Source organism: Panthera tigris, chromosome A1, assembly GCF_018350195.1.
Source record: "Panthera tigris isolate Pti1 chromosome A1, P.tigris_Pti1_mat1.1, whole genome shotgun sequence".
In the NCBI taxonomy this organism is placed as follows: Eukaryota; Metazoa; Chordata; class Mammalia; order Carnivora; family Felidae; genus Panthera; species Panthera tigris.
Genome location: NC_056660.1, coordinates 237,026,087 through 237,094,044, shown reverse-complemented (window position 1 = coordinate 237,094,044; position 67,958 = coordinate 237,026,087). Strand labels below are relative to the sequence as shown.

Here is a 67,958-nt window from a genome sequence, read left to right as displayed (position 1 = left end):
CCAGCTGAGCGGGCGTGTTGAGGGCAGCCCCTCGGGGGTCCTCTCCCCCGGGACGTGGTCTGGGTGCTCTTGGCCCTGGGGCTCAGCCTGGCCAGCCGTGCGCCGCCTGGATGCGTTTCCACGTCCCCTGCTGTACGTCACGAGACTTACGTTCCTACGATCCACTCACACGCTTGTCCCATGGTGTCTGGTCCCCTCCTCGCTGGAGGGCTCGCTCTCACGGCACGCGGCGCCCTCTGACCCGGCCGGCCCCGCCGTCTCGCTGTGTGCTCCTGTTCGGCTCACCTGGTCCCTGAGCCGGGTGCCACTTTCGCGGCCAGCCTGCTGTCAGTCAAGGACTTTACGGTCCCCTTTTATTCTCGGCTGTCACCTGTTTCGAGTCGACCGTTTAGTGCCTTTTGTGGCTCCCCTGGGAATCACACGACGCGGCCGTCTGCGTGACACCGCGAGCACGTGGGGCAGCCCCGGGGATCCAGCCATCCCCCCTCTCCTCCCGCCGGCGGATTTGCTTGCACACGTCAGCCCCGCCGGTGGCCGGCACGGTCCACAGCCAGGAGGTGCTGCATCTGCTACTCCGGACGTGGGCCCGGAACGTCTGTGCCTCCCTCGGGGTCACTTCGAGCTCCGCGTCCCGACGACCGTCTCAGGGTCCGCGCTCGTGTCTGCGGGACGTGTTCGCTGGGCGTGGGGGCTCCGGACGCAGGCCTTTCCCCCCCTGGTCCTGTGGAGGTGCCATGCGCCAGCCGAGACTCACGGCCTCTCCCCGACCGTCCTCCCCCCTGCACTGAGGTCCCGCGTCAGGGCCGCCCCAGGCCTGCGAGCGGGCACCTCGAGGATTCGGGGAGCCGGCGGACAACCCCGGGCGGGGGCGGGCGTCACGGGAGGGGGAGGGAGCACGAGGACGCTGGTGGGAATGAACGGGCACCGACAGGTCCCCTGTCCGGGTTCCCGCAGAGGGACGCCCCTGCGTACTGTCGGCCTCTGTGCTCTTTTCTGAGCTGTTGCTGAAACGTGAGCCCTCATTTTTGGGGCCAGAGGACGAGTTTTTCCCATCAGCTTAATCCCCGTGGTTTGTGGGGATGAATCTGTGCAGACACGCTGCTTCCTGCTGGCAGTGGGTGGGGGGCGACCGCCGTGGTCTTCCTCCTGCGGGCGAGAGGCAGGGGTGGGTGTGACGCGGGTGGACGAGCCGAGCGTGCTGGAGCTCATCCCGCATCCCCATCATCCCTGCGTGGCTCAGGCTCAGCTTCACGTCCGTGGCCGCTCGAGAAGTCTCTCCAGTGTCACTTCTCCCCAGACCCGCCCTGGAGGGATTGTGCGATCCTGGAGGAAGGTGTTCTATTTGGGGTGATGGGGTGGGGGGCAAAACTTCCCTTCTGAGCAGCGGGAAGTGCTCCCGTGGGGTTCGGGACCTGGCTCGGCCCTGCGCACAGTGCTTCCTGGCTTCTGCTGTCCGCCTGCTTGGGGCCCCGCCGGAGAGCGACAGCATTTTAGTCGCGGGATCAAGGAATCGTTTTTGAAAGAACATAGCCAGGAAGCAGGGTGTTCTCTGCTCGGCCCTGTTTTCCTCCGTGGAGCAAACAGATGCCGAGAGCATTTCTGCGAAGTCCCCTGGACAGACCCCGGTCTCACTGTGGGTGCCACGTTTTGACTTTCAGCCCAGCACCTCGGTTTGTATCTTGGCCTTACCAATCTGTCTGTGTTCCTTGGTAAATAAAGCTCCGGTCCTGACACCCTTATCGTTTGGCTGGAAACCTTTTTTTTTTTTTTTTTTTTTTAAGTTTTTTTTTTCTTTATTCTGAGTGAGTGAGAGGGAGAGAGGGAGACAACACACGAGTGGGGAGGGGCAGAGAGAGGGAGAGAGAGAATCCCGAGCAGGTCCACACTGTCAGCCTGGTACAGGGCTCGATCCCACAACCTGGAGATCATGACCTGAGCTGAAATCAAGAGTGGGACACTTAACTGACCGAGCCCCCCGGGCGCCCCTTGGCTGAGAACCTTCGTGAAAACGGTGCATCTGTATTTTCATTACTTTCTCCGTGCATCGCTGTTGGGCGCATGGGTCCTGATCCTGTGGGTAGTGACCACCCCGCCGGGCCTTCTTGGCGTTAAACGTGGCGAGGGGCCCTTTCTTGTCCTGGTCCTGGCCCCGGATGTGCCTGGACCAGAGACTGTGACCTTAGCTCCGGGGCCAGGTCTGCAGAGCTCAAAGGGAACCCTTTGTGTGGAGAGGCGGGTGTGTGCTTGTGGCTGAGCCCTGTGACCCTGCTGTGGGGGGAGGGGAGGGGGCCTCGCCCCCCACCCCCCTCCCCGCGCAGCCCCCGTGAGCTCACGATTGCGGCCCCACAAGGGTCTTCTCTCCATGATGTCGTCCTTCGTATCGCCTTCCTCACCGACACTGACAGCCTCCCGAGAATAAGCCGCCTCCCGAAACCTTCCGGAAGGCTCTCTGGGATCCGCTCCTCTGGGTGAGCTTGCCGAATGCTGGGCCGGTGGCTGAAGGGTCCCAGGGCCAGGGCCCAGGCCCCGAGCGGGCGGTAGAGTCAGGGAAGCACCACGGAAGGTGCCGGAAGGCGTGTGAGCTCCTTGCCCCTGTGCCCCAGCAGTGCCTGGGTGCTTGCTGGTATTTGGGGTTGACTTCCCGTGGCAGCGGGGGCATTGCTGTGTCCCACAGAGGGGCGTGATCGATGCACACTCCTCTCCACGCTTGGAGCCCCTCCAGTGCGACCCTCCAGTGTGACCCTCCAGTCACGCGTGCTCGTGAGGCGGCCTTCCTGTGAGGCCACTGCCTTGTAAGCCCGTGTTTCCCTCACGTGGCTCAGAGGGTGATTCGGAGTCTTGAAAGTCAATCTGCTGCAGCATTAAGACCGAGCCCTGTGGCTGAGCCCCGTGCGGCTGTGGTGTGCGTGCACGTGTGTGTGCGTGTGACAGACAGAGGGACAGAGACAGAGTGACAGAGAACGAGAGAAAATAAAACAAACCACTCAAGGTTACAAGAAAAACGTGTGTTTGGGCGGGGACTCCACACAAGTTGCCTTTAAAATCCTAAATAGAAATACACAAAACTTGTCAATCCTTAGTGCCCTTCGTTTGGCTCACCCCTCTGTCTGCCCCTCTGCCCCTCCGCCCCTCCCTCAACACCCCTGTGCTGGGGTCCCCGACAGCCAGGTGTGGGGCTGGGGTGTGGGGAACCTGTGTTAACAGGGCCCCGGGGGAGGGCGGGCCCGGGGCCCCGTGCAGAGAAGCTGCGTGTGGTGGGAGTGGAGCACAGCAGTGACATCGGGAGGAGCCTGAGTGGGAGCCTGCTGGCCCCAGGCATGCGGGAACCTTCCGGCTGTCTGTCTTCCTCCGGCACGCGATGAGCTCTTAGCCACCGCCGTCCCCCAGTGAGCAGGGGAGTGCTCGCGGGTGGGTCAGGGAATGAACGAATGATTCCCCCGTGACCTCACGAGTGCGTACTCGGGGGCACCAAGCCCCGTTCCGTTTTGGTTCAGCGGAAGCGGGAAATTCACCCTTCGGTGCGGGACACGCGGGGAGAATCTGAAGCCCCTCGCACGGCCCTCCCCGCCCCTGAGCCAGGTAGTCAGATGTGGGTCCACGACTGGTCGGTGTGGCCCTTCTCACGGGTCCTCCCCGGAGCCCGGCGAGCGGTCGTCGGCGTGACACGTTCGCCCTGTCTGGGGTGACGAGGACTTAGACCCACTCGGGTCAAACGGCCCCCACTGCAGGAGCCCCCCCCGGACGACCAGAACCATGAAGCCCCCAGAGCCCGCGGGCCTGAGTGCGGGAAGCGGAGTCTCCGGGGACGGGTGGGAGGAGCGTCTCACGGCCGCGGGTCTCCAGGGGTGCTCCCCGTGCTCCCAGCATCTTCACAGGCAGATGTCACCCGAGACCGGGTGGTGAGAGCCACAGCAGTCCACTCTGTCTCCGTTCCAGGGGCCGGGGGTCAGGGGGGAGGGGTCGCAGGGCTGGTCTTTCTGGAGCCCCTGGGGGTGGGGACCGTGTCCCAGGCCCCTCTCAGCATCCGGCTGCTGGTTCCTGATGGTCTGTGGCGTCCTGACTCGCAGGCGCCTCGTCTGCACCTCCCTCGCCTCGGTCTTCCCACCGCGTTCGTGCTCTGTCTGTACGTCTGAAACTCCCTCCCCTTGTGGAGACACAGTCTCTGGATCTAGGGCTCGTCTGAACTTGACCACACGTGCCAAGACCCTATTTCCAGACCAGGTCACACGCACAGGCCCCAGGCCCCCAGGCCCCAGGGCCACCATCACCCAGCGTCAGTGCAATTTGCTCTCTCGTGGCGTTGACGTCCGCACCGACAGGGAGGTCCCGGCGCCACGCCGCGATGCTCCGGGAGGGCGCCGGCTCTGCGGGCGGGCGGGCGCTCTCGGCCGCCGGAGACCCTGACAAAGGGGCCAGCTCCCATGATGAGTCCACGTGGCGCGCAGCCACGGCCGAGCTCGAGTGGCCCTGACCGAGGACCTGGCACGCGGGGCACGCAGGCGCGCCCTCCGTGCCGGGTTGCGGTCCCCGGGACGTGCCGAGCCCAGAGCCGGGCCCACGGCCGTGTTCAAGCGGCACCGTCTCCCTAGAGGAAAACGGCCAACAGACAGTGGCGAGGGGGACCTGGTCTGAAAACCAAATGAGGTAAGACTGCCATTCAGGGGGAACCACGAACACTGCTCGTTGTCAGAGCCCCGGGCTTTCAGACAAATACCGGGAGTTTGGAAAACTCATCTCCCGGGACTTACAGACTAATGAGGAGATTGATGGGGACATTCATGAATATGATTTGCTTCTATTGTAAAATAAAACGTGTTGACATCTGGAAGACGTATTTAGCCGAACGACTCGATAGTTTGTGAATGACCCACGCGGGTTGTTCCAGAATTATGTGTGGGTAAAAGATGCATTCTAAGCACAAGCTGGACCAGTGGGTTTTAACATAACAGATAAAACTTATGGATAGGATTCCAGATTTTATTTTATGACTAAGCTTAGGAAACTGTACTTGTTGAGTTTTGGTGTAATATCAAAGAAGACTAATCCACATGTTCTGAAAATACTATGAAAACACACCTCACAGGGGCGCCTGGGTGGCTCAGTCAGTTGAGCGTCTGACTTCGGCTCAGGTCATGATCTCCCGGTCTGTGAGTTCGAGCCCCGAGTCCGGCTCTGTGCTGACAGCGTGGAGCCTGCCTTGGATTCTCTTTCCCTCTTTCTCTGCCCCTCCTGCTTGCACACTCTCTCTCACTGCAGACTGAATGCAGGAGCACACAGCTGTCAGCTACTGAGCGGGACATTAGAGGAATTCGGAAAATGTGAAACAATGCCACCCTTTTCAGTATTTTTCTTGAAAAATAATTTTAATAAAAAAATGATACTTATGTTAACATGTAATGGATTTGTTTTTATTTTTAAAAATTTTTGAATGTTTATTTATTTTTGAGACAGAGAATGAGCAGGGGAGGGGCAGAGAGAGAGGGACACACAGAATCCGAAGCAGGCTCCGGGCTCCGAGCCGTCAGCACAGAGCCCGACGCGGGGCTCGAACTCACGGAGTGTGAGATCACGACCTGAGCTGAAGTTGGACGCTCACCCGACTGAGCCACCCAGGCGTCCCGATTTTTTATTTTTAAATGAATGCATATGTATTTTCACGTGACCTATCTGAACTCCCAGCGTGGCAAACAACAATTTCAGTAAGCCGCGAAGGAGAGCGTGTTGGCACCCTTGGCTACAGGTCCTGGGAGCCAGGCGTTGGGGCTGCCTTCTCTCACCGAGCTTGTGCCTCGCCAGTCTCTGGAGAGGGAGCGGTCCCAGCCGCAGCGCGCAGGAGACAGGTGCGCTCCGACCACGCGGTGGCCGCCACACAGCACGACTTGTCCGTGAACAGGCCACGGCTGGTGGCTAGGCACAGAGTGACTGTGGGGTTTCGGCACGTCCACGAAGTTCCTTAACAGTCCACACGAGAAGCAAGTTGAGGACGGAGGGGCCCCCACCCCCCCCCCCCAGCAGAGCGGGGCTGCCGACCCCGGGACCCTTGGATGCGCGCGGGCCCTCAGCCGGCTCCCCTCTTGAGTTTCCAGCGTTGTGCTAATCTGGCTAACAGTTAGCAGTGAGTTGACTCATTCTGTGTAAATGTTAGTGTAATAAAAGTTATGATTTATTTCCCCGAAAGCATTGTAGCTGTGACTTCGTGGGTCTGGTAGAAAGTCCCCAGTTACTCAGCTGCAAATCAGAACACTGTGCTGATTGTGACGACGTCTGTGTCCCGTGTGGATGCCGCTGCAGAATGGAACAGAGGGGGAGCAGGTGGAGTGCAAGGTGAGGGCTGGGAAGCCTCTTCTTCCAGCAGGGCGGGGGCGGGGCGGGGCAGGGGTGGGGCGACGCTGCCCGGGCTTCCCTGCTCTGTGTGCGTGCGGCTGGCAGCTTTCTTCCTGGCACGGAGAAGCCCCCTTCCCTGCAGGTGCACCCGCTGAGCTGGCGTTCTCCGCAGCAAAGGGAGGGGGGTCCTCGGAGCCCGTGTGTCAGTTACCCCTTTCCGCCAGAACGCTGCATGACAGACGGCCCCGAATCAGTGGCTCGGGGCAGGAACCGACCGATTTATGAGTCTCGGGGCCTTGGGTGCCCTGGCTGGCTGTTGGCTGGTGCAGGGTGGTCTCCGAGGGCGACTGATGCGTCCTGCTCTCAGGCCGGCCTGCCCGCACCAATCTCCGCTCCTCTCCTGATTGAAACGCTCCTCCCGTGTCAGCGGGGGAGCCGCCGATTGGCAGCAGGAGGCCGTAGCTTAGACACTGTTCTAAGGAGGCATCCCGGTCCCGGCCCGAAGGAAAAGCCAGCTCACCCTGGTTTTCCAGAGGGAGACAGCCAGTCAGGCTTCCCCGAGTGACGGGGCCTCCTCGGGGATGGGTGTGCGTAGTGCAGGACGGTCCACCGCCCTGGGCGTCTGGGAGGAGCTGGAGCCTGGGAGCAGGCGGCGCCCAGGGCGTCCAGCGGGGCCGAGGCCGGGCAGGTGGGTGAGCGGATGGGGAGCCCGGCCCCCAGAGCCTTGAGGAAAGGGCACTGCCTGAACAGAGCCGACGGGGAGGGACAGAGGCCGTGCCTGAGGGGCTCAGAGCACATTCCCCTGTCTTGTGCGGGGACAGCCTGCTTCTTTCCCCACCCTGGACACCTTTCCAGTGTGGCCCGAGTTCAGGTGCCGATGGGTGGCCGGGTGGACACTCGGAGCAGCAGCGGGACCCAGACATTCGCTCAAAGCGGAGCGTGGCCTTTCCCTGTCGCCTTGGCTTGCTCCAAGCCACGTGGCCCGGCCACAGCAGCTCGCGGCCGCCGCCTCCCCGGGGCCACCCGTGCTTGCACTTCCGAAGCATGTGACTTTGCGGCAGGCAGTCCCGACTTCCTGTCGCCAGCCCCTGGGGGGCCCCCACTTCCTGTCCCCGGCCCCTGGGGGGCCCGCCCTTCCTGTCCCCGGCCCCTGAGGGGCCCCCACTTCCTGTCCCCGGCCCCTGAGGGGCCCCCACTTCCTGTCGCCGGCCCCTGGGGGGCCCGCCCTTCCTGTCGCCGACCCCTGGGGGTCCCCACTTCCTGTCCCCGGCCCCTGAGGGGCCCCCAGCCCCTGAGGGGCCCCCACTTCCTGTCCCCGGCCCCTGAGGGGCCCCCCCTTCCTGTCCCCGGCCCCTGAGCAGTCCCGGTTCCCTGTGCGCGGACGCGGCCGGCGGGGGCTGTTCGTCTCAATCACTCCAGGCCTCTCCCCCGGCAGTGGCGGGAGGCGCTTTATTGCCGTCATGGGTGTTGCGGCCGCTTCTGCTAATTGAGTTTCCCTCCGCGATCGGGGGCGCCTCTCCCCTCTGCGCTCGCGGTGAGTTATGGCAGCTTGGCTAATAAATGCAGCTTGTTCTGTGGCTCAAATGGCCGTCGTGGGCCAGGGGGCAGCCCGGGGCCGTGAGGGGGTCGACTCCGGGAGTTTGCTGGCGTCAGGAGTTTGCCGCCGCGTGCGGACGTTCTGACAGAGTTTGCAAACGGAAGACGCGGCTGACCTCTCGGCCGCGCGTTTCAGTGACTTCCCAAGAAACCACACAGAAAAGCACTGCCGGTTACGGCTGAAAACTCCAGAAAAGCCATGGCCGTGGCCTCGCTGCGCCGTGCTCTCCTGCACAAAATAGATCTCATCTGTCCGTTCCCCCCAGTGTGGGATGAAAGGCTGGGGACAGTTGTCAGAGACGCTCGTGGGTTTATTTTGAAGAGTCACGAGGGGACTATGTTTCGAGAGTCAGGAGCCCCGTGGCCTCCGTCCAGCTCGGCCTGCGTCCCTGATGGGTGGTCCTCCCCTCCCCCTTTGTGCAGCATGCTCGGGGACAGAGGCAGCCCCTGGCCATGTCGCGGGGGACCCGGGGCCGGTCAAGTGCCCACCGGCAAGTTGGTCCAGCCCTGCGGTCTGGCCGTGGGCACCCGTGGGCTTCAAGCCCCCACCGCGGCTGGCCTGTCACGGCCGACTGCACCGTGTCTGGGGCTGGCACCCGGCCCCGGGGGGGTCCCACCTGGCCCTGGCAGGTGGGGCGACGCTCCCACACAAGGACGCTGTGGAGTGGGGTCTTTCCCGCTGAGCCGTGCAGCCCCTCTGGGTTTCTCGGCTCTGCTACTGCTCCCCGAGGAGCCCTCCTGCCCGCCTTCCCCAAGCAGGGAGGAGGCGGGTGGGGCGGCAGCTTAGACGGGCCCCCGAGCCTGAGCAAGGGCACAGGACACTTGGAGGGAGGCGGTGGGGCCCGTCTGGGCTCTCGGCCCCGGCCCCCGCCGCCCACCCCTGCGTCTGCGTTCACACGTCCACACCGGTGGCCGCGGTCCACTCCACACAGAGAGCACGACTTCCCCTTTCCCGGGCGGATGGCGGGGGTGGGTGGGCTGGCTTTTCCTTTGGGCCGTGACTCGGATGCCACCTTAGAAGAGTCGTGTTTGGGATCGTCAAGGGAAGGGCCCCCTGGCCCCGGATCCCTGTCCAGACACGGCTTGTCCTCCAGCCATCAGAGGGGCGCGGATGAGCAGTGTCCTGACCGGGGCCCCCGTGCCGGGCGGATACGCACTCACAGCGGGAGATGCGCCGTCACACGCTCACAAAAGGTCACATTTGCAATAAGTAAAAAGGAAATGTAGGTAATTGGTTCTGGAGCTGTTAATACCTCTGCAGGCCCTGAGAGCAATCTGACGGACTTGAAACCTTTTTGTTCAGGTAATTAAAAATGAGATTTCATTATATCATTAAAAATGAGGGCCAGAGAGCTGTTTCCTCAGATAGTATCGTGTGTCAGAAGAGGGAAGTAAACCCGGCCAGGCATCACAGCAACCCCCGGGCCCCCAGGCTGGGGTGGAGGCCGGTCAGGAGGGTGGTGGGGACGCCACCGGGTCCGCGGGGGCTGGGGGGTTGGGCCCCACGGTGAGGTCTGGGCAGAAACCACACTGGACTCTAAACACGTCCCGGCCTCTCCCAACTCGAGAGACGATTCACGGGGCTGATTGCACGAGAAACGGGAGGGACAGGAGGCCTCCCGCAGCCCACCCGCGCTCCCCAGACCCAGGCGCGACGCAGTGCCGCCTGGGGGCCCGTGTGCGGGGGACAGCTGGCTGTCTCGCCCGCACCGGGCTTCACGGTGAGGTCGCAGGCTCCCCATCCCTCATGACGGGGCCCCAGGGAGTCTAGACAAAAACTGCACGGTGAAATCTCACCGTTTATGTAATCCAAGGTGAAATGCCACGTCTAAAAAATAAGACACAGACGTTTTCATGACATGTTCATGTGTGTGATTTTTCCCTTTCTCCATCCCACCTGTGAAATCTTTGCGGGCCGTCTTCCAGCCCAGGGTGGCGGCCTCGTGGAAGACAGGCGGAATTTCACCGCAGGGCAATCACCGTCTCCAGCCCAGCCTTGCTTTAACGTTTCCTTAATTGTCATAAAACGGCGCAGACGTGGCTCGGCTGCGCGGGAGGCTGCCGCCTGGCACTGGCTGGGGATCACGGCCCCGGCGCTCTGACAGCCGGGCCCAGCCGAGCGGCTGCGCCGGGCCCTGCCTGTGCCCTAGAGCCGCGGCCCCCAACCCCGGCCCCCGGCTCTCCCAGGAGGCGTGCCCTCGTTTGCTTAAGGGTCCCGAGATTCCACATTTTACTCTTTTAAGGCGCATTTTCTCAGCGCACGGTGCGCCGGAGCACGCTCACACCTCCTTACACGCGGGCGCGGGCACTCGTGCACACTCATGAGCGCACGCTTCCGGACACTTTGTGTGTTTGCTCAGTTGTCCTCACAAGATTTAGAGGAGATCCAGATCTTTTTACAAATCAGGGATGTTATTTTTATTTTACTGTGAATCGGAAGTGTATAGAAGCCTTCTTCGGGATTCGTGACCGTGTCATTTTGACCAGGAATGCTTTGGGGGAGGATTTTCCTGCAGGGCGCCAACCTACAACTCCAAACTCGGCCCTCGGACGGGACCAGAGCACGCTCTCCTGAGACAGGGTCCGGGCCGCCCGTCAGGAGCACGGGGTCACCTTCCACGGGGCCTAAGTCCTGCTCGACGCATTTCAAACCAAATTTGTTTCGTTTTTCCACGCCTGCCGTGCTTGGAATCGTGGGGCGTCGGGGTCCCGGCACACCGTTCCCAGCGCAGCAGGGGAAGGGAACGCACGGGCCCGAAAGGGACAAACCAACCCCCCCCCCCTTCCCCGGGAAAGCGCGGGTGGGCCGTCTGGGGTCTCGTGAGGCTTCGCGTCTCCCCTCGGGCTCTCCTCCCACGTGGGCCCGTCCTCTCTGGTTCGTGAGAAGGGTTTTGGGCAGTGACCTAAATAACGTCTCAGACGGGAGAGGTGCGGTCTGGTCAATTGTGGCAAATGAAGCGTGGACTGCTCCCGCTTGCAGAGGCCGGATCCCACGTGGGGTTCTCGCGCCTGGGGGAGCCGGCGGGCACCGAGCCATTGTCCAGACGGTGACTTGTTTTCCAAGGCCTGGGTGTTCTCCGCTGTCTACGTGGTGCAGACGCTCATTCTTCCCATTTTCAAACGAAATAGATTTTGAGGAAGCTTTCAGCTCACCTGGGGGTCTGGGTCTGGAAAACTCCGTGGCGTATAAAGTCATCTGTGATTTTGCTGTGACTTATACACAACGGAAGGGTGAGGGAAAGGTTAGCAATAACTCTGCCGTTGCAGTTCAGCTTGGGAAAAATGTAATATTGATCGATCAGAAAATGGAAAAGCACCACTGTTAGCGCCTTACTTGATCTTCTGCGACCTTTACCCCGCCATGTTGATTTTGCTCTGAAATGTTATGTCTCCCGTTCCAAAGGTTTGTCCTGTTTAGTCTCCTATTTAATTAATACATCATCTTCTTCACTCTGTCTAATGTCGCAACAAGACGTTTCCTTGATTTCCTTGTTGAACCGTTGTCCTCACAGCCACATTCTGTCTGCCACCCCGGCCGCTTCACACCGCGATTGTCTAGAGCCACCGCAGAATCCCCTCGACGGGCGTTTAATACCTCTGTCTTCCTGCAGGTCCTCGGAGCAAATGGCTGTTTCGGACGAGAAAGCCCCGTGTGCGTGGGCGCTCTGCCAGGAGGCCAACCCACGTGTGTGCGTGGGTGTGCGTGTGCCTGCGCGTGCATGTGTGTGCGCACGTACATGTGTACCTGCGTCTGCATATGTGTGTCTCTGTGTGTGTGCGGGTGCGTGTGTCTGGTGTCTGTGTGTGCCTGTGTGTACCTGAGCACGTGCCTGCATGTGTGCATGTGTCTGTGTGGGCACACGTGTCCACATGTGTGCATGCATGTGCAGATGTCTGCGTGTGCGCGTGTGCATAAGCGTGTGCCAGGATGTCAGCCTCACGGGAGAGCCCAGCAGCCCCCTCGGAGGGACAGTGTGACAGGAGCGTGTCACTTGGTGGGAGGCCAGAGTGCAGGGGACCGGGGTCCAGCCCAGGGCTCAGGGGCTGAGCCCTCGATGCCGACAGGTTGGTCACACCTGTGCTGGGTTGAATAGTGTCCTCCCCCAAACTCCTGCCCACCTGGGACGGGGGGGGGGGGGTGTGACCTTATTTGGGAATGGTGTCTTTGCAGATGTGACAGAGTGAAGACGAGGTCATGGTGGCTTAAATCCATATGACTGGTGTCCTCACGTGAGGGAAATGCAGACTCGGAGGCGGGAGTGAGCGTCGGCAGTCCAGGACCAGAGGGGATGGAGGGCAGCCAGAGGCCTGGGTCGGGTCGCCCCCCGAGGCAGCAGCGGGAACCCCCTGTGGGCACCTCGATGTCGGGGCATCGGGACCTCTGCCCCCAGGGCTGTGAGGCAACACGCGTCTGTGTGTGGAAAGTGCCCAGCTGCCTCCCCGTGCTGGGAGTCCGTGCACAGTGCCACGAGCTCCCCGGGGAGGTCATAGGCCACACGCAGGAGCGGGGGGTTGGGCCTGTCACCAGGTGACCACTCGGTCGCCAGGCTGGACACATGCTCTAGGCCCTGCTGGGCGGCTGGGATGGGCCACGCACAATGGCATTTCCCGTGTGCCGGGCCAGGCAGGGTACGGGGCTGGGGTTGCAGCACAGAGGGGGCAGCAACGATCCCCGCGGAGCGTTCCCTGACCCCGCTGGGGGACGGTCCTGCCTGCAGAGGCTGGGCCCATTCCCAGAGAGGCCTGCCTCGTGCTGGTGGTTCTGTGAGATTCGAGACCGGCACCGGGTGTGGGTGAATGATGCAGGGCTGTGTTGGGGCAGGAGGAGGGCAGTCGAGTCCCAGGGGCCCTTCCCCTCCCCACTGGCTCCGCTGTCCTTCGGCACCCCCCCCCCCACCATGTTCTGTCCCTTCTCAGGGACAGCCAGGGAGGAAGGACCGAGATAAGCCCTCTTGGGGACGGGGTTATCTTGCTGACCCTTGGAGAGGCTGAAAAGGGAGTGTTGTCACCCAGAGGGCACAGAGGGGTCGTGCGGTGGGGAGTGGCCACCGGCTGCCAGAACGGTCAAAGGCAGACCTGGGAAGACAGCCCGGACGGCCTGGCCCGCTGTCAGCGCCATCAACGCCACCGTGGCTCCCAGACGCCCAGACACGCCTGCCGGCACGCATGAGCGCCCCCGAGTCCTCCTAGGAGGGGCCGGGCTTGGGGCGACGGGAGGGAGGGGCCCACAGGTGGTCTGGCGGGGAGGACGGAACGGCTGTTTATTGAGACGTGGCCTCCAGAATGACGAGGACGGAGACAGGAATCTTCCCGTAGGCTTCTCCGTGGCTTTCGTTAAATCCCCGGTCCTGCGTTTTCCAGGCAACATGAGGGTATCAGAAGGGCACAGGCGGCCGATTTGTTTAACAAGTAGGCATTTCTCTTTGTGGGTCCTGCATCCGTCTGTAAATAAGCAGCCTTCTGCATACGAAAGACCGTAGAATCACCTGCATTTATCCACACCAAACACAGCCTCGCGGAGTCCTCCAGACGTGCGCGACGGTTCGCTGCATGGGCGGAGGACGATCGGAAAACAGAGTTTTCCCCCAATAACCATTGCTTTCTAATTCCCTGTGATTGATTTAAGGGGAGGGAGGACGAAATTGTCCCACGTTAAGCAGCGTTTTCAGAAGCCACCCCAGAGCGCCGGGACTCTCTACAGATTGATGTTCTCACTTAATAAAGCGTTCGGGGGCCGCACGGGGAGGGCGAGGAGACCCCTGCCCGGAATTCGAGACCGCGTTGAAGCTCCGAAACGCAGTGTTTATTCAGAACCTACGCTTGTGTGACACGACTCATTCTTGAACACCACTCCACAGTGACAGTGTTGCGCTTCGGAATTATAACTGGTTTTTCGTATGATTGTAAAGGTCCCTTGACTGTGTTTTTTATAAGGTACCTTTTATTACTCAGACCTTATACACACACGTGCGGCCAAAGTGAAAATATTTTTTCACGAGTTATGATCTTTTAAAGAGTTTTCTAAATTATAAATTCCACTCTCTCTTAAAACCTGATCAAACAATAAAAAAAACAAAAAACAAAAAAACCAACCCTGATACCCTGATACACAACCGAGAGGGGAAATGTATTTTAACCAGTGTGCATCTTTAAATTGCATTCTGTAAACTCGCTCAAACCAATGAGTGGGTTTCAGTGAACCAAGAAATGCGTTTGCCATTGGCGCTGAGAACGTCTGGGCCAGCCGGGCTCTGCGGTAACACAGAAGACGCTGCGTAAACACCTGGTCACAGGGACAGAAGAGATTAGAACACGGAAGCTGCAGACTCCCTTACGACCGTGGGAGCAGGGCCCGAACACGCCAGAGAAGCGAGCCCGAGGGCGGACGCTGCAGACGCGGGGTCCGAGGGCGCGTGGGGCTGCACAGGCTCGCCATCCCGTCCCCGCCAGGGACACGTCGTGTCTCCTCTGAATGCCACACGTGACCATTCAGTGCCGGGTGCTGGTAAAATGGAACTTTGTTTTTGCCCCTTTTCTCTGAGAGCCCTTACTGTTAACATTTATTGCCAGTAGACAAGGAAGACCTTCCGGAAGCTGGCGGAAGCGTTGGGTCTTTGGCAGCTGTCCTGGCTCTGGTGGCCCCGTGCCTTCTCTCCAAAGTGTCCCTTTGGGCTCCACTTACGGTGGCGGCGAGAGGGCCCCTTGTCTCTGGAGAGACGCCATGAGCTCGGCCGCACAGCCCTGGGGGCACACGCACACGGTCCCTGTCTTGTGCTGGGTCACATGCACAAGGACCCCGTGCACTCCCCGACGAGGACCCCGTGCACTCCTGGACGGGCCACCTGCACTCCTCCACCTGCCATGGTGGGCCCGAGTGCGCTGGAAACCCGGGCCGTGTGTGGCTAGAGGGCACGCGGCTCCTCCCTGCGGTCGTGGCGCCCTCTGCTCGGCGCCGGAGCCCCTGACAGGCGGCACGGGGTTTTCTAGGCTCAGGCAAGACGAGCGGTGCTGCCAGGGGACAGCCCTGAGGGTCCCCGTTAGTGACGCTGGGGGCTCTTCTCCAACACGTCCGGGACGCTGGTGCCAGGGGCCGAGTGATCAGCCCAGTGGTGGGCGCGGGCGTGGTGTCCCGGCGACCCCCCAGACATAGGGCCCGGGAATGGCTTCCTGTGCGGACACTGACTGTGAGATGCACGAAGTCTCCAGGAAGGTGGACAGTCAGACCCTCCAGTGCCCCCGGGGTTTTCAGGCTCCCGCTGGGGCGAGTTGAGCGCCAGCCTGGCCCTTGGTGACCCACACCTGGCTCTTTGGCTCACCGGTGTCCTCGCAAAGGCCCTTTTCTGTTTGAGTTGGCCAGAGGTGGGGTGTTGTGTGTGACCCAGGGCCCCAGCAGTGGGACGCCCTGTGTGGGGACACTTGGAGACTGTCCCCAGTGGGGGAAGCCAACGTACCGTCCACAGGCATCACTGCCTGCACAGGCCATTTCCTTTCTGTGGATTGGATGATGCCATTATTTGGAACAAGACTTTTTGTTGCTGTTGTTCTTAAGAAAAGACTCAGGGGATAATCCAGGCCGCCAGATTGGTCCGGAAGGAGCCTCAGACCCCTCCCCCCCGAGGTCAGGTGCGTTCTCATCACCGCTGTTGCTTTTGGAATAAAATTTTTGACCAATTCAACCTGTATCTGTTCAGTTCTGTACAATGAAACATAGTGCCTCTCACCTTGCAGTGGGGGATCTCCCGGGGTTTTGTCCCAGCGAGGGCCTGAGCGGAGGTCCCCGGGTGCTGGGCCGGGAGAGGCCAACCGTTTGGGCTGGACCGCGTGCGGGAGAGCGGCAGCGGACTCTGCTCCAGGGAAACACGCAGACAGCGTCGACACGGTGCCCGCCTGCTGGACGGGCAGGGCGGCTGTTAGACCGTGTTCCGGGGGCCACACTGTGATTGTACCCGTCTGGGCTTCCTTCGGTTTTGAAGGGACACAGCGTGTTTTTTGTGAGATTGGGGAGCTTGCTGACTTACTTCTCCAGCGCTGGTTGTCGCTCCCACCCAGGGCTTGTGGCAGAGACCGAGGGGGTCCCGGTGACCCTCCCCCACATTCACACCTCTTTGTGGGTGGGGCTGGGATCGCATACACGTGATTGCGTCGCATGGTTACGTCGCGCATCTGTGGTCACGTTCCACGAGATTGGGACATTTCTGGTGAGCACACCCTCTCCCTTGCTGGCTGTGAGAAGCAGGTGGCTGTTCTGGGAAGTCCCAAGCAGCACAGGGCCAGAGTCCTGGAGCTCGGTCCCCACAGTACGAGCGTGTGTGCGTGCACACACTCACGTCCACACCCACCCCCACACACACACACCCGCACCCATGCCAGCACTGCCTCGTCTCTAAGGGCGACACTGGGAATCACTGTTGGCGGGAGTCTGGCTGTCCCTCCTTGTGTTCCCCGGTGTGGCATCCGAGGGGGGCCCGGGATTCAGCTGCCAAGGCCCTTCCGTCCTTCCTCTCTTCCCCCCCCCCCCCAGTGCCCACGTGGTAGCGCCGTGAAATAGACGAAGCAGCCACAGGGGCCACGTGAGCAGAACGCAGCTCCTCCTGTTCGCACGGGCGGAGCTGTGTCTTCTCCGTGTGGGACGCTGCAAGTCCTCTCTGTGCGCAGGGCTGGGGACAGACGTGTGTCCCAAGGGACAGAGACAGGCCATCAGACCTGGACGTGGCCCGGATGTGGCCCCTCAGCCTCCTCCCCGGGAGGAAAGTCTGCCCTGCAGGGGGGCCGCTGACACACGCGAAGCACACCCATCACTTGCGCGTGTCTGGCCTTTCTCTAGAAAGGGGCCTCGTCAGCCGCACTGTAACCCGGGCGTCACGCCTCGTGTTTGTGAGGCGAATGTCGCGAGTGGGGTCATGTCAAGATAATCACGTACCTACAGACTCACCACGTGGTTCTTTAGGGCACTGCCTCCTACCGTGCGGCCACGCGCACGTGAGCACACACGTGCACGCACAGCACGCATACTTTCCGCAGGCCTGGGGTCTCAACACCTCCGCTCTCCCGGAACTTTCCGGAGCTGCAGGGAAAGTATGACGTGCCGTCCTCTGGAAGCTCCGTCCGTCTGGACCTGCGTTTCGCTTCTCGCGCCCCCTCGGCCCGCGGTGTGCCGGCAGTGACAGCTGGGAGGCCGGGGAAGTGTCGGCGAGGCGACCTCTCCTCACCTCCGCCTGTCACGTCTGACCCTCTGTCGCTGTGGTATTTGCAGGCGCTCCCCGCTGCCGTGGGCCCTGCAGCAGGATGCGAGCCAGCGGCTGCCAGATGACACACGTCAGCCGGCCGGAGCGGGCGCCTGACCCCGCGGGCGCGCACCGGGAGGACCCACAAGTGGGGGGCGGCACTCAGCAGCCAGCTGGCACATTCCAGAGGCTCCGGTGACCCGGGGGATGACAGGCGCCACCCCGCCCCTCCCGGAGGCCGTCCCTCCCTCTGAGAGCAGGAGAGCCGGGGCCGAGCTGGCCTGGAACATTCATTCATCAGCCGGGCCGGCTGGATCTTGGAAAAGCCTAACGTTTTCCCCGCATGCCTGTCAACGAGGGGCAGGAATGTGAGGCGGGCGGCCGGCCTGTCTGGGCCTGCTGCCCTCCGCCTCCTTCGCACCCGGCTCACGTGCCTCTGGGGACCTCTTGGGGCCCCACCGGCCTCCGAACTCAACCCCCCACAGCCTGCCCTCGGCCCTGACGTGCGCCCTGGAGCGCGGGCGAGCAGGCGACGGCTGGGACCGGCCGGGAAGGCTCGGCAGGAAGCTGCCTCAAAGCGCCGGGAGGCCTCGCCTCGGCCGGGCGTCCAGGACTCTCACTGCCCGAGTCCCGTGTTTCTTAGCTTTTCATGCAACACACGTACTTCTTAGTAACCTTAGCGGAACAACAGAAATTCTGAAATACAACGAAAAATAATTCTAAGGTGGCTTCATTGCGGGAAGAATGAAATGATGGGTTTCATCAGGGGACTCCCTCACCACACTCTTGATTTCTTATTGTTTTTATTAATTCACAGACTGTTTTTTTCACAGCAGTTTTAGGTTCACAGGAACCCGAAGGGAAGTACGTCGCTCCACATCCCGCCCCTCCCGGTCTCCCCTCCCGCTGACGTGCCACGCTGGCTGGGCGCACCTGTGCCCCAGGTGAGCCAGGTGAGACACCGTGATCCAGCCCCTCCCGTCTACACGGGTGGCTCTTGGCGCTGCACCTTTGCGAGTCTGGACAGACGTACCGTGGCGGGCGCCCCCCGTTCCGGTGCCACCCGGGAGCGTCTCACTGCCCCAAACCTCCTCCGTGCTCCACCTGTTCGTCCCGCCCTCCCCACTGCCGCCCCTGGAGACCATTCAACTTCCCGCCGCCCCCACCGTGTCCTTGACGCGTGCTGTGCGCAGCCTTCAGCCCGGGTTCGTCACTTGGCAGGTGCGCACTGGCAAGTCCTCCACGTCGGCTGTTTTCGTCCCCCGCTGCGCGGCCTTCTCACAGGAGACACGGTTCCGTCCGAAGCCTGCCCACGGGGCTCCAAGCTTCCTCTGCAGCGCGTGCCCACGGCGGGTCCCACATCTCCTTCGCCTGGCGGTTCAGGGTGGCCTCTTCCGCGGCGTCTAGCCGAGGCCTCGTGGGGTCCCTGCACCTGGGTCACCGCGGGGCCGGGAAACGAGCTGTGCAGTTAGGAACCAGCGCAGGTGAGCCTGGGGCTGGCCTATCACCTGTCTCCCACCTCCTCCCTTCCTCCCCTGGCCGGCGGGAGGCTCCTTCCAGAATCATCCAGCCCTCTCACCTCACAGGTAGGTTGGGAGTCGCGAGGACCCTGGCCTTGGCGCACTGCGAAAATGGGTGCACCGACCGTGGGGGTGACTTTTCTGTTGTGTTCCTGGTGGGAGCCAGGTGGCCAGTCCTCATGGGGGGCTTTGGCGCCCACGTGGCCGTGGGTCTTGTGGGGCCATTTGTCCCCGAACCCACGGCCGCTTTAAGCTGAATTCATGCCCGGCCAGAAAGTGAGAGGTAGCTCCAGACGGCATCGTCTCACGGCTCCCAACATCCCCAAAGCCCTCTGTGTGAAACCCGCCGGACCTGGGCTCAAACAAAACCTGGCCCCTGTCCTCGAGGAGCCAGAGCCCCGCAGCAGAGGGGACCCAGCCCAGAGCCACCTGGGGGCCAGTGCGGGCAGGCACGCGAGGGTCACAGAGGAAGCCACCTCGCGGCTGGAGGGCTGGTGGGCGTGTGGGGCCCAGGCTGAGAATCAGGGTGGTCCCGGGCCGAGAATCGGGGTGGTGTCGGGACGGGGGGTGCACCTTGTCATCCATCCTGGGCCTGTGCTCCAGCTTCGATGTGGCCAGCGGGGGTGGGATGTTCACTCTCTTAGAGCTGACCTTCAACCTGCATCCCCAGCACCCACTGGGCAGAGACAGGAGAAGGAGAGTGATGGGCAGTTTGTGGGGACCACGGGGTCTCTGGAGGAGGTGGGGGGGTCCGGGATGGGGCTGTAGCCAAAGTGCCCGAGAGCCCAGCAAAGAGCAGCTGGGGAGCCTTTTTCCACCCTCACACCGTGGACAGGATGACACCAGGCGGGGGTCGTGGGAACGCACACGCCGTGAAGAGCTGCCCGAGGCCGTGTCGACCAGGGTGACAACGGCCCGGGCCTGGGGCCTGACTCTGCGGGGCGGTCAGCTCTGCCGTGTAACAAGCACCCCTGAATCTCAGGGCGCTTCCGCCTCGGCCGTGGGCTGGCGCCTCTCTGCGCCTCTCTTCACCCTGGCCATGAGGCCATGAGGAGTGAGCAGCCCCACTGGGACGTGGCTTCCTCACGGCGGCCGCGGAAACCGGAGGCCGGGTGGGAGCTCTTCGCGGCCCTCCGACCTCCAGTCTCACGTGGCTCACGGGGCACCTGCCCGAATCCAGTTGGCTGAGGCGGGTCACACGGCGGGGCCCCGAGTCTGGAAGGCAGAGATCCACGTCCCCCCACAGATGGCTGAGGGGAACGTCACGGTTGGCTGTGCTCTCCTACAGTGCGGTCGCGGTGTGCCTACAGATTCACGTGAGGGCTCGGTGGGGCCACGTGCGTGTTACGCCCAGTAGTGTGGCCGCAGTGGACAGGTGGCCGTGTGAAGGCAGCTCCACGTGGCACCTTCAGAGGCCGGAGTCCCACTTATATATTCTCTTCAATAAAGAATGTGATTTCAGGGCACCTGGGTGGCTCAGTCCGACTTCGGCTCGGGTCACGATCTCCTGGTTCGTGAGTTCGAGCCCCGCGTCGGGCTCTGTGCCGACAGCTCAGAGCCTGGAGCCTGCTTCGGATTCTGTGTCTCCCTCTCTCTCTGCCCCTCCCCTGTGCACACTCTGTCTCTCTCTCTCTCTCTCTCTCTCTCTCTGAAAAGTAAGCAAACTTAAAAAAAAATTTAAAACAAAACGTGATTTAAATGTGGAGTAGACACCACGCTTGTTCACTAGACTAACAGCAAATCTTTTTTAATAGGCCCTTGGCTGGCAGTAACTTGCAGTGAGTTTCAATGGGTGTGGATTTAAAAAGGCAGGCGGTGTGCGTTCAGCGTTGACCAAATACTTTACATTGCATGATTAGCTCTAAGTGGATTTCAGAGCTCAGCTGGTGGGGGTGACGGGGTGGGGGTGGCCCCACAGCCTGAGTGGGCGAGGCCAGGCTCGGACCGCACCCGGCCTCCTGCCAGCCAGGACGCAGAGCCAGAACCTTCCGCTCGGGCCTTGCCCGCCGCAGCTCCGTCCCTAGAGGCCTTGGAGACGCCCGCTTGCGCTGAGGGATCCGGAAAGCGCTCCTTCAGAAACACACTACCGGGGTGTTTCCTCTGTGAAGTGAGCCTTTACGGGAGGGGTGATGGCATCACAGTCACCCTCCAGAACGGGGTTGAGGTTTTCCGCACTGAGGCGCAGCCTGGGCTCCTGGTTCTGCTCAGTGGGGCCCGGAGGCGCTCACCGGTGGGCCCGTTACGCTTTCCTCCTGGAGACTCTTAGCTGTCTTTCTTGTTCCGCGTGGAGGGAGAGGCCCCAGGCTGTGGCACGGACGGGGGGCATGCTCAACACCCTACCCGTGGAGACTCCCCCACGTCTGCGGGCTGACCTGACCCTCGGGCTGTGGCCCTGCCGTGGTGTCCGGCCCTCGGCATCCACGGAGGCAGAGGCTGAGCGCACGCGTGCGTCTCGTCTGCAGCTGTGGCACTGGCTGTGTCCCGCGGATGCGGTGGACTGTCACCCTGGGGACAGACTGGCTTTCCGGTCGTCTTGCTAATCCTGTGCTGCCCAGCTCCGTGGTTCTGTGACTTCGCTTCCGGACGTAAGTTGTCCGGTCCCTCATTTATTCGAGTAGACCTGAGACCCGCGTCCATTCGCGGGTGCGGGAGACTCTCCAGTCCACCCGCCAGAGCACCGTCCCTCAGCTGCTCCCACCTCTGCTGTTTCCACCATTTTCTTGCCCGGTTTCCTCCGCCTCTGTTCATTCTCGCCTCACAGCGGTGACCCTCAGGGAGAGGACCGTGTCAGGAACCTTCAGGAGCGATCACGATGCGCACATTCCCTGCACAGGAGACAACCGCATCAGGAACCTTCTGGAGCCATGGGGATGTGCACATTCCCTGCACAGGAGAGGACCGCGTCAGGAGCCTTCTGGAGCCATCGGGACGTGCACCAGGAGGCCTGCACCAGGAGGCCTCCTCAGAAGGGGCCACGGACAGCTGGAGGGACAGGGCACCCTGCTGACCATCCCCTGGTCACACCCTTCGGGAGGGGCAGGGTGATTACCAGCTGAAGCTTGTTGGGGACCCGTGGCTTTAGGATGTTTCTGGAGAGAAGATGTGCACCGTCCTGCTGGGACCCTCCTCAGGGCAGCAGCACCAGGCCCCCGATCTGTGTGGCCACATGCAGGGCATGCCCAGACCCCAGGGTGTGAGGCCACGTGCCGCCGGCACCCTAGTCACGGAGCCTGTAAATCGCCGCTCCGAGAACCCTGCATCCCCGGACGTGCAGCCACCATGTAGCTAAACGGCGCTGACTATTATTGCAGAGCAAATAAATGGCTATTTCACTTTGCAGATCACCTGTAATTGTGCGTGCACTGTGTCAACCTCAGGTTTAATTGGTGTGTAGGCTGCGAGGCATGAATTACGGCATGTGTAATTTATTTATGCAATAAAATTTACCGTTAACTGAGAGGAAAAATAAAGAGAAAAATCATATGTTTCACACTATAATTACACAATAAAGTTTGAATTAGAAATGTGGTGTGGGCCGCACACTTGCTCTGGACCCGGAAAGGCTGGAGCACAGCCGTTGCTTCCTTCCTGCCGAGACGTACAGGAGGCCGCGGTTCTGAGGCCGAGAGCCCGTTTTAAGACGGAACCATCTGGAAGGCTGAGGCCGCAGGGAGCCGGACCGCTCTGAGATGGGGAGGGGCGCCCAGCCCAGGCTGGCAGAAGGGAGATGGAGAATGGGAAGGCTACTTTCCCATGTAACAAGGAATCTTTGTGAAAACGGCTTCTTAGGGGCATCAGGGCTTCCACTCAGAAACGGGAAGGAAAGACCGACCAGTGGAACAGTGTCTTCTGCGTTCGTTCTGAAGGTCTGCCGTTACGCCAGAATTGACAATAATCCTCACGCTAAGTGCCGAACGACACGAGTCTGGCTTCCACCAGACATTTCCAGCGAAGAGAAGCTGTCCGTGGTCACTCCTAATCTGTAGGAGCCCTTAAAGGACTAACACCCACAGCGCTGCTCCTGGGGCCCAGATGTGGGGCGACAGCAGCTCCAGGGACCCCCCGGGCCCTCCTGGCTCTGCCAGGACCCCGTCCTGTGGAAGCCTGTCCTGTGGCTCTTCCCGATCCCTTAATAATGGAGAAGGAGGCTGTTCATGGAAGGACACACTGGCACTGGAAGTCGAAAGGGACATTTTGAGGTGTACTGTCTAGGGGTTGATGGCCAGGGAGGCGGCCACGGGCTACGGGGAGACAAGGTGGGCGAGGCTCTGGGGACGAGGCCCCTGCTGGGGGGTGCCCAGAGCGGCCCAGGACTCCAGGGATGCCAGCTTGGTGGGCTCGCTGGCTCACAGCCCAGGTCAAGGTCCTCCCACTGGCTGGACACCATCGTCCTCAGTGTCGTGGGTACCACTGTGAGGGTACTTGGGACAGCAGTGCCCAGGGCCCTGAGAAGGGCAGGACGGTGGGGCCTGGGCCCCCACACGGGGAGAAGAATCTAGATCCCCGAGGAGGACAGCCTGTGGGGAAGTCCAACGCCTACTGTGGTCCTGTGGCCCCAGGAGGTCTCTGAGAATTTGCCTCGGAGCCGCCCGGCCCTGACCGGGGTGGGAGGATGGCTTGGTTTTATTCTTCCTGGTTGTAAGCTGCCTGGACCTGTTAAGATCCGCTCCTTTCTCCTCTGCGTGGCCTTGATCTTCCCCGGCTGAACCTAGCTTCCCTGAGCAGACCTAACCACCACCTTGACCTTTACAGGGACGCATCTGTCCCAGGGAAACAACAGCAAGCATGAACTACATCAGAGTAGGAAGCTTTTGCACAGCAAAGGAAACAGTCAACAAAACGACAAGGCAACCTAGTGAAGGTATTTGCAAATCATGTACCTGATAGAGGATCAATGTCCACAGTACGTAAAGAACTTACACACCATAAAACAAATAATCCAATGAAAATATTGGCAGAGGACCTGAAAAGACGTTTCCCAAAGACGTGCAGATGGTAACAGACACATGAAGAGATGCTCACCATCATCATCATCAGGGAGATGCAAATCTAAACCACGATGAGACACCAGCTCGTACCGTCCAAGTGGCTAAAATCAAAACACAAGAAACAGCGGGTGTTGGCGAGGATGTGGAGAAAAGGGGCCCCTCGTGCACTGTTGGTGAGAGTGAAAACTGGCGCAGCCACTCCGGAGAACAGTGTGGAGGGTCCTCAGAAAGTCGAAAATAGAACCACCCTACGGCCCAGCCCTTGCACTACTGGGTACTTACCTGAAGAAAATGAAAACCCAGATGTGAAAAGACACCTGCCCCCTGACGTCTGCGGCAGCATTACCTGCGACGGCCATGGAAGGGAGGCAGCCTGTGTCCTTCGACTGGTGGATGGACGAGGAAGGGGCGGTGTGCACACACGGCAGAATATCACTCAGCCGTGAAAAAGAACGAGATCTTGCCATTTGCAAGGACACGAAAGGAGCCAGAGAGTACTATGCTGAGCAAAACAGTCAGAGGACAAATACTGCACGACGTCCCTCCTGCGTGGAATCTATGAAACACGTGAAGAAACACCCAAAAAGCAGAAACGGGCCTGTCAATGCAGAGCACAAACTGATGGCTGCCAGAGGGGACGGGGGTTCCGCAAGATGGGCGCAGGGGAGGGGGAGGTACGGGCCTCCGGTTCCGGAAGGAGTAAGTCACGGCGACGAAGGGCCCGGTGGCCGGAGCGGTCGTGCGGATGGGGGCAGGTGCTAACACACCCGTGGGCCCCGTGCAGCACAGAGAGCTGGAGCGCTGCGTCGTGCACCTGAGACTGAGGTGGCGTCGCCAGTGTGGCGTCAGCTGTGTTTCCATTTAAACAATAAAATACTGCAGTGACAAAATTTTGAGACTTAAATACAGATTTATCTATGTCGACGTTAACACGCCTACGTTAGAGTAAGGCAAAAACACACGAACACAAAGCAAGGATCGTCCGTCCCGCACGTCCCTGGGGCTCCTCGTCCTCTCCGGCGGGAAAGGCGGCCCAGACATCCTTCCAGGTCAGCTCACGCCCCAGACACAGGCCCTGCAGGGTCCAGGGCTGTGGAACGACCCCTTACTTCCCGCAGTCTGCCTTGTTCCAGAACACCTGAGGCCCAGGGGTGCGCTCCGTGCAGGGTGCTGACTGCCCGTGGGCGCCTGCCCTCAAGGAGCCCAGACCCCTTAGAGATGGCAGGCGGGCAGCGGGCGAGGGGCGCTGATGGTGTCCGGATTCACCCTGGGCTCCGTGGTAGATGCTTGGAAGCCCACTGGTGGCCCTGCCTCCGTGGCTTGGCAACCACTCGAAGGTGTTGTCGGGAAGCTCCGTTGGTGGCTGGCTCGGGCAGCCTGGCCACTGAGACGCCCGTGTGCCCAGCAGCCCCCGCCGGTCTCCCGCGGCCCCGGCACCGAAAGGTGCCTCGCGTGGTCTGGACCCGAGGGGTAAGGCCCCGTGGTGCCCTGCTGGGCCCCCGGGAGCGGCGGGGTGAGGCCAGCGGTGACCGCCGCCCCCGTGCAATGCTTCACCCTCTCCACCCAGACTCTGGAAAGATCTACTTCAAAAGGCATCATGGGTTCCGTGCTCCTGGTAAAGGTCCGTGGCCAGCTGTTTCCTGGGGCCAATTTTCCCGAAAAGACTTGTCAGTGTCATTGGCACAGTAATTGCAGAGATGTGCGTACAGACAGCAACTGGAAAAAATTCATCAAGATTACGTACGCTCTGAGTGAGGGCGTCACACGTGACTTATTTTTCCTCAAACTCCTTTGTGTTTTCCAAATTTTCTGTTCGAGCGTCTATAGTAACAATCAGAAGAACGGTCTGAGCAAAGGGCAGGAATTGCAGCCCCCCCAAGGACACGGGACTCAGCGTGCATTGACTGTTGGACATTTGTCACAACCGGGCCTGTGGATGCTTCCCCTACAGCGAGAAACCCGGAGAAACACAGGGAAACGGCGGGGCGGGAGGCGAGGGCGATTTATGCGCTATTTCTCTGCAACACGGGAGAGTAATGCGGAGGTCATGTGGGCAAGGTCAAAGGACAATTTGACTTTTGCAGGATGACCCGGGGCCATCTGTCCTTCGTGCAGCTGATGAGCTGTCAGTGCGGGGTGAAGGGAGGAAGGGGGGCCGCCTTACTGACGAGAGCGCCCCGCCCCCCGGACGGGACAGCGCTGCCGCTCCCGCTCCCGCGCCCGCCAGGAGGTGCGGGGGAGCAGGGCCCTGGAAGGGGTCCACCCTGGGGACCGGCCTCAGAGGGAGGAAGGCCCCTCTGCCTGCCTGCGGAACCAGGGCAAAGCCCCAGTGCCCATTCCTCCTGTCGCTGGAGGCCGTTCGCGGACGGCTGTCGTTCCAAAGACACTTCCTCCACCAGAACCCTGTTTCCCTCCCTCGCAGGTTTCTGGGACCTCGGAGACCCCACCCTGGGTTCTCTGACCCCCAACCTCTGCTTTGCTCTGGTGGGACAGTGATGTGCCCCGGACCAGAGCTGCGGGGGCCGCTGGCCCTGACCGAGGGACTTCCTAGCCCCGTGGTCTCCTGTCCACGGGTCACAGTCACCTCCTGCCGTAGTAACCCTCCTGCCTGTGACCTGTCCTCATTGTCCCGTGTCACCACCTGACATCTTCCCAGTGTCTCTTCTGGAACCAGAGATTTGCTGGCCCCTCTGGGTTTGGTTCTGATAACCTAGAAGCCAGGGGTTCTGTGTGCCCAGCCGCCCGGCAGGGAGGTCCCTCGCCCTGTGTGTCTGTGGTTCTGCTGTCCCTGGCGAGGCAGAGCCTCCTGACAGGACAGCCCCAGCAAGATGGGCTGAGGGACTCAGGAGCACCCGCTTTCTTTCTGGTAGACGGCTTTGACCGTGCACGGACTTGTGACCCGTCCACGGTCCTGCAGACATGGGCTGGGCTACTTGGGGCCTCGGCTGCTGTAGAGAGAAGATGCCGTGCCCGTGCAGCCCCCGCCCTTTCTGTGTCCCGCAAGGACACCGCCCCGGGTGTGGGGAGTGCCAGGCAAGGGGACCGAGCCCGAGGCCCCTGGGGACGCACAGGCATCGCCGGTCCAGCTCGTGCCGCAGAGGCGGTTCAGCACAGGCCCGCTCTGCCCGGCTGCCCGCACTGTTCTCTCCCGGTTGTTTCATTTACGAGGGTGTCACTGGGCAGTAACGTGCGCGTCGGGGCTGCCGCCCCCCACCCCGAGGCCCCGTGAGTGCAGATGGGTTCGAGTGGAGCAGGCAAGACCGCCGGAAGCGGGGCTTCAAACCGTGCGGGTCCAGGTGGCGGTGACGTGAGCGGTGCTGTCTCTGTGCCAGGACGGCCCCGGAGATCCCGTCGCGATGCCACAGGGCGCGGGCCTCGCGAAGCTCGCAGGACGCGGTCTCGCTGCGGGGTCCACCATCGAACCTGCAATGAGAAGCCCGTCGTCGTCTCGCGAAAGCCGAGGTCTCTGCCCGCGTACCGAGGGCGCGTCGCTCTTCGCAGAAACCCAGCAGACACGCGCGCAAACGGGATATCCCCACTTGGGAGCATTCGCAAAGCTCGGGGCGTGTTAGCGGAAGCCCGCAGCAAATCCAAAGGTCTGCACAAGATGCCTGACTGCTTGCTAACAGGAAAGGCTGCGGGCCCGGCGTTTCACAGGGTTTGAGCCAGGCTGTCAGCCTCGACTCTGCCCGCGTCTGGGCGTCCAGCTTCTCCCACCGCCCCCCGTCAGTGCCCGGGGGCTGCTGGGGCGATGGCCGTCCCTAGACCCGGTGACTTCGAGCAAGGGAAGCCTGCCGGTGGGAAGCCCGAGGGCCGGGTGCACAGGCTGCTCTCTCCTCGGCCCGTGGACGGGCACCTCCCCCTGTGTCTGTGTCCTGATCTCCTCCCTTCCTCAGGACACCAGTCGGATTGGATCAGGGCCCACGCTAGTGACCTCACTTTAGTTGATCACCTCTTTGAAGACTCCGTCTCCAATCAAATAGATGTCCCCTCCCCCGTGTCAGATTACAGCAACTTTTCTTTACCCACAGGACAGGAGTATCTGAAAAGCCCAGAGAACCTTCTGGATTGCAGGCGTTCTCCTCCCTGCCCCCGTGTGGAGTGGTGACCACTCTCTGTTTTGTGATCAAGGCCACTCACTCGGCACGCCCGGTCACGCCCAGGGGCCAGGGAGCACAGTGGGGCTTCAGGGAACACAGTGGGGCTTTAGCACAGCCTTCTTTGCGGGTGAAACCGTATGTGTGGTGGTGTTTACTGACCGCCGTAGAGAAAAATGCGCTCGCACATCGTTAGCCACTCGTTGGTGAGAAGGGACGCGTTGATCTTTTCCCACTAAAGAAGCCACGTTTGGAGAGTCAGCCCCAGCGGGGGTCACCACCCTCCTGAGTTTATGGTGATTCGATGACGTCCTACGAGGTCCAGCCGTCCCCTGTATAGGTCACGGGGAGGTCGGTGGGTGTCTGACTGTGGTCACCACCCCCGAATCTCTCAAGGTTTTGAGCCCCAGCTCCATGCACCTGCCTGCATGGGTTCCTGTCCTGACTGTGGCCACTGCGGCCCTCCTGATTTCCAGAAATTACTGTCCATCCTGAGCCACTGTGCAGAAATCCCCGGGATGTGTCCCTCACACGGCACACGGTCACGCTGGCCCTCTCGGGAAGGTCAGGAAGGAGACTTGCACACGCACCTCTGGTGGTGCAGAGGTGTCAGCCCAGGGGACACGGCCTCCCTTCCGCACGGGGCCTCGGAACCGGCGCAAGCTGGGCGTTGGTCAGCAGGCCATGGTTCAGGTCGAATCTTGTCCGTCAGGCTTGGAGGTTTGACCCGGTTTTTGCTCGTTTCCAGGCTTTTTGTCTTTGTCCCCCTTATTGTACAAGCCAAGTAGGATTTGAGCGGGCTGACTACTGGGGTTCGTGAATGGGGTCCCGCGCCCACCTTGTCTCTGGCGGTCGAGACCTAGCCGTTGGCCCTGGCGCTCTGGGACGCCATCCCCGTGAAATCGGGGTCTCTCGTGTTCAGCCCACAGGGAAGAGCCTCGCAGGGCCTTTGAGAATGCGGGCTCTCTCTTCGACGGCTCCCTTCCCAGGGCCGGGGGAGGGGATGCGCTGGGGCCTGTGGCAGGAATGGGCGGGGCTGGGCGGGGCAGGCATGGTGAGCCCACCTGATGCCACAGTCCTGTCTCCCGAGATTTGGTGTCCTCCCCTTCAGATTTAATTCCACGTGGCGGCGAGAGAGCCCACATGTCCATCAGCCACTGAAACACTGGGGGCCCCTCTCGGCCGACCCAGCCAATGCCACGGAGCCAGAGCGCGTGGGGGATGCCACGCCCTCCAGCCTGGCCTGTTGCCCTCGGGGCCACTGCCCTCCAGACTCCCTGTGGTTCTGTCCATAAAAATTGTACAAACTTCTTGCGCGCACGGCCCGTCCTCCTGGTCAGTTTGTAGCTGAGCCCTGGACCCCCGGGATTTCGGGTGGGTTTCGGGTTTTGAAGCACCGAGGGGTGATGGGGATCCGGGAGCTCCCGGACAAGGAGAGGGTGGCTGGGGGCAGGGCAGCGAGAAGCGCCCAGACTAGGCAGGGGCTCACACCCTCCCCTTACTGGACTCTGTCCCTGTCCTCTCATGGTGCCGCCCCGGCCACTGGCTCAGGCCCTCCGGGGCTGGGACCCCAGGTGCCCTGCCAGGCGGCCTGAGAATCCGGTTTCCAGCCTGTGACCCTCAGGCTACTGGAGAGAAGGGCTGCCTTTAGGACAGCCCCGTAGCTCTCTGGTCCTGACAGGGTCCAGGATGGGGATTCCGAGCCCTGGGGTTCTTCATGCCTGGGCCCTCGCTCTGCAAGTTTCTACCCTGGTGCACGTGGTGGCCGCCTGGTCACCAGAGCCTCCTGTGAACAGGCGGCCGTCTGGAGCCGGCCACAGGTGATGGCTTGCGTCATGGTTCTGTGGCTGTAGGTGCTTCAGACCACGGGCAGCACGGATGCCTCTGGATCCCATCCGACCAGCAAACTCCATCTAGATTTCTATCCTGAGGTTCTGTTTCCCGGAAGTGCACCTGCACTCAAGGCTTGGTCAGTGGAGAGACGGCCCTGTGTGGATGATTAAGGGGATGCAGGGAGTGGGGAGGCTGGGGTAAGGGTCTTCTGGAAGGAAACGCCGGGTGTCAGCCTGTGGTCCTGGGTGGGCAGGACAGCCCCCAGTGCAGATGCTCGAATGCCAGCCCAGGCGTGGCTCATCCGGACGTCCTGCGGCCTCCCGCTCTGTCCCTCTCTCTCCTGGACAGCGAGGCTCCCTTGTTTCCGATCCCCCAGCCTCTCACGAGCCGCTCGTGATGGCACAATTACTAACCCTGTGGAGGCCGGAGGGCGGGTGGTGGCGCGGGAGCCCCGGGCCCGGGCGGACGACATGGCTGCTGCAGCCTGGTTCCCGTCCCCCGGTGACGTGCGCGCGGCGGACCGTCCCATCCGACTGCCGCCCCGCGCGTGGTCTGGACGGAGCCGTGTCCTGCGAGCGCGCACCGTCCTGAACAACCCAGCCAGCGCGGCACCCCCGGAGCCCGGCCCCCTGTGCTGGGGGAGGTGGGTGTTACTCAGCTGGGTGCTCAGCGGCCCCGGGTGGCCATCACCGTGCCCCTTCCTCTGTTGAGCATAACGATCCCTGAGCGGGGATCACCTGGTCCTGTAAACCGCTGCTGTCCCTTTGCAGCAAGTGCCTGAATTACGTCCGTTTTCTGGGTGAACTCGAGGAGAGGGGTCAGCGCAGGCCGGAGAGGGGCACAGAGACACTGCAGGATCAGGCACCAGCACTGCTGGGCCGAGCAGGGACCTGCGAGGGCCCCACGTGCTTCAGGGCCACAGTCTCATTCTCCGAACCGCGTGAGAAGTCAGGTGATTGTGTGAAACAAAAGCAAAGCCGTGATGAAAACCCTAAACTTGATCTTCAAGGAACCACCTAGAAAAGGCAGGAGACACTGCCTCTCCCGCGTCTAACGTGTCCCTTGTGTGCACGTGTCACGTTGCTTTTCAAGTCTGTGCACGTATCTGTGTCTCCCCCCTTCCCTGCGATGCGATCCCACAGCCCTGTAACTTCTCCACACAAGGGGTGCCCTTGGTTTCGAGAGCCCAAAGCAGGTCGGGGTCTTGGGGCGTTCCCCCCGCGAACCCACGCCTGCCAAGGGCGGGTGGCGGCCCGCGAGACGCGGCCTGGGACTTCGGTGACCCAGGCTCGGACGACGCAGTCTATGTTCACCGCAGGGACAGCGCTGTTACGGCAGGTGAGGACCAGGGAGGCCGCATGGTCGCCGGTCTCCCCGGGGGGGTGGAACCGGGCACGTCTGGAAAAGACGTCCGAGGAGGGGTGCTGCGGCAGTGCGGGCCCAGCAGCTCAGTGCGCCACGTGATCTAGTCTGTACTTGAACCGGAGGAATAAAAAGTGACCTCTGGTTTCCAGAAGCTTGGGAACAAAACCAAAATAACAATGTGGTTTGTGTCTGTAGGGGGGTTGCCGGGGGCTCTGGAACCCACCGTCTGGGGTCCAGAGGGCCCTTCCACTGCTTCCTGGGGGGCCTTCCCTGCAGCCCCAGCCCGCTGAGCTGGAAATGGGTGAAAAGTTGCAAATGCGCTGAAAATTCACCCTAATGAGCCGCGTGTGCTGCACCATGGGGGAAGCTGGGGTTCTGGAATGAAATCTAGAGGAGGGCAACCAACCAGGCTGTGGGGGCGGGCGGGGAGGCACGAAGGTGCCTGAGCGCTGGCTGCTTCGTCCCCAGGGCTCTGGGGCCCCTTCCTGCGGGACACCCTCGGCCAACTGTGTGGTCCCTGCACCTGTGTCTTCCCCAAGGGGCTCCTTGCCCTCCTGCGGTGGAACGTTCTAGGCTACTCTGTTACTGAAGACACAGGCGAGGTGGAGAAGGAGCGTGAGCCTTTTCTAAAGCGCTGTCTCCTCCGTTCCCACCGTGTGCGCCTCACCCCTGCAGCGCCCGAGTTAGAAGTGAGCTCTGTACGGGGTGGCCCGATCCCGCAGGCCCCGGGTCTCCCCTGGGGTCAGCGGTGCCCCTTGGTGAGGCCACACTCACCGGATTTTCCTCCCGCCTCGCTTCCAGCGCCCCACCCCCGGCGAGGCAGCGAGCTGAGCTGGGGAGGGAAGGGGAGGAGGAAAGCGGGGCGGGGGCGCCCCTCCCCGCCAGGCCTGCCGCTGCCTTTCTGAACCCTGGGTGCCTCCCCTGCACGGCAGGCGTGTGTGCCCCTGCGGCTCCCCTCCCCCCGGAACTGCTGTGGGACGCCCTCCCCCCACGCCGGCCCAGCCTGGAGCATCCTCGGGGTGCTGCCCCCACCCCCGCAGCCCCCAGGGTCCCACACAGGTAGCCACAACCACGCACGTGACCGGTTTTCACTACCGAAGTGCCAGCGGGAAAGGCCAGCTGTGGCCCCTAAATCCTGGGGTTCTCCGGCCTCAGTGCCCCACCCCCCGTCAGGGCCGCCCCGTCCACAGAGATGGGGCCGCCTCGGAAAACCTTCATCCTGTTCTCACGGACACACGGGGGCATCCGTCACATACCCACAGACCAGCGGAAGCAAGGCCGCGTGCAATGGACTCTGATGACCCCGAGAGGTGCCCATGACAGCCTGTGTGTGCGCCGTGCCACAGAAGGGTCTGTCCCCAGCTCCTGGACGGTCCTGTGCCTGGAGGTGAGCCCCCTGCCCGGAAGCCGCGCGCCCACCCACTTGCCGGACGTAAATTATGTTCCTGCCCCCGGCGAGTGTTGTTGCGAAGCTGGAGTTTGTGTTCAGGCTGATTATCTTGAACTTGGGCTAATGTTCCATGAAAAGAGTCTCTATCATCAAATTCATTAATTAAGGTCCCATTTGCAGGCTGATTGTGAATGGGCGTCACTTGTGTGATGGGGCAGACCTTGCTCCTGGCTGGTGAGGCTGCTGTGGGCACGTGAGTCAGTCTCTGAGGGGCGGGGACACGGTCCCCGATTCCAGGTCAGCCTGCGGGGGCGGGGGGGTGGTGGTGGTGCGGGGCTGCACTTCGAGCTCAGGTTGGGGCCCGGGGTGGGGGTCCTGTGACCAGTGGTGCCGGTCGGCCGTCGCTTCCCCGCAGGACCGTGTGCCCAGTGCATCGCCCTCTGGTGCGCAGGAGGGGTCGTGGGGCGGGTCCTCCCCGGCCTGTGAGGGAGCGGGGCTCCTGGGGGCCTGGGGCTGCTTGCCCTCTGGCCCGTGACACTGGGTCCTGCCCCCCTGCTCCATTCCCTCACCCCTGCGCAGAGGGTGAGCTCCCCCTCCTCCTCCAGCCGACTCAGCGAGGTCTCTCCTTCGGCGTCCCCCCCCCCCCCAAACCCTCCGTAGGTGCAGGCGGGCTTGCTCGCCTCATTCTAGGCAGGCTCTCTCAGTGACAGCTCCTCAGCCAAAGGTGCTGGCACCCTTCCCTCTCCCTGCCCTGCCCCTGCACTGGGGAGGCCACAGCTGGACCAAGCTATACGTCTGCCAGGCGTTTCCGATGGAGCGGCCTCACCTGACCCTGCGGGTCCCCCAGGGCAGGTGCCCTTGGTAAGGCCAGGATGCCCACGAGGCGCCAGTCAAAGCCCGGCAGGGACGTGGCCGTGCCGCTGTGCGGCTGTTCTCCTGGCCCGTGGCACCCGCATACTTACACGCACCCATCAGTTTCCTGCTGTCCCCAGAGATGCCCCTAATCTTACTAGGCCACTAGCAAATGTCAGAGCGTCACACGGAAACCACATTTCCTTTGTCCTGGGGTTTGTCTCTGCTGCCTGCACTCTGGTGGATGATTGGGTGGTTTTCTTCTGTCCTTGGCCGCCCCACGTCAGGTGAGCCGGACACACTTTGGTGAACAGCCCCCACCTGCCTACACCCGCCTGACTACGCCCACCTGTCTACACCCACCTCTCTCCACCCGCCTGCCTACACCGGCCTGCCTACACCCACCTGTCTACACCTGCCTGTCTACACTCACCTGCCTACACTGGCCTGCCTACACCCGCCTGTCTACACCTAGCCACTGCATCCCAGCCCTGCCCTGGGAACTGGGTGACTTCCTGCCCCTAGGGGGCTGTGGCAGGTGACCTGAAGCTACCCCCCTGCTCACTGTCCCACCTACACTTTCCTCAGTCCGGCTCCACTGGTGTTGCTGTCCCTGTCTCCCCTACACTCACCCGTGTGAGTCCTGTCACTTCCGGTGCCCTGGCCTCTGGACTGGCCCCTCCCTCCACCGTGAATGCTCTCCCTCCTCCTGCTCCGTCTGTCGTCTGTCGTCTGTCACAAAGGCCCTCTCCAGGCCAGCTGTGGGCCCTCCCAGCTCACCACGGCCGGCCCGGGGCATCATCCCAGCAGGACAGGGGCAAACAGCGACGACATACACGTATGCCCGACCTGCTGAATAGCTTCTGGGGCCTGGCGTGGGCCCCTCCTGCTCTCCCAGCCTCTCCCGGCCAGGCCTGCTTGCACCTGCTGGGGCCGGGCAGGCCGACACTCAGTGCCTCTCCCTCAGCACGGCATCTGCAAACCCCGGGCCGGTGGAAACGGGGTTCACACAAGTGTTGTGCACATGACCCCATCAGCTCCTTCCACCGGCTCGATCGGACGAACGTAAGGGTTATGCCTTTAAGATAGCACAGTGCCTTGAGAAGCAAAGGCAGGGAGGACCAGGCTGGTGCACCCCCCACATTGATGCCCCCATTAGTTCTACTCCCATCATGACCGTTTCCCGGCCAGATGACAGAGTCCCTAAGCACACAGGCGGCCCCGCTCAGTCTCGTCTGCATCGACACCAGAAGTGGAGGTCGGATGCTGCTACAGACATTCAGCTCCTTTTCTGGGAGCTCCTCCCTGGAGTGACCACACCACTGTAACGGACACAGAATTCTGGTTGGATTGCTGGAAGGGAGGCATCAGCCACCCCGAGTGGGCCAGGGTTCACGCCAAGCCTGCATAAGCCCCTTCTCGCTCTAATTCCCGCTTTGGGCGCTCACTCAGTGGGCTTAGTTCAAGACATTAAGGCTCTTAGCGGGTGGGGCTTCTGGCTCCTGAACTGCACCCTTCGTGTTTAGATCTCCTTGGAAGTGGCAATAAGCCCCGGGGTGGGGAGGGGGCCTGGGGCCAGGGAAGACACCCCCCCCCCCCAGGCCGGTGAGACGGGTGCCTCGCCTCGTACAGTCCTGCCCCAGTGCCTTCCGGGCGGCGTCGGCCCCCTGCACCCCAGCAGCCACTGCACCCCAGCAGCAAAGTGGGGGCGCTGCCCGCTCAGGGATCCCCCAATGTGCAGGGGCCTGACTGGTCCCGGGGCTTCAGTAAACCCCTCTTCACCCCAGGGCCAGAGTCCTCCGGGGAAAAGGCAGTTTCTTCACAATTTCATGAAGCTGATGCCAGACATGCTGGAAGGCAGTCCTCCCTCCTTCTCCCTGCCCCCCTCCTCCCTGGAGGCCCCCCCCCCCGCCTTCTCTTCCTCCAGGGCCCCACTGTTCCAGACAGGGTCAGATGGAAAGGTCACGGTGTTTCCTTCCCAGGGCTTCACTGCCTTCCCACGCCGTGATCCTGGCCGAGGGGCTTTCCAGGTTCTCCCGCTTAGTGGCACCAATGGGGCAAATACCCTGGCCAGTGTCACCGTCACTGTGAGGGAGGGAACGGCATCTTCCTGGTGCCCTGGCGCAGAGGACAGCAGCTCTGGGCAGGGGACTCCCTCTGCCTCAATTGTACCAGCTGGAAGGAGGCACTTCAGAGCGCTCCCCTGGTACCAAGTGCCACCCGCCCCAACCTGGGCTGTCCCTTCACCAGACGGCTTGCCTGCTGTGAGCGAGGCTGACCTCACAGCCTGCAGCCTGGGCGCCCACACCCCACTGGAGGGGCCTCGTCTGGGCCCCGGGGCACCGGGGACACCACGTGGCCAGCTGGATGTCCGCAGGGGGAGCCAGGCTCAGTGTCCCTCAACCCGCTACTATGTGCCTTAGGACACAGGCGGTCCCAAGAATCCTCCCACTGGGGAGGACTGGAGCACGGAAAGATCTTTTCTCTGTCTCTTGTTTTATGCGAGAGAAAGACACAGACAGAATGGAGAGGGGAACACACGGCGGCGGGTAGGCCGGGGAGAGGGAGAGAGACGGAGGGGCGGGCAGGCCGTGTGCAGCCACCGGCAGGCAGGCAGGCAGGCCCGGGGAGAGGTGGTGGGGCATGAATCGGGCAGTCTCAGGAGACCATCACTTTAAATCTTAATTGGTTGCCTTTTAAATATCATTTAAGGGCTGGTGTCCCTGCCTCTCTCTCTAGTTAAGAAGGTGTCGTGTCAAACTCTATTACCTCGCTGGACGAGTCTCCCTTAAGTTAAAAAAAAAAAAGTGGGGGGGGGGGTAGAAAGAGAAAAAAAAAAAAGAAAGAAATGGAGGCATCAGCGGCGGTTTGAGGGTCGATAAAGCTCTTAGATTTGGAGACGTTTTCCGGGAGCCCATTTCCCGCGGCTAAGAGTTGTTAATGGAGCTTAAGGAATTATCTTAGACCGGGCCGGCCGCCGCCGTATATTTCCCTGTCGGGTCTGGATATGCTGCTGTCAGACTCGCTTAATGAAAAGTAACGCGCGGCTGATTACAGTTTTATTTGGGCGCTATGTAAAGAGCGCCGTTAATTTAGCAGCCCTTCCTTGGTGTGTCTGAATTGGCCACGCCTGAGTGGCTGAGAGCGCGGTCCCCAGCGCCGCTGCCCTGACAGCCTCCCGGGAGGGAAGCGGGGCCCCGCCCCCCACCACGACCTTTCTCCCCAGCACCACAGACCCTTAAAATACACGTCCCCACCCTCCCTACCCCGGCGGCGTCCCGTCCCCTCCCCCTCACTGAGGGGATCCGCCTCCTGACCCCCACCCCGGGGCACACAGGCCACTTGGGGGTAAGGGTGCCTACGGCCAGCCTTCCAGAGCATTCCCCCCAAAGGTAAGGGGGAGGTCCAAGGGACAGCCCCTGGTGGGGGGGGGGAGGGGTGCGCGGCTGACTCCCCGCCCCCACCTGATGTCTTTATCCCCACAATTTTGCAGATTAATCAAACAAGTCTCTTCCAGTCGGCGCCACCAAGGTCTGGGGGCTCCTGCGGTGCGGGATTCTGACCTCCAGTCTGCGGGGACCGGCCGGGCTTCCTGCCCCACAGACCCTGCCCAGAGTGTGAGGTCTCCAGGGCCAAGGCGTGGTCGGCAGCGGGAGCCCTCTGGGCACCCCCCCCCCCCCGGACTGGCTGCGGGGGGTCGGGAGGGGGGGGGCGGGGGTCCAGACCCGGCCGCGGCCCCCACAGCCCCTGCCACCCGCACCGGGGCCCGGGCCGCGGCCCCCACAGCCCCTACCCCGCCCGCCGCGCCGCCTGCGTCAGCGAAGCCTCATTTTTGCTGAAAATGTCTGGCTTTGTCTGGGGCTGGGGTGGGGGCGCGGGGGCAGCCGCCCTCGGCCGCATTAAAATTCCTGGCGCCCCAGCCGCGGCCGCAACGCGTCTCCCCCGAGACTCCACTTTCGCTATTACTGTCAAGTACCCTTGACTCTTTATTTTTGCCCTTTTATCTATTACAACTAATTCGAGTTCTTTTGCCCTTTTCAGTCTAAGACGTGGGCTTTCTGCAAAGCCTCCCCCTGCCAGCGAGCTCTCGGAGCGCGGAGCCTTTAGAAATTGAGGGGTTTACTGTCAAAATGAAAATTTCACTTCAAATTATCTTGGCTGATGCTCGCTCGCCGGGCCGGGGGCCCCCGCCCAGCCTTTGACAGGCGCATCAGCGGCGAGCCTCCGAGTCCCGATGATATCATCCACGGGAGCGAAAGTCAATACGGTGACAGCGCGCGGATACAATCCAATTACCGCGCGGCCCGGACAGGCCTGGGGCGCGGCGCCCGCCCGGCCACCGGGGTCCGGGACCGCCCCCTTCTCTCAGGCGCCGGGGGTCGAGGTCCGGTCGCTCTGGGGCGCGGACCCCGACACCGGCCTCTGGCCACCAGCGCTCGAGGCCCGCCCCGGAGCCGCTCCCCGGCGGCCCGGGACCCCCGCGGGGGCGGGCCCCTGTCCAGTCCCAACCGTCGCAGGGAGGGACCCCGCCTGGCGGGCGCCTCCAAGGCCCCCCGCCCCCCGGCAGGTTCGCCGACTTGCCGATCCGTCCTTCCTCGGGACGCCTGGGACTGCGACGAGGCCCCCGCAGCCGAGCGCTGGCCGGCGAGGGGACCCCGAGTGCAGAGCGCAGCGCTCCCCGCCGCCCTCCAGGGGCCCGCGCCACCGGAGGGAGCGCCCCGAGAGCTTCCTGGGCTCGGAGGTGCGGGCCGGGCTCCGCGGGGGTGGGGGTGGGGGTGGGGGCCGGAGGGAAGCGGGAACCCAGGGCTGGAAGCGCGCGGGAACCGGGGCCAGGCGGGGCTCGCCCCCGCCCCCGCCCCGGGGCCTCCACTCCCAGCCCCGCCTTCTATCCGCAGCCGACTAAGCGCTCGCCCCACCCCCCCACCCCCGGGGCGCGGCCCCGGGCTTTCGGAGCGCGGGCGGGGCGGCCGGTCCCGGGAGGGAGGGGAGGCGGGGCCGGGGGCGGGAAGGCCGCGCCACTTCGGCTCAGGGCGGTCGGAACGCAGTCCACGCCCCCCCCCCCCCCCCCCAGTTCCAGGGAATTTAGCAAGTTTAAAAGTTACTCTCATCTTGCAAGGGAAACCCCCACTTTCTCAGCATTGTGGAGTGTGGCAACGGGGGAGAGTTTGCAGTTTAGGGCCTGTGCACTTCTCTCACGGACTCCAAAATTCCTGGAAGTTCCTGCAACCGTTGCTGCAAACGGGGCTTTGAAGCAGGACGTCTGGGCTCTGCGGGTTAACTTCGCGGGGCACTCGGGCAGGCCGCCGCCCCCTCCTCCCCTGGGCGATTAGCACCTTTCCTGGGCAAGACCTCAACCCCCTGGGTGTGAAGCGTGTTCATTTTGCAATGCAAACACCATCACTCGGTTTATTGGTTTGTTATATCAGCCTCTGAAGCAGGCAATTATTGGTGTGAACATACACGTAAAAAAACGTAATTGTATCGAGTTACGAGTGTGCAACAGTGTAAACAGGTGGGAGTGCGGTTGCTGGAAGGTGTGCTGAGGACGACGCGGGTCAGCGGGCTGAGGGGTCTTCGGAAGGAGCAAGGATGCCTCAAACCCGGGAGGAGGCAGCAAAACTAAGCCTCAGAGCTGAAATGTCTGGTCCGTGTAAACTTTGGGACGTAAACTTTAGGCTCCGGGGCGGCTCCCTTCTGCTCTGGGAGCGTCCCTACCCGGCTGGGGCCCGGGGCGGAGGTCGGAAACGGCCCGGACCAGTGCTTGTCCAGGCGGGGTCTGTGGCCGGGAGGGCCGAGTCCGGCCGGTCCCCCCACGGCGGGTGGGCTGCCTGCACTTGGACGCGCTCCCGTCCTGCTTTGGAAACTCCGTAGAAACAGAGTCTGCGACGCGCAGCAGGCCGGCTCCCCGTCTGCTCCTCCTCCGCGCGGGGCGGGGCCCGTTAGGCGCAAAAGGGCTTGCCCCCGGCCTTGGGCGCCGCCAGCAGCTCCTTGGCTGAGCCTGCGGTCGGGGCGTCGTGGGGCGCGGCGGGCGGGAAAGCGCGCGCCAGGGGCGTCGTCAGCACGTTGGCACCTGCCCCCAGAGAGCGTCCCAGCGGTCCTGGGTCCAGGAGGGCGCCCTTGGCGGTGGCCCAGGCCTGGTTCAAAGTGCTGTGCCTGAGGATAGGGTCGTGAAAGACCCCATCCACCCAGTTTCTGAGACTGGTTACCGGGGAGTCCTGGTGCCTGTCCAGGGCACCAGTGGGGGCCGGGGCCGCAGGCGAGGACGACGCAGGAGCCAAGGAAGCGGCCGCAGGGGCAGCGGAGCCTTGGCGCTTCAGCATGCACGAGGGGAACTCAGTCTGGCTCAGGGCTGTGGCGGCCGCGGTAGCCGTGTGAGCCAGCGACCAGATGCGCGGCTTGGCCTCGAGGCCCGCCGTCGCCCCAGCCGGCGCAAAGCCCAGCTTGGCCTCGCAGGCCTGCGAGCCGCCCCCAGCGCCAGGCTGCTGCTCGGGCGCAGCGGCCGCGCTCCGGAGGCAGCTTCTGGCCCTCTCCAGGTCCTGGTCCAGGGCGGCCGCGCCACCGGCGGCCAGGGGCATCCGGAGGGTGCCGGAAGCCTCCTTTCCCGGGGCGCTTGGACCGTCAGGCGCGGCGGGGATGCGCTCCAGACCGCCGTCCAGGGGCTGGAAGGGCGGTTTCAGCTCGCACTCAGGGGGCTCCGCCTCCAGCGGGTCGAAATCCTCCAAGTCTGTGAGTTCTAGATCCTTCTCCCCTTTGCCCACCGTCTCTGCGCGGGGTAGAAAGAGGGGCCGGTGCAGGAAGAGAGGAAGGCGCTAATCTGGACCTCACTCTTCCTTCCTAGCTCTGCGCACATGGTTATGGGCCCGACCCTCCGCCCCCAAGCTAGGAGAAGCACCTGTACCTCCCACCTGCTCCAGAACCCCAAGTGGTAACAAAGAAGCCTAGCGATTTCCTGCTCAAATCAATGGGGTGGGGGGGGGGAGGAGGGGGAGTGTGTCTATTGTTTTAAGCGTTATTTTGGATTTCTTTAAGCCTGTTCCCAGTTACTCCCGCAGGCCCCCAGGTCAGGGCCCCCATGGGTCAGCTCATTCATTTGTTGCCCATGCCCTGACAGTTTGCTCTTACTGCCCCAGGTTCAATGTCTTCAGAGGTCCCAGAACCCAAGAAGAAGGCACAGGGAGTCCCGGCCTCGGTGCCCCAGCCTTAGCATTGCAGGTCCCACCCACCTTCATTCTTGGTGCTCTTGAGGGGCTCCTCCCTGGCTTCCTCTTCGCCCCCCTCTTCCTCCTCGCCCTCCGCGTAGGGTCGCTTCTCATCCGCGCATTTGTTCCTCGGGGGCCACGTCATCTTGTTCTCCTTCTTGAGGCGCCGGCGCGCGTTGGCGAACCAGGTGGACACCTGCGTGAGGGTCATCTTGGTGATGATGGCCAGCATGATCTTCTCGCCCTTGGTGGGGTACGGGTTCTTGCGGTGCTCCTGCAGCCAGGCCTTGAGCGTGCTGGTGGTCTCGCGCGTGGCGTTCTTCCGCCGCGTGCCGCTGTCCATGGTCCCGTACCTGGAGACAGGCTGGGCAATGGGGCGCTGGGCCGAGACCCTTGCGTCGCGGGCGGCGGGCCAAGGCCCAGGCAGGCTTTCAGTCCCCGTCGTGTGGGAGTGTTTTTATGGTGGTAAGACCTGGGTCAAACCCAGGCCCCTGGTTCCTCGCCACGGCCCACAGGCACAGCCTTTTGTGGCCCAAGATGTTTATATTTGATTCAACTTACAGGGAGCCTGGGCTCCTTCCTAGCCAGAGTGGGATGTGGGCTCAAGGCCTGGCCAGGTCTCTGTCACCCTACATAGACATCTATTTCTTCAGGTTCCTTTATGGGGCCCCTCGCCTACCCTTTTGATCCCCGAACCACACAAATGTGAACCCGACTATATAACAGCCGTGGGCAGGGGTGGTCATTAGTGTCCGTGGGGAGAAAGCGTCCAGACGGCTTATGTGGACTTCCTGCAGTTAAATTTATAATTGTCACCCTCCTCCCCCCAAGATGGGCCACGCGTCTCTGGATGAGCAGACTGGACTCCCCCTTCTGGTTCCCACCAAAGGGAAAGGTGGGCTGGGCTCTTGGGCAGAGGGAGGCGTCTGAAGCCTGGGCAGGGAGACTTGACAGCCGCCCAGAACCACAGTGCAGCGAGGGCTGTGAGGGTCCAGACAGCGAAGGGAGCGAGAGGGAGAGGCTGGGGACGCGTTTGCCCAGTGGGGCAAGGCTTGCCAAGGGGGCGGGGCTCGGGAGTAGCGCAGGTCAGCTGAAACCTGACCCGAAATCCCTCCCCTAGCCGCCCAAACATTCACAGGGGGCGTGGGGCTGGTGGTGCGGAGTTTGACGACTGAATGGAGCGCGGGGGCCCGGGCGGGGGCGGTGAGGAGGGATTCTGTCCGCCGGTCCCTCACCTGTCGTAGGGGTACTGGCCCAGCGCCGGCTCGTAGGGGTAGTAGGCGGCGGCCGCAGCAGGCGCGAGGCCCGCATGCGCAGATCCCGGCGCGTCCTTGGAGTCGAAGCCATTCTGTAGGATCCCACGCGCCTGGGGTCGCAGCTTCCGGGAGGCGACCCAGCTCAACCCCAGCCCCCCAGGCCCCTTGGCTCTTGAACGCTTTGCACACACCCCTGGGCAGCCTCATAAGCCACCCCCACCCCCGGACTCTCTCTTGGGCCCAGGGAGCAAAGAAGCCTCAAGATGGGGAGAGAGGACGCGCAGAATTGGGGGGGGGGGTGGTCGGGGAGTAGGAGAGAGAAGAATGAGGTTGGAGGGAGAGGGGGGCAGAGGAGACAGGTGGGGGTTGGGAGACAGCAGGAGGGAGGACCCGGACCCAAGAAGAGGACCGACCGACCGCCCGCAGGGAGGAAGGAGGAGCGAGGGGGGAGACGAGCTGGGGGGAGGAGGGGGAAGGGAGCAGGAGAGGGCCAAGCGGTGGGGCACTGGGAGGGAGGAGGAGGGAGACCGGGAGGAGTGAAGGTAGGGAGCTCAGAGGAGGAAAGCGCGGGACGAGGGGCGGGCGCCGAGCTCGAGCTCCGGGGGCGGGCGGCGCTGGGAGGAACCCGGCCAGGAGGCTCCCCCTGCAGCGTGGGGTCCTGGGCACTTGCGCCCGCGCCGCGGGCTCCCTGGGAGGTGGGCTGGGCAAATCGGGGGCAGGGGCGTGGCGGGGCGGAGGAAGGCTTCAGACAATCCCCTCCCCTTACCAGCGAGTAGAAGGCGGACGCCTCGGAGCCGTAGGTCACGTAGTTGCCGTAGCCCTGCGAGCCGCCGTACGGGCCCCCGTACACCCCAAGCGCCGCGGCCGAGTTGAGCTCGTGGCGCGCGGTGGCCAGCAGCCGGCTCTCGTAGACCGGGCAGTAGACGGGCGCCTGGGCCGAGGCGGCGGGCCCCGAGTCGGCCAGCGTGCGGCCGCCGGACTCGCAGCACGTGCTCAGGGAGTTGGTGGTCATCAGGAACTGGGGGAGAGAGGGGCCGCGAGGAAGCGCCGGCGCCCGCGGGTGAGGGGGGCGCGCCGCCCAGGGGACCCTGCCCCACGGCCCGGGGCGTACTGCCGTCCACGCCGCGCGTTCCCTCCTGCCGCGAGCCACTGGGGGACCAGCCCTACCAGGCCCCGGAGTTTTCACACGCACCCCGGGAGTGTGGGTGTGTGTGGGGGGGGGAGGGGGTCCCAAGGCCGCGCACGCCCTCCTGTGCCACGACGTCTCTCCTGGGGTGATGGTGAGGGTCAAAGAAAGCGGGAGACAAGGGGGGCCCGCACGTCAGAGTCTCTCGGTGCCCCTGCCCTCCCCGGGGCTGGGTGCAAGGAGCGCCTGGCACAGGCCCCGCTCTCTGGGAAGCGACCCCGGGTCGCTGGACAGCCTGCCAGCCGGCGTGTCCGGCCGCGTTCCCCGCACCCTCGCGGGGCCCCCTTACCTGGGGTGCGGAGGAATAGGGGTATCCAAACTGCGGGTAGGACATGGCGGGGCCGGCGGGGTCCTGCGCGTGGTCGCCCGCGTGGCGCGGCCACTGCTCCGGGGCCGCCGGCTCCTAGGCGCTGGGAGGGCGAAGCGGAAGAGCGGGTTAATTCATCCACGCGCCCCGCAAACTTTTCTAACCCGGCGGGAAAGTGAGCCGCGGCGGCCGCACCGAGCCTTTTAGCCTCACGTTCCCGAGCCTCGAGGGGGCTCTGGGACCAGCCCGCCTCGCAGCGGCGACGCAAATACATATTTTGCAAAAAAGGGAAAAAAAAAACCACCGAGTTGCGCGAACCCGTCAAGTCAAATGTGCTTGGCTTTCAGCGGCGGGGGCGCTGACGTCAGCCCACGCCGCGCAGCTCGGCCGGGCCGCAGACGTGCGGGTCACTGGCGGCGGCCGGGCTGCGGGGCTGCGGGGCTGCGGGGCGGGGGCGCCGCGCGGGGCGAAGAGGCCACAACAGGCTCTGACAAATGAATTCCGTCCGTGGAGTCAATATCGCCCCCACGAATGCCGTTTCTCCTTAGTCACCGAGGATGGGAAGCACTTTTAATTAGAAATTAATTAATGAGCACCTGCGCCTGCCCGCCCCACTGTAATCATTAGTCTCAATTACAAATGAGACATGTGAAGGGACACACGAGCGAGTCTCCACCGAAGATGTAATCAACAGTTAAAATTAGCCGGGCGCTGGCGCAGGCGGCCGGGCCTCCGCGCCCCGCTCGGCGGCAGGTGCAGGAGGGCCGCTCCGCAGGCCCGCGCGCGACCCCGACTATTGTTTAACTGGCTCTCTGCTCGGCCTCCCGCCGGTTCGAACCCTGCTCCGGGGCGGGGAGTTCCAGAACCAGATGCGGCTGCCAGTGTGCGCGTCCGAAGGGCAACCTGCTCTCAGGTGTGTGGGTCCCGCGTCCTCCCCAGAGCCATCCACCGAGGCCTCCCCCAGAGCCATCCACTCCGGGCCTCGGTGGTCCAATTGCCGCGGGGCTCTGCGTCTGCCCGCCAGCCTGTCCCCCGGGAACGCCCCCCCCCACCGCCCCCGCGCGTCCCACCCCCGCGCGTCCCACCCCCGGTCCTGTGAGTTCCCGCACAGCGAGCGGCCCTCCCTTTCCTCCTCCACCCCCTTCCGCGGCCGCCCTCCCAGCCTCCCCCTGCCCCTCGCGGCTGAACCCGGGACTGCCAGACAGCCCTGCGCGGTCCGGAGAGGAGGTTTCCGCCGCCCTGCTCCGGGGCCCCTCCCGCTGTGCTTGCTCCGCCCGGCGCCCCTCCGGGTTAGGTGCAGGGGAGGGAGCGCCGGGACGCCTTCCCCTGCCCGTTTTGCATAGCTCTGGGCCCGGGGCGTGCGGGGCAGTCTGGGGGCTGGGGGACAGCCACGCGCCCTCTCCAGGACTTTCCATCGGGTCCCGGTCCTGGGACCCAGCTCGAATGCAAAGCGGAGGCCAGCACGCAGGCTGCAAATGGGCGCCCGGGCACCCCGAACTCGCTCCCCGCCTTTTATGCAGCCGCCCTCCGGGGACCTCCCGGCTCGCCCCTGCCGCTCTGCCCCGCTCGGCCTCCCGCGGTCGGGCGGCCGGGAGGGGAGCTGTGCGCGGCGGCGCTGTGCAGACTTGCTCGGAAAGATTCCTGGGTTCAGACCTGTGAATCGCCCCAGGGTCACCCTCTAATTAATGATGACGTTCTCGCCCTCTCCCCAGCTGCAAACCTGCCTCCCAGAAACGAAATCTGCCCGCTCTGACAGCTCGGTTGAAGGTGATTGATGACTGTCTGGAGACCACAGTACGCATCATATAATATCTGCTGCGTAATTGCTTTAATTTACAGATGAAAATACGAGCTCTCCGATCGCGCTGAACCACAGCCGGCCACGTCCGAGCTGCTTGCGAAGGAAAATCATCGGAAATAATGAATAGCCGCCCCATGCAAATTATTCAGACAGTTTAAGCGTCTGTAGCCGGGAGAGATATATAAAGAACACGAGTCAAATGACATTAATAATTGTTTCTGAATTCTGTATTGATCTCGTGGCGGCCGTGTTTATTTCTTTCTCACCTGAATTGCTAATATCACCTTCCTGTAAATAATAAGAAACTAGCCACCGGGGCTTCTGGGGCAGAAATGAATCTCTCAGTCGCTCTCCCTCTTCCTCCTCTACTCCTCCCCTCCCCCACCCCCCTCCTCCCAACTCCTTCCAGTTTTCCCGGCTTCTGCTGTGGCTTTTCTGAACATCCTCCTACTTTCCATTATTTATTGTTTACAAACAGCTCTCTCTCTCCTGGTAATGAGGTTTGGGCCACGGAGGGGCCCGAGCCACGGGTGGCCGAGGGGGCTCCGGGAGCAGCAATCCGGGGCAAAGATGCCTTCAGCCCCTTGTCCTCACCCCACTCCCAAGGCCCAACCCCAGCGATTGTGAGCGCTCGGCTGGCAGGGGGAGGACAGCCACCGCCCAGGTCCCAGCGGCACCGAGCCACCTCGCTCTGGCTTGCCGGGCAGCACACCCAGGCCTGCGCCCTGCCCTTCCTCACCGGGGCCACAGCTCGCGGGGAACGCCGCCCCCTGAACACGCCAACATTCATCTTGTGAGCAGCCTTCGGAGCCCGGAGCCCTGGAGGGCACAGCCCGTCAGTGGAGGCCTCAGGGGGGTCAAGGGCTTCCTTTGACCATCACTGCAACGTTTCCCTTTCCAGCCTGGGTCGTAAAAAGACGCCCCCAGTCCCCACCCGCTGGCCCGGTTCTCCCAGGCAACCTGGACTTCTAATCCAGAAATCAAGCTCACCGACTACTTTCCAAGGCCTCCGCTTCCCGCCGGCTCCAGGCCTGCCGCACCCTGGCGGCCACCCTGTCTGGGGAAGCTCGGTGCTGTCGTGAGGAGCCTGGCGACCTTGTCCCGGCTCACCCAGGCCCCGAGACCCGATCCTGGATGCAGGGCTGGCCAGGCCTGTCTCCAGACTGGCGCACACCCCGGCATCTCGTGGACACCCTGCGCCGGGCTGAGGCCGGCCTCCTGCAACCGAGATACTTTCTGGGTTATCTTTGTCCCGTAGCAAATGCCGGAATAACTCTCCGAGTGCCCTTTCCCAAAAGGCTGAGCCTTGAGCTGAGGCCCCGGGGTTTCCCTCCCAGAGCGGGCAGAACCGGAGGGTCGGCATCTCAGGTACCATCAGCTAAATGCTCCTGCATAGACGCGCGTGCTGAACCCAAGTCCCTCCAGGGACCCTCGGTTCTAAATACACCCCCCAGAGGCTCCCCGGGGACCGAGCAGCGGCTCAGCTCTGGCGAGGTGCCCCCACCAGCCTGTTGAGTGCTGAAGGAGCCCAGGGCCAGGGGGCCTGAGGATGGTTAGCGCTCAACGTTAGAGGCCTATGGGTCGCTCTCTTCGCCCCGGGGGGTGCTGTAGGCCGCTGAGGGCCTCTGGGAGGTAGGCCGCGCCCTAACGTTCCACGCCGCCCCGCTCCCCGTGGGGCTTCGCTCCCGAGCCCCGCCGAGGCCAGGCGCTCCCCGCGGTTCCCCGAGTCGTCCCCCGGGGCCACCCCGTCCTCCGCACCGAGAGCCTCCCGGGGCTCGCTCCAGCCCGACGAAGTTGACCTCAGGCAGAGGGCGGAGGCTGGAGCGCGCGGAGCCGGGCGAGGGCCAGCCCTCGGGGCGCCGGTGCCCGCCCACTGCTTGCGGACACCCGGGCGGGGTGTGGCGCTGAAAGGCGTTCTGGATGTCGCTGGCGCCGAGGTCGGCGGGTCACTCCTTCGCGGCCGGTCCTCCGGGTCTCACGCGAAGTGAGGCGGGCGAGCTGCAGGCAGGCGCGCGGAATCCTGCTCCCGAACCGCCTGCACCCCTCCCCCGCCCCCCACCGTTTCGCTCCGGTTCTCCCGCCGCGCCCCCGCCGCCCGCCCGCAGGGCGCCGCCCGAGCGGGAAAGGCGCGCGGTCGGGGCGTCCCGGGGCAGGCCCGGCTGCCCCGCGTCGGCCCCCAGCGCCCCGCGCCTCCCCCGCACCCCGTTTCCGCAACTTGCAGCGAACGCGGCCGCCTCTGGAGACCCCAGCGGCAGGCGGCAAACTTTGTGCCCTCCGGCGCAGGAGCGATCCCCGCAAAGTTTGTGCGGCCGAGCCCACTCCCTACCTGCGCTGGGGACGCGCCCGCCCGCGCCGCTCGGGCGCCGGGGCCGCGGGGAGCAGCGCGCAGCCCGGGACGCACCGGGGAGTCGCCGCAGTCGCCGCCGCCCGCGCCCCTCGGCGGCCGCGCGGAGCCTCCGCCTCCCCGGAAGGGGGGAGGGGTCTCGGAGCCCCGGGGCGGGGGCGGGCGGCGGGGGACCTCGCCTACCTGCGGTGGCGCCCGGCCACTACCGGCCGCCCGCGAGGGCTCTGCGCGGCCGCTCGGCGCGCGCGCTCCGGCGGGGAGCAGGCGACAACTAATGGAGACATTTCCAGGCGGAGCACCTGGCGAGCGGAGCGCGCCGGCGTCCCCAGGCGCCGCGGTCGTCAGCCGAGCCCGCACCGGCGTGACGTGGGCGAGCGAGCGCGCTGCTCCCACCCGGCCGCCCATTAACGCTTTCCCCCGCGGGCGCCGCGCGCTCGCCAACTTTCCCCTCTGCCTGGCCCGCGCCCTGGGTGCGTGGGGCGTAGGGGCAGGCACGGGGGGCGCCCTGGGGCGGGGGCAGGGACGCCGGGCTCAGAGAAGACGGCGCCGCCACAACGGGGCGGCAGGAAGGCAGGCCGCCTCCGTCCGGCCAGACCCTTCGGGGGGGCTGTTAGGCCGCCCTCCCCCGCGCCCCGCTGTCTTGGGCCAGAGGAACGGCGCCCGAGACCGCCTCGCTGGTTCTTGGCCCCAGTTCTCCTGAGTCGCCCGTTGGCCACGCTACCCCGCGCTCCGAGGAGCTGGCAGAGGGCTCGGCTGCCCGCAGGCCTCCTGGGAGTAGGCTGGGCGAGCAGCTCCGGGCCCGGGCTTCCTTCCCCGCACTCCCAGCCCCGCAGCATCGCCCCTTGGCGCGGAGGGAGCCCAGCTCCCACGGCTACTGTCCGGGCGAGTCCACTCGGGCTGTCCGGGCAGCGGGGACTGCCTTGGTGTGGGCAGGTGGGGGTGGCTGTACAAAGGTGACAGCAAGCCTGCAATCTGCCCAGGACTGGGTGGCGGGAGTGGGAGCTTGCTAAGGGCTGACTGCAGTGCTGCTGGGCTGGGTGTCCGGCCTGGGGCCAGCCCTCCGCCTGGACAGCCAGTGGCTCCTGAGACCTGAGTCCAGGAGGGAAGTCAGTCTGGGTGGGTCCCAGGTCACTCAGCCAGAGGAACCTTGCCCTGCACCCCCCCCCCCCCGCCCCCTCCCCATCATTTCAAGGAACAGGGGAGTTGTTCTCCTCATGATCTGTGGCCTTATAATGACGTCTGAGATTTGTTGACCCGGATCATGTCTGAAAAAGTTACTTGCTGTCCTCCCTGTTTTTTCCCATCAAAGCTCCGGCAACCGCTGGGGGACAGTGCTCATTTATTTGCCTGCTCCGACAACGGCACGCTGGGTGGTGTTTGTCTCCGGGCCTCCCGTGTGCCTCTGTTTCCTCCACGGAGCAGAAGGAGAGCCAGCAGTCCTGGCTTCCCGGCCCTGCTGCTGAGCCCAGAGCTTCCGCTGGCTTCTCTGGGAAGGACACAGCTTTGTGGTCAGGGTTCGCTCTGGAAGCACGAAGCTGGGCCTCGGGTGGGCTACGGGCCTGCAGACACCCTTTCCGACCCTGGGCTGATTGGAGGGGGTTGTGAGAGGGGTGCCTGTATGTCGGGGCGTCTGGAAACGTCCTCCAGAGTGAGGCAGGGAGCTTGCTCGATTCTAGCCGGAAGGAAGTGGACTCAGGGCTCCGAGGGAGGGATGACCGCTGTCCCTGCCCTGCTGGCAGCTTCCTCCTCCCTCTTCTCGCCACAGGATGGTTTTGGCAGGGCCTCGGGGCCAACGGGGACAAGCACGCCAGTCCCTCCCCGCAGAGCCTACCTGGGACTTAGATTCTTTTCATAGCTGACGATAAGCAAGGCATGTTTGTGTTCACAGCCCTGATGGGGAGATAGGCGCATTCTGCCTGCCTTCGCTCATTCAAGACAGCGGTGGCCGTGGAGGCGGGCGTCTGAGAAGCACCAGGGCCCACGTGGAGCTCAGGGCAGCCGGCGGCCTCCGGAGTCTCCACAGCCGGAACAGCACCCAGGCCCCTGGAAACGGCACCTCCCCAGAAGGTGCGCTGAGCGGCCCGTCGCCCTTCCTTGGGGGGCAGGGCCTCCCTTCACTCCGCTCCCTGGAAGCCAATCTTCGTGTCCCATCACTTGGACGCTGCCGGGCCTGACCTTGCCCGGCTCCCTGGCCAAGTGGCCAGAAGCGTCGATGGCCCTCCTCTGCCCCTGCCTCTCGGGCAGGAGGCTAGCGCGGCTCTCCCGCCGCGCTGAGAGGGCCTCCTGGGCCCGTGCTCTGGGGAAAGGATGGCAATACCCCAGGTCTTGCCCAGGGAGCCTGGCAGGGAAAGTCCCTCTTTGTCCCGGGACTGAGTGATCTGTCCAGGGAGCCATTGTGCAGCCGGCCACCTCCGAAGGGCAGCGATCCCCCCAGGCCGACGGAGGGCGCCCCCGGCACTCCCTGCACAGGAACGAGGCCAGGGGCTGCGCCCACCCCTGCGCCCCCACCTCTGGTCCCTGTGGTCGGAGGTGCTCCCTGGTGGATCCATTGTCTGTCGATTGTCTTTTGTTTCTGCTGCTGGCAGAGCGGCCGGGTGCGATCTGAAACAAAGTCTCCGTGCCCCCGGGGCCTGGCCCCGCTGCGCGTCCCCCCCGCCCCCCCAGCCTGGCCGTTGCAGCAACATGCAGAGGCATCTGGTGGGGAACGAGGAGCTGGCCCGATGCTGTCTGCTGCCTGCCGTCACCCAGGGACCCGCGCCCCGGTCCCCCTCCCTGGGGACCCACGAGAGGCTCCGACTGCAGTGGGGGAGGGGGAGGGGAGGCCACAGGAACCGGTCCCGAGTGAGGACGGCCTCAGAGGGACCGCCTGGCAGCACTGGGCATGGGGTCCCGAAGATGCCCTTGGGCTTGGCAGGGCCCAGCCTTCTAACGGCTCCGTGGCCAGACTTAGCCGCAGAGCAGCGTGGGGCCCAGATCCCGGGGCTGGACAGTGGAGAGCGACATGGCTCATCTCTGGCAAGTGCCCCCGGGAGCTGAGGACTGGGGCCGCAGGGCTGTAGGAGGGCTTTGTCCCGGCCCAGCGCCAACCTGAGTTACTTAAAGCAGAAAGTCTGAGTGGCTTCTCTTTCAAAGCAGCCTGGTGCTGGGGTCAGGGTCAGGGACAGGGACGCGCCCCTGGCCCCGGGTCAGAGGTGCCGGGGGCCGCGGCCCAAGGTGATCGGAGGGGCCTGAGGGCTGCCCCCCACTCCCGCCTGGTCACCGCCTCCCTTCCTGTTTTCCCACCCTCGTGGGCTTGGAAGGAGGCCAGGGAGCAGGAGTTGGGAAGTTTTTCTTTCTCCTCATTTCAGAAACACGATGTCATGTCTGTGATGCTGAAACGCATGGGCAGATTTTAGGGAGGTTTCTGTTATTAAAAGCGAGAGGCTGTCAATTCAGACACCGTCTGCAGTCTGTGTGGTCCAGCTTGAAACGTTTACCTGGACTCACCGGCATCCACACCAGAGGGAGGTACCGTGAAGCGTAGAAGAGACAACAGCACACACACCGCCTGGAGTTTGACTGTCGCGTCGGAGTCCTTGACGGAAGGGTTGGGAGACGACGTCTTGCGGGTGGGGACAGGAAGTGTACGGGTGGGTCCCGAGTGTGCGAGCTTGGGGGGGGCCTCCCGTAGGAGCCCCGTGGGGCGCGCTCCCCGGAACTCGCGGCCCAAAAGCCCATTTTCCCACGGCGGCGGCAGCGAAGGCGCGGTCGGCCCGCCTCGTTCACGCGCACTGCTCCGCAATCACCCGCTGTGGCGGGTGGACGGTGACCAGGTACCAAATGGCACTTGCCCAGGCCAGGGAGCGGGTGAGGGAGACAGAGGGGCGGAGCGCAGGGCACAGGGGGCTGTGCTGCCATCGGGGCTGGGCTGCTGGCCTCTCCTGCACCCCTCCCAGCCCGGGTTCGGGGAGGCCTGTGTGCACCCCTCCCAGCAGCGCCCCAGACGGAGCCGTGCCGTCAGGGACCTTTGCCGACGTGGGCGGGTCAGCGCTGTGGCTCTGTCGTTGGGGCACCGATCTGCCTTGTACTTCGTTGTCCTGGGGACTCTGGTGTGTCCCCCTCAAGGGTGGCTGGGGACAGTTGCCGGCCACCTAAAAAAACCGAGTGTCCCCCCCGCCTCCCCGGCGGTAAACTCAGTGCAGCTGGTGACGCTCCGACGGTGACCGGTGTCACACACAGGCTTTTAATTACTGTGGCAGCAAATCATACAGGAATGTCCTCCAGGAGGTGGCTGATTTTTATATAAAAAAAAGCCATTTCAGAGTATTTTTGAAATTCAATTAATTGAAGGCCCAGATAAAAGGAACACATTCTTAATGGCTATAAAATAACCCCGAGGGAGGAGAGGGAGCCACCGAGCCCGACTTCAAAGTGTGACAGAAATACTTACTGTTTTACTTTAAAAGTATCCAGATCAATGACTCAGTCAAAATTACTTATACATTTAGCAACCTTTTCATTTTCTGTGTACGAACGGCGGAAGAGGCATTCTTCTTGCCCGTGACAAGAAGCTCCTGACAAGGGACTGTGGTCACCAGGCTCGGTCAGAAGCACACCTGCCCCTCGGGGGGCCTGACCCCCAGCTCGGGGCTCAGGGGAGCCCCTCCGCGGGGGCCTGACAAAGAGCCACAACCCAGGGGTCTCTCTCAGCTCTGGAGGGGACAAGTCCGAGGCCAAGCCGTGGGCAGGGCTGGCCCCCCGAGGCTGTGAGGCGGAGTCTGTCCCAGGCGTCTGTCCGGCCTCTGGCGGCTGCTGGCGGTCTGGGGGCTCCTGACCCCCGCTCGCATCTCTGTCTTCAGGCTCACACGGCAGTCGCCCTGGGCGTGTCCGGTGCCTGTGTCCAAAGTTCCCGTTTCTGTAGGGACACCGTCATATTGGATTAGGGCCGCTCACTCCAGCACAATCACATCCTAACCGATCGCAGCTGCGATGACCTTGTTTCCGAATGAGGGTGCGACCTGGGTGCTGGGGGTTAAAGCTGCAAGTACGAATATTGAGGGGACACAGTTCAAGCTGTAACAGAGGAGGAGTCTGGGAAGGCCTGGGTTTGTGTCTTTAGAGCGACCCCACCATCACCACTGGCAGGTCCACGGAGGGGGTCCCCACGTGTGTCCATCGGGAAGGATGGCGTCTCACACACACTTTTTCCCTAACTTCTCGAGGCCTCTCGGGTCCCCGCCCCAAGTCTGGTGCGGCTGTGTGGGCGGTGAGCCCCAATATGCTCCCGTTTTGTTCCTGTGTTTTATTGCCGTCGGGCACATTGTATCCTTGCTTTATTTCTTTGCCCTCATTTCCTCCCTCCTACGCTAGAATCAATGCTTCAAGAGGGTTGGGGACTTATTGTAATAGTAGGTGCACATTAAACGCAGAGTAGGGGCTTAACGAGTGTTGAATGAATGAGGACATATGGGTGGCATTCTTCGTAGAAGGAGAGCCGCGCAGAGAAGAGACATCAGGAGCGTTCTTGCATGCGGGAGGCTGAAACTGTTCATGTGGGACGTACTGACAGAGCACCTTCCGTGTCCCAGGCGCTCTCCTGGGGCTTTGGGGTGCACCAGTGGACAGAAGAAAGAAAGGCATCTGCCCGGGGGAGCGTGCATGTCCTCAGAGAGAGGCAGATAAGCAATCAGCAGACCGAATGACCGCGTAGACAAAGGAGCTCACTAAATGCACGAATGCACACCTGCATTGCTGATCCGTTGCTGTGCCTTCGCAGACTCAGCTGCGCATGCTGCTTCCTGCCCTCGCTTTTGGGGGCCAACCACCTTCTCTCACTGTGTTCTCTCCCAGCGCAGCTGGCCTTCCGTGGGCCCCCCGGGGGGTCACTCCCGCTCAGCTGACTGGGAAACCGCAGACCCCTGTGACTGCAGTCTCTGACCTTTGACTTTCCTGAGGTTTCAGCGAAGGCTGTGCAGTCGCGGGAGGCACGGTGGGCTCCAGGCACGATTTCCCCGGTCCTCCTGGTTCCCAGCCTGCTCCCTCTTGCTTCTGGCCCGGGGCTGCGGTGAGGTGGTGACGCGTGGTGGGGAGCCGGCCCTGGGGGCCTCCTGGTGCCGCCCCTGGGGTGAGCGCCCTCGCCCACCGCCCGAGGGCTCGGGACCTTGTGACTGTCTTTGGCTTGCACTTCACCCCCCTCCCTTCCACCTGCTGTGGCAGACGGTGGCACCTTAGCTGCTGGAGGCTCGGCCAGGCTCCGTGGATGGGGCGGCCTGCTGACCCGGGTGGACACACTGTGAGAGCCAGAATCAGCCCCGATTTTAAGCCACTGCGTGTCGGGATTGTTGTCACGGCAGCTCGACCTGCCCTATCTGACTGCTACAGTTTCTTCTTTTAATACTGTTATAATATAATTGTATATTATCATGTGATTATGCTATAATTATGTCACATAATTCCAAATTCAAATGGTATGTTGTTACATAATCATACATTACAATCTAATTTTCAATACGGATAAAATACCTAGAAAGAAACACTAACTTTTTTTTTTATGTTTATTTATTGTTTTTGAGAGAGAGAGAGAGACAGAGCAGGGGAGGGGCAGAGAGAGAGAGGGAGACACAGAATCCGAAGCAGGCTCCAGGCTCTGAGCTGTCAGCACAGAGACCCATGCGGGGCTCGAACCCACAAACTGGGAGACCATGACCCGAGCTGAAGTTGGGCTCTCAACTGAGCCACCCAGGCGCCCCAGAAAGAAACACTATCTTTTTTTTTTTTTAATTTTTTCATGTTTATTTATTATTGAGAGAGAGACACAGAGCATGAGCAGGGGAGGCGTAGAGAGAGGGGGGAGACACAGAATCTAAAGTAGGCTCCAGGCTCTGAGCTGTCAGCACAGAGCCCGACGCGGGGCTTGAACTTACAAACTGCGAGATCATGGCCTGAGCCGAAGTCGGTCGCCCAACCAACTGAACCACCCAGGCGCCCCAAGAAACACTATCTTAAATCTAACGTAAGGGCAAGATTATACAAGGACACTAAAGGCTGAAATTAGATTACATGCCCTTTCATTGCTGCCATGGTCAGGAAAAAATAATATCTTCAAGAAACTTTCTTAACTTACCCATGAATATTTTCTATTTATGAACGTTTCTAGCACCCGCTGGCCTCACTTCCTTGCCCTGGAACTCTCTGTAGGACTCAGTGTCCACACGTTGTGGTACCTGGTTGCTCAGACAAGGGTGTCTGTCGGACCAGGACTCTGGGACACTAACTGACCACCGCACTGGCCACTGGTGACAAGGACCATGAAGATCATCGGGGAGAAAGGGCTGTTTCGACAGGCCTGGAGGACTTAGAGAAAAATAATGATGTAATAGTATTTTACAGTTTTAAACTAGCAGCCCAAAGAACAGAGAACCAGGATGGCCCTAAAAAAATCAAAATCTTCTTTCTTATAGTTTAGGAAGATAAGAATATTTAATATTATAATATTAGCAAATAATAATATTAAATAATATGTATTGGTATTTTACCTAGTTTTAGTGATTCAGTATTAGGTAATAACATTTCATGTTGTCGAGGGTATATTTGACTTCGCAGAAATATTTTATTCCGTGAAATAAAACCGTGTGCTGGGGAGGGGAGCCACTCATACACGGGGCCCAAGGCAGGGGTGGCTCAGAAAACCTGTTGGTTTTCCGTGCATTAGAAAAGAATAAGAAACTTGTAGACGTGGCTGAACGTAGTCCGTCGTCAGGTTTTTCCGAGCAGATTCCGTTTGTGTTTTCTTTAACCACTGAGCTTGCGCGGTTAAAAGTCAGTCCTTCTGGAAGAGACGTTCCTTCTCCCTGTACTTCCCTTCTGGCATTTCCCTTGCCCCTGGTGGTGGTTGTGCCCCACAGACGTCCACGGTAGCTGTCCCCTGACCCGCTCTGGATGCGTGGCTGGCATGGGCGTGTGCAGGGGCGGCTTGCTGGGCGCACAAGTGCTCACCCCGGAACCACACGCAGGGGCCGGCCCTGGGGTGCGGGACTTGCCTGCCAGTGGGGTCGCCTTGCTGAACACACACCTGCTCCTTCAGAGCCTCGGCCCCACGGCCTGGCGTCCTGAGAACGTGCTGTCATCCCTCGGAGGGGAGGCGCGCGGGCCTGTGGGGCGAGCTGCCCCAGGAGCTCCTGACTGCCCGAGCCCAGACGCCACCAGGGTTTGCACCCTGTTTCGGTCCCCGCTCCACCGAAGGTGTCGCCACCGTGTCTGAGGGCCTGTGCACGTAGGCGCTGTCTTCTGACGTTGCTCCTGGAGCCCGGGGTGGGGGACCCCGGGGGCTGGATGGGTCGCTCCGCTCCCCAATCAGGGACAAGTTCAGCTGTAGACCTGCCTCTCTGCTCGGCGTGCCTGTCAGGGCTGGAGCCACGTCCAGTGCCCTGGGACCCCATCTTAGGCAAGACGCTCAGCTCAGACCGTCTCCCGGTAGGGCTGTCCTGCTGGCTGGCCGGTGTCTCGTCTGCGGGACGTTCCGTTACAAGGAGAAGGCTAGAAATGAAGTCATTGGAGGTTTCGCTCTCCCTTCTACCTCGCATTCTGTGAGGAGGCACAGGTTCTCTGAATTTCCGGAATCCTGATGGGGTCCCGGCCTCCGGAGCAGGAGGCTCAAAGCCGGGTTGGACCCCAGCTCACACCCTTGGGCGTGGTGCAGACTTGAGTTGTTGCCCACGGGGCCCCAGTCACTCCAGTCTCCCCTGTCCCCGGGGCACGATGGGTCTTGGCACCCTTGTTAAGCCTCGTTCTGGGCGGGGAGAGAAGGGCTGGTCATCATTTTGGTCAGAACAGCAGCCTCGCAAACGCCAGGAGCCTCTGCCCATCGTCACCGGCCCCCAGCCGGACGAGGTGGGATCTCAGTTGGGGTCTTCCGATCCTCACAGTTTAGGTGAGCGTCTCCCACAATGTGGAGAAAAGGTTGCTGGTTTTCTCTTTGATTCCTCGTGTTTTGGGGGGAGTGGGGTATGGGGCTGAAAGATCACGAGCTCCGAGAAATTTTCTACGGGCTGAGACTTTCAAAGCACATTGAGCTGGCACTTTGAAAGTGTGCCTTTGCCAGATCTCTCTTTGGAGCCACCGTAAGACAGAGAAACACACGGGGGACCCGCAACCATCCACCGCCGTCTGCGGCCAGAGGTCCGGGAAAGCGGCAGGGCAAACCGTACGGAGGCATTGTTTTCATAAGAAGGCCGGAAATAGCAGGCCCATGTTCAACCCAGTGACGGTTTTCAGTGTTTCCCTGTGAACCCCGGGAGCCTGGTTCGATACGGCGGGTTCTGGAAGGCAGGCAGGGCTCAGTGCTGTCAGGGAGCCGAGGGAGCTGTCTTCATCGGCCGGTGCTCCGGGCACGCGCTCAGCAGGGAATCAATACACATCTTCCTGGCCTCACTGCCCCTCGAGCCCCTTTTCCAGTTTTGTGTGTTTGCCTCTGATCGGCCTGCTTAGGTCTGATATTGCCGTCGTGTGGCCTTTTCCAATGGGTCACCGTCTTCTGGGGCCCCGGTGGCCAGGCCGCACGCTGAGATGGCGGGAGTGCTCGGCTGCTCCGGACTGTGGCCTGCAGTCACCTTCCGCTGCCCCGGGCTACAGCTCGTCTTGTGCACAACAGGCTGACGTCACGGAAGCCTCTCGGCCGTGGCATCAGAGGCAGGGAAGCCCGGCGGGCAGCCTTGGGAAGGCCTGGCTGGTGGGGCTCTGGGGGGCCCGTCCCTGCCCTCCGAGTGTGCCCAGCCTGGCTCCGAGAGGGCTGAGGACGGGCACGGCCACGCTGGACCCTCTCCTGCTTCCACGGGCCCCGGGGACCTGTCACTGACACGCACGGGCTCTCCAACAGCTGGCCGGGACAGACGACCGGGCTGCGGGGGACGTGGCGGGCAGAGGCGCACACGCAGGGGCGGACGTGGACCGATGGCACACAGGACTCTTCGCCCGTCACTTGCACACTTAATCTAGAGAATCAGCACGCAGGGCACGGACACCTGCTCCTGTTCCAAACTCCACATTTTAAACGATTCCTCACGGGAAATTCCAGGCATTCACAAAACTAGAGTAGAACAGGCTCACGTAACTTGGGGCCAATCCCACCCGTTTCCCCAACCTGTTTGCTGTGGGGCAAACTCAGGACACCAGACGTGAATGTTTCGGCGCTTGTGTCTAAAAGACGGAGACATATAAAAATGTCTCCGAGGCAAATATCAGACCTAAAACAGTCAGTCGTTCTCTGATGGCCCCAAATACACAGTCAGTATTCCTGCTTCCTCATTTTCACCCAGTTTGGGTTTTTTTCAATTTTCTTTTCTTTTCTTTTTTTAAAATTTTATCTTGTTTTATTTTTTATTTTCTTAAATTTACATCCAAATTAGTTAGCATAGAGTGCAACAGTGATTTCAGGAGGAGATTCCTTAGTGCCCTTCCCCATTTAGCCCATCCCCCTCCCACAACCCCTCCCGTAACCCTCAGTCTGTTCTCCATATTTATGAGTCTCTTCTGTTTTGTCCCCCTCCCTGTTTTTATATTATTTTCCTTCCCTTCCCTATGTGTATCTGTTCTGGGTTTTAAAGTCCTCCCATGAGTGAAGTTCTAGGATATTTGTGTTTCTCTGAGTGACTAATGTCACTTAGCCTAATACCCTCCAGTTCCATCCACATAGTTACAAATGGCAAGATTTCATTCTTTTTGATTGCCGAGGAATATTCCATTGTATATATGCCACATCTTCTTTATCTGTTCATCCACGATGGACATTTGGGGTCTTTCCATACTTTGGCTATTGTCGATAGTGCTGCTATAAACATTGGGGTGCATGTGTCCCTTCGAAACAGCACACCTGTATCCCGTGGATAAATGCCTAGTAGTGCCATTGCTGGGTCATAGGGTGGTTCTATTTTCAGTTTTTGGAGGAACCTCCATCCTGTTTTCCAGAGTGGCTGCACCAGCTTGCATTCCCACCAACAATGCAAAGGAGATCTTCTCTCTCCGCATCCCCGCCAATATCTGTTGTTGCCTGAGTTGTTAACGTGAGCCATTCTGACAGGTGTGAGGTGGTGTCTCAGTGTAGTTTTGATTTGTATTTGCCTGATGATGAGTGATGTTGAACATCTTGTCATGTGTCTATTGGCCATCTGGGTGTCTTCTTTGGAGAAGTGTCTATTCATGTCTTTTGCCCATTTCTTCACCGGATTATTTGTTTTTCGGGTGTTGAGTTTGATAAGTTCTCTATAGATTTTGGATACTGACCCTTTATCTGATATGTCACCTGCAAATATCTTCTCCCATTCTGTCGGTTGCCTTTTACTTTTGCAGATTGTTTTCTTCATTGTGCAGAAGATTTTATTTTGATGAGGTCCCAATAGTTCATTTTTGCTTTTGTTTCCCTTGCCTCCGGAGACGTGTTGAGTAAGAAGTTGCTGCGGCCAAGATCAAAGAGGTTTTTGCCTGCTTTCTCCTCGAGGATGTTGATGGCTTCCTGTCTTACATTGAGGTCTTTCATCCATTTTGAGTTTATTTTTGTGTGTTCACCCAGTCTGTTTTAACCTCAGCATGTGGCGAAGTTCATGCCCGGGGCTCAGATGACATGTTAGTGACATCTCGTGAGGTCTTTTCTGGTCCTTTCTGTCCCTCCTCCTTCTTCTGACTTTTGGTTGCTGAAGAAGAAACTGGGCTTTTGCCCTAAGAGTTTCCCATGTTCCCGTTTCTGCCGACCCTGCCCTCGCAGCACCAGTGACCGCGCTCCTCTGTCCCCGCACATCACGGCCACTGGCGGCCGGTGCAGAGGCTGCTCAGGTCGGGCTGTGTGTCCTGGGCTGCGTATGTCTCTGCGAGGCCGTGTTGGGGCCGCCGGCGGTGGTTCCGGGCTCGGGAAACGGTGCTGTTGGGGCTCTGTCGTCTTCCCTCACCTGTGAGCTGGGGCAGCGCACTCATGGCCCCTCGGAGACATGGCAGAGACGGAGTGAACGTGATCTGATGGCCCAGGAGCCTCCCAAGGAGAGACGTGAGAGCTGTGCCTTCTGAGCCTCAGGACCACCCCTTGGGTTGGAACATGCTCCCTGTGTTTTGATCCATTCCAGCTACTGGGGCTTAAAGTGTCCCCCTTTGGCCCCTGGGAGACTCCCCAGTCCCTCCAACGGCCCTGCTTTTCTGGCACAGCGACACGTTCTGGGCCCGTGCGCCCGTCTCCCGTCCCTGCCCTGGTCTCCTGCGGGTCCCGGCTGCTTCCGGGGTCAGTGGTACTTACAGGCCGCGGCCAGGGCGCCGTGTCACCCCACGTTTAAGACGCGCAAGATGGGAAGTGAGCGGCTTATTTACGGGGCGCCGTCAGTCCCCGTGCCATCCGGTCTCTGCTGGGACGCGGGGTCCACAGCGGCCGCCAGACATCCCCTCTCGAGGTCACCGCCCGATGGAGGACCTAACCGCGGCCATGCGTTTGCTTGTCACACTTATTCTGAGATAACGTTTTGCTGCATAACAAGAAATGTTGCTTTGTGTCACGGGATGACGTTCTGTTCTCAGGACCCCTTCCCCAGGACCGTGCACAGCACCCCCGGACGTCACCTGAAGGACACACGCAGGGCGTCGCGATGTGCGTCGCCCGTTTTGTCAGCTGTTGTGCTGCGGGGAGGAAGCAGGAGCAGGCAGACAGCCGGGCCGCGGGCTCCTGTCCCCCGAAGTGACGTGAGAAGCGGGATTTGAAGAAACACAGATGCACACCCCGTGCTGTCAGAGCACCGAGCCCCCTGACCGGGCGCCTGTCAGGAGGGGCCGCGGGGTCCGCGGTCAGGGCAGGCCCAGCTGGCGGCCGCGGCAGACCCTTCCTCCCGAGAGCTCTCGGTGCTCCCGCCTCTGTCCTCTCGGGCTGGGCTTCCCCGGGGCGCCTGCCAGGACCAGCACGTTTCCAGCGGGTGACCCCGCGAGGCCGGCCTGTCGCAGTGGGAGGAGGCGGGGCACAGGAGCTGTCGGGGTGGCGGATGAAGAGCCATCTTTTCCGGAAGGCCCCGTGCACGGCACCCGGGCCCTTATCTCTCCTTTCAGACCCCGCAGGAAACAGCCACGGGAATGAGAGGAACCCACTGGGCTCGGGTTGAAACCCCCCGACGCACCCATGCGCCCTGGCTGGGATAAAGCGACCTGAAGGTCGGGGCCGAGAGCGCCCTTTGTGGGCCTGGCCCTTCCTCCTTTTGCTTTTTCCTTGTGTCTCTGATTTTGTAGCGAAGTTTCCTGGAACGAGGGCTTTCTCTTCTACACTCAATTGATTTTATGGTACTCAGAACTGTTTTTCATAAGCACCTCACTGGAAAAATATTCTTCAGTAGTGCCTGCCAGCATGTTGACATAAAAAAAAAGAATTGAACTCACTCGACCACTTTCCCATGGTTTAATCCGTTGCCCCACTTCTGAGAATTCAGGAGGGTCCAGCCAATAACCAGAATCATATTGTGGAAAAGACCCCAGTCACAGTGGCACGGGGCCCGGGCGAGAAACACACTAGGGTCCTGCCTGCCGAGAAGCCGGAACCACGGTCCGACCCCTAGGCCCAGAGCACAGGCCCCCGGGGCGCGTGACGCTCGCTCCCCAGCCAGCCCAGGCCCAGGACAGAAGCAGGCTCTCGGCAAGAGTGTCTCCAAGGAGCGGTGACAAAATCCGCCCCCGTCTGCCTGTCCCGGCGTCCCCGTGTGGGGACCGACCCCAATACCACCTCTCCCTGTCGCATGGTTGCTCAAGGGCCGCATCAGTTATCAACTGTCTGAACAAATCTCCCTGAGACTTAGCTCAGACTTTCCGTGGGTCGTGGATCCGGACGAAGCTCACGTGGGGCCTGGGCGTCAGGGTCTCCTGTGAGGCCGCGAGCCGGCAGCCAGGGCTGCGGGGTCATCTGAAGGAGCCCTCGGGGAGACACCTGCTCCCGAGGGGGCTTCCGCGGCTGAGGTCGGGAGTCGGTCCCGCGAGCAGGTGGGGACTCACGGCCTCGGCTCCTGTTGTGGAACAAGCCGTGTGCGGCCTGACCTGAGAGGCGACAAACCAGGTCGCTTACTGTGTTCGGTTCGTCGCCGTGAGTGGCCAGGCCCGGCTTGCGCTCAGGACGGGACGTGCACCCGGGGGAAGGGCGTGTACCTGGCACGCACAGCTGGCCGCTGAGACACGCAGGGAAGTCGGCCTGGGGTTCTGGAAAGATTTCTTTGTGACGGAAAGAAATGGCAAGAAAGGGCCTCTCCTTCCACCGGACGCGGCCGTACCTGGAAGTGACCCCTGGAATGAGCGGTACCAGTGCTCACCCGGGGCTGGGGCCCGGGGCCGGCAGGGAGGTGGACGTCCCGTGGTGGGTGAGTTGTGTTGTGTGGCCCCAGGAGTCCCGGCTCCCATCCCCCGCGGCCACGCTCCTGAGCCTGCTTGCTCAGTGCCCGACTTGGGTGGCTCAGTGCGCCCCGTTCACCAGCTAGGCCTTCTGGCCTCTCGCAGAGGAGAGCCGCCCGGTTCTTGGGCGGGTTTCATTATCGCCACCAAACCAAGTCTGTCAAGAATGGGTTAAAATAACTCTTCTTACCTTAAAGGATCAGCTCTCAGGCTCAATCTCGTTTGTCAAGTTAGTTGGCTGTCTTCCGAGAGCCGGCTGTGTAGGTTGCTGGAAAGCGTGGGGAGAGTCCACGGGGCAGCCGTGGTTTTGTCCAAGGGCAGGGGGAGGCCGGTCACCGTCAGTCCCCACGGAAGCGTGCGGCAGGAGGCCCGACAGCGCAGACGAACCCTGTGCACCTTGGGGGCCCCCGGGCGAGGGGAGAGCAGGGTGCCGACAGACCACGGGCGTTGCCGTTACCGGAGAAGATGCCAGAGGGCTCGGTCAGAATCCCCGGCTAAGAGGCCGCGGGGCTGGAGAGGGGCCGGGTGGGGAACTCAGCACCTGGCGCAGTGGCGTGTTCCCACCAGCGTGCTCTCCTGGCGGGCGGGGACCAGCAGGAGGCAGGTTGGCCAGAACCCAAGCCCTCCGCGGCCTTTGCAGGTGCCCGAGCCCTGTCTGCCCGTACGCATTTCTCTTCTGTAGAGTGAGAACTGAGCCTAAAAGCAAAGCTAGAAATCAGTCCGTGAAGTTAGTCACGTGGTTTAACAGAATCCACTTCACGAGCTGTGTTCCAGACTGTGGCACCCATGACGGCAGCGACGCTCAGCGCTGTAGACGTTTGTGTGGACACCTCTGTGCCCGGCCCGTGGGCTCCTGGCCGCCCTCGAGCCGGACACAGTCGGGACGCGTGGCCGCGCAGGGCGTGGCCCGCCAGCCCCTGCCCTGTGTATCTGGAAGTGACCCCTGGAACGCGGGTCCCTCCTGCTCTGCCCAGGCCCTCTTGAACCCCGGGTGGCGGCGGGTGTAACTCCCCGCGCCCCCTGCCCGGTGGACGGTGGGAGCTCATGCACGAGAGCCCATCACACCGGTGACAGGCTCAGGGATGGCCTCAGACTGCCTTCCGTCCTCGTCCTTGGCTTTTCCCAGGCCCCACGCCTGCTTCCCCCAAAGAGCCACGCGCACCCACCGTTTCTGGGTGAAGACTCAGGTAAGACGTCTCACGCGGGCACAGAGGCAACTCCTGGAGGGCCACCGATGGTAGAGGCAGGGATTCTAATGAGCGGGGGGAGCCCCTGGACGGTGGAAATCCCACCCTTTGGCTCCGGCAGAGCTGGTGCCTGAGCTACGTGCTGCTGTGTCCCGTGGTGCAGACTAAGCACGTTTAGGATATTACAGGAGAGAAGAGCCGTCTCGGCAGGGGCTCCCCCAGTGCCACCGTCCCCTGGAAACTCCTCTCGTGCGCATGGGCCACCGTCCCCTGGAAACTCCTCTCGTGCGCGTGGGCCACCGTCCCCTGGAAACTCCTCTCTTGCGCGTGGGCCACCGTCCCCTGGAAACTCCTCTCGTGCGCGTGGGCCACCGTCCCCTGGAAACTCCTCTCGTGCGCGTGGGCCACCGTCCCCTGGAAACTCCTCTCGTGCGCGTGGGCCACCGTCCCCTGGAAACTCCTCTCGTGCGCGTGGGCCACCGTCCCCTGGAAACTCCTCTCGTGCGCGTGGGCCACCGTCCCCTGGAAACTCCTCTCGTGCGCGTGGGCCACCGTCCCCTGGAAACTCCTCTCGTGCGCGTGGGCCACGTGGCCACTGCGGGGTGGAGATTCGGTCTGCTTTCTGCATGTAGTGAGCTGGCGTCTCCCACACCGTCCAGAATGGAGGAGGACTGGAACACATCCTTCCTGAATAAATGAATTGGTGAAATTAAGTAAATGAACGGCTGCCATTTGTGGAGTTTTTGCTGTAAATAGGGACCATCAGAAACAGTGGAAGTTAGGACAAAAATCAAAGGTTTTATGCTGGAATATTCCGCAGTCACCGAGAACATCACACATCCATGAAGATTAAGTGGAGACATTCCCTTGATGAGCCAAAGCTAAGCAAACCTGGGAGGGAACAGAACGTTACGGCATTCTCCCAGTTTCCTTAGGAATCTGTCGGGTAGGACAAAAATAATTTGCAAACGTGTTACGAGTTTTATGACGCACGCAGACGGATGTGAGATGAACGCACGCGGATCCGGAAGGGAGGGCCGCGTGGTGTGTGGGGTGCGGCCGTGTCCGCTCAGGGCAGACTGTGCGTCAGGTGCCAGGGTGACGGCCGGCGGGGCCGCTAACACGCACGGCCAGGCAGCACAGCTGGGAAGTCAGTGCGTGTCTGGTGAAGCGAACCGGCATTCACGAGGTCCCACGAGAGCAGTTTCCTGTGTGTGAGAACAGAACGTGTCGGAACCTGCCGGAAGCAGCTGAAGCCGTCTTCTTCGGGAGTCTGCGGCCTTCGATAGATGTATTCTAAAAAGTTGGAAATCAATGATGTTTCCTGCTTGAGAGTTTAGAAAGAGGGAGGGGAAATGAACGTGAAGAAAAAGGAAGCAAATAACAAAAGTAAGAGGAAAAAAATCAATACGCTATAAGCCAGAGAGCCCATAGAAAAAAACAAGGCCTAAAGTCGGTTCTTTGGGGAGTTAATAAAAATTGGCACGTCCCAGAGACCCATCAAGAAGACGTCAGGAAGCACAAATTGCCAATATCAGGAGGCAAACAGGGAGCGTCCCTGTAGATCCTGCCGACGTGAACAGAAGGGCCAGCAGGTGACGCGTCCAGCTTCGCGCGCAGACAGGCAAACCCAGCGCGCCCCGACCCAGGAGGTGCCCCTCACCTCCTCCCCGTCAGTCCCACCCCGACTCGGTGTTTCGGTCTTCTCTGCCCCCTCTCCTGTGCCCGCGTGCGCGCGTGTTTATTTACACGTGTATGCGCTCGAACTCAAACAAATGTCTGAGTAGTGGCCCGGGTGCCGTGGCCGGGGCACCACAGAACCCGGACGCGGCCGTGAGCTTCGCAGATTTGGGCGTCACACGCACCTCACACTGCACAGCACGAAGGGGGCCGCGCGCACCCCGCGGCGCTCTCACCTCCTCCTGTGAGAAGCGGAGGCTGGCTCTCCCTGAAGGAGCCGTGGCCGGCGTGGGGACGTCGGCAAGGGCTGGAAACGTGCCCGCACGTGGGGCCTCCCTCCCCGGCTGGGGGGCCCTGGCCACCGTGCGGGTGTCCCCCACGGCCCAGCCGACAGCTGGCCCCACCGCTCTCCGGGAGCAAAGCCGTCCTGGACGGCCCCCTGGCCGATGCGGCCCCCTGGCTTGCCCTCCGCCGAGGACGGACACGGGCACACCACCGTGGGTGGCTCCGAGCGTGGCTTTGTCCGAAGCTACTTGAGTCATTCGGTGGGCGCTTAAGGCGTACCTCCCCTGGGCCAGGGTCCACGGGCTCCTCGGCCGTCCGACCCCGTTCCGCTGGCTCCTCCACCTCCCGGCGTGGGGGCAGGGCGGGCCGGGGGCGCGTGGGGGCTCGCGAAGCAGGAGCCGGGGGGTCCAGCGTGGCCCCGGGGGGGTTCTGGTCCCGGCTCTCGCTGCCCTGGGGGGGGGGGGGCCCTGTGTTCCTGGCTGCACCGGGGGCTTGCACGTCGTGGGCAGCGGGCCCAGGGCAGCGTCTGGATGTGCTGTCCCCTGTGCACAGGAAGGGCACGCCGTGCGGTCAAAGCGGGTGCCACGGGCCCAGCGTGCGTGGAAGGCGCGGGCAGGGTCCACCCCGGGGGTCCCCCTGACTCCAGCGCTGCTGCCTCGGAGCGGAGCGCCTGCCGCTGCCTGCGGCCTCCACCACCGCGGAGAATCAGCGCCTTCGGGGGGCCCGGGGGGCGTTTCTCCCACACCTGGAGCCGCGCCCCGGGGAGGGGGCTCCCCTTGGTCTGGACGGGCGATCGCGGACACCGCGGGCCGGCCGCACGTGCTCGGGGTCTCCCAGCTCCAGAGAGGAGCTCTTTCCTCGTCTCTGCTGTTTTCTTTGTTATGACCTCATGTTTCAGGAGACCCATTCGAGTGGAGCCTGGAGACGCGTTATGAAACTGTTAGTTTCCTTCAGGAAAAGGGATTTACGGCAGACAGGAGGCCTGTGACTTTAGGAGCGCGTCTCCCTCAGTCCCAAGTGTTTAAATCGTGCACCGGAATATTAAATGCTGCCGTGTGTAGTTCGGGTGCAGGCGGAGCCGCCCGGGGCGCGGGACGCGGGGAGACATCTCCGGGCGCCGCGCCCGCGTGGGGACCTGGGTGCCGCAGACACCGCGCTCGTTCCCCGCTGCGCTCCAGGGATGTTTTAAAGCTGAGACTTCTCCACGGTCACCCCGGAGCATAAAGATGATCTACGCGCAGCATAGACGGTTCTCGTTAAGTATGCGCTTTCTCCATAAAGAAGAAAATCGGACGGACTTCCCGAGGAAGATTATTTACAGCGGACTTTTTCTCCCCCTCCCTTCTGTTCCTCCAAAGGCAATGAAAAGCAATTCTGAGAGCACAGCAGAAAATCAGTTTTTAATCAAGGAAAACGTGTGGGAAGGAGCGATGTGCGGCTCACCTCAGAGACGATCCAGCGGCCGCCGGCACGCAGGGCTCCGCGGGGCCTCGGGGACCAGGAGGGCGGGCGAGCTGGCGGGCCCCCGCCGCCTCGAGGGCTTCTGTCCCCGACGGGCAGCCCGAGGCTTGTGCCGCCAGCCCGGGACGAGGACACCGTGGCCGTGCGGACGGCCTCACAGGCGCTGCTCGGCGGACGTGACTTCTCTGTGGGCTTGTTTCCAGACAGGTGCAGAAGCCGGACGGCGGCCCTGCCGGGACCCCGGACGCCAGGCCTCCGGGCCCCGGCCTCTCGGAAGCCGGTCGGCCCCGGCGTGGCGGGTCTGGATCCCCCGACGCGCCCACACTGTCGGGAGGGCCCAAACAGCCATGGGGGGCACTCAGTTTGGGGTGTTTTGTCACACGATACACAGGAAGGGGACAGTGTCCAGGCGGGTCAGCCCTTCCCATCTCCCGTCTCTGTCCCGTGGGCGTCCACAGCTGAGTGGGCAGAGCTGGCAGGACACCCAAACCCTCGGCCCTCAGGGGGCCCCCCGGGGCCCGCTGCCCGCTCTGCTCAGCCCGGCGAGCGGGTGTCACAGCCGGAGGCCAGCGCGGGCACCTCAGCTGTGCCCTGCCCCTCCCGGGAATCCCAGCACTCACTTCCTCCTGGGACTACTGGAAGCGGCCTCCCTGCCCTACCGACACCTTCCCCGGTGGCCCCGGGGACCCCGCCTCTCATGGTCAGCTCACCCGGCCCCCCGGGCGCCCACCGGCTGAGTCTGGGTGCTGCTGCTTGCGGGCAGATTCTGGCTGACCGGCCAGTCCCCCCTCCTCCCTCCTGGAGCGGGTCTTCCGAGGGGGGCCGGCTCACCACGCGCGCTCCTGACGGTCCAGGGGCTTCGCAGCCCCGAGGGGGCCCCACACGCCAGGCTGCTCAGCAGGGATGGGCTCGGTCTAGAGTCTGCGAGTGAGGGCCAGGCCTCGTGGGCACTGGGGTCTCAGTGAGCACGGCCGTGGGTCCGGGACTGGACGGGGGCGAGTCCTGACCTGTGCCCGGTGCGTCCCGGAGCAGAGCCTTGAAGTGACCGAGGGGCCAGTGGGAGGAAGTTGGGAGATGGGGACATTCGGATGCCGCGGGGGTCGGGGTGATGGCTGGTTGGGGCGTCTAAGGGAGCCCAGCCCGGGCGGGAAGTGCCGTCTTTCACAGAGAGGGAGGTCTGTTCCCAGCTTTGTGCGCGGCCATCGCCGGTGGGGGCCAGGAGCTCTGAGACCTTAATGAGCAGCCTCACGGTGTCACCTCTGCTCTCCTGTGTTTTCCCGAAATAAGTGCAAATATTTTCATTTCGCCCTAAAGGAACTAGAGTTGACTTTGAGAAAAATGTGTCATTTTTCCTGGGAAGGGGGGCCTCGCAGGACGAACGTGCTCCCTGGACACCACACTGGGACCGACGTGGTGACCCGTGTCAGCGGAGCCACTGGACATCGCTCGGGCTCCAGGGGCAAAGTCCGCACGTGTGTCCCCTGCAGCTCGTCCCCAGCCAGCCCCTGCCAGAACCCCCTCCACGACACTGCCACTCTCACCAGCCCTCCTCCGACCTGGTGCTTCAGACCCGCTGTGCCCTCGAGGCGGCCGCACACCCCAGGCTCCCTGGTCACTGTGAACGCAAAGCCCGGTGCCCTTGACCCCCAACATGTGCCCTGGACAAAGTCAGCATCCGCCCTGCCGCTTGGCCCCC

General features: G+C 62.3%; 2 protein-coding genes and 1 long non-coding RNA gene across 4 annotated transcripts; 1 reads left to right on the top strand and 2 right to left on the bottom strand.

Annotated features, from left to right (window-relative positions):
• Positions 1-38,481: 38,481 nt before the first annotated feature.
• On the bottom strand, positions 38,482-43,180 carry IRX4 (iroquois homeobox 4). 2 transcript variants are annotated; one of them, XM_042960860.1, is made up of 5 exons: positions 43,120-43,180; positions 42,411-42,662; positions 41,624-41,766; positions 40,413-40,741; positions 38,482-39,952 (listed from the first exon to the last, which is right to left on the bottom strand). In XM_042960860.1, the coding sequence occupies exons 1-5, from the start codon at positions 43,162-43,164 to the stop codon at positions 39,129-39,131; spliced, it is 1,593 nt and encodes a 530-aa protein (XP_042816794.1). In that variant the 5' UTR covers positions 43,165-43,180; the 3' UTR covers positions 38,482-39,128. The 2 variants fall into 2 exon arrangements, with proteins under 2 accessions (XP_042816794.1, XP_042816804.1); XM_042960870.1 differs by having other exon boundaries at positions 41,624-41,736.
• Positions 43,181-44,943: 1,763 nt separating this feature from the next.
• On the bottom strand, positions 44,944-46,924 carry LOC122231963. The gene is made up of 3 exons (XR_006209280.1): positions 46,697-46,924; positions 45,929-46,156; positions 44,944-45,100 (listed from the first exon to the last, which is right to left on the bottom strand). It is a non-coding gene; the product is annotated as an uncharacterized LOC122231963 (long non-coding RNA).
• A 632-nt stretch (positions 46,925-47,556) lies between these two features.
• On the top strand, positions 47,557-59,971 carry LOC122230741 (cuticle collagen 2-like). Its single transcript, XM_042957142.1, has 4 exons — positions 47,557-47,648; positions 47,768-48,235; positions 49,171-49,349; positions 59,811-59,971. The coding sequence occupies exons 1-4, from the start codon at positions 47,557-47,559 to the stop codon at positions 59,969-59,971; spliced, it is 900 nt and encodes a 299-aa protein (XP_042813076.1).
• The last annotated feature ends 7,987 nt before the right edge of the window (positions 59,972-67,958 follow it).

Bases quoted from the DNA above. Each gene is read 5' to 3' on its own strand.
- IRX4 (XM_042960860.1), bottom strand. From the start codon at position 43,164: ATGTCCTACCCGCAGTTTGGATACCCCTATTCCTCCGCACCCCAG. The intron at 42,663-43,119 runs GTAAGGGGGCCC...TCTCTCCCCCAG, and splicing joins CCTATTCCTCCGCACCCCAG to TTCCTGATGACCACCAACTC. The intron at 40,742-41,623 runs GTGAGGGACCGG...GCCTGTCTCCAG, and splicing joins GGCCAGTACCCCTACGACAG to GTACGGGACCATGGACAGCG.
- LOC122230741 (XM_042957142.1), top strand. From the start codon at position 47,557: ATGGAGACATTTCCAGGCGGAGCACCTGGCGAGCGGAGCGCGCCGGCG. The intron at 47,649-47,767 runs GTGGGCGAGCGA...CGTGGGGCGTAG, and splicing joins CGAGCCCGCACCGGCGTGAC to GGGCAGGCACGGGGGGCGCC. The intron at 48,236-49,170 runs GTGACAGCAAGC...TTGTGTTCACAG, and splicing joins GTGGGGGTGGCTGTACAAAG to CCCTGATGGGGAGATAGGCG.